Here is a 72089-nt window from a genome sequence, read left to right on the forward strand (position 1 = left end):
ATGTAATATGCTGTGAAATAATCTAGATTTCTAGGGTAAGAGTGAATCTTAGTTTTTGAGCCTAAAGAAAGGTGATGTGAAGAAAGACATTTAGGATATCGTGTTTTTTGGTCTGTGCTTATCTTTTATTGATCATAAGAAAATACAAGAACCCCAAGACAAAGAAGCAAGAAGTTATTTTCAAGTAAGTGATAGGAATTCGTTAGGATAGTTTGCGAAGAGACATTTAAAGAATTAAAAGTAATCCTTCCTTTTATTTTTTAGCTTACAACAACCTGACTATACAAGCTGACCAACTATCCTAGAGGACGTCTGACGACTTCATCATCACAACTTCCAAAAGAAATACTGGACAAATGCCAACACTATACTGATCGCAGGTAGGGGAATATCTGAACACCCAGACTGACTTTGGTTTCAAATAAAGTTAGTTAGAATAGCTAAAATGGCCACGAATAGTTAGGAGAATTCCTCTTTGATTTGATTATGAAAGTCTTTTGTGCTTGTTGCTTCGCAGGTCGACAGCAAGAACAAAATTCTACACTTCAACGTCCAGTACCGGCCTTCCTCCCTAATTCCTAGTTTTAACCTTGCTGTTAACAATTAGGACCAGTAAGTTTTAGTTAGTGATTTGGGAAGTTGGTCCCTTGCGTCTCTGCGAAAATCTGCGTCATCCAAGAGGGCTTCAACCAAGGACAAGGTAAGGGACAACGTGGATTGGTTTGACAATGGCCCAGAGTGCTTAGTGTACAGCAGCTTCTCTGTAAAATCAGATATGTTACAACAGTCTGACAAACAGATCCACAACCTTATTAGAAAAAATCTCAACTCCAGACTCTGCGACACAGTTTTAATGTTGCTTTCTCTTTCTTTCTCTCTCTCACACAATGTGACATAATTTCTCTTTCTCTCTTATAGACACTGCTGTCTGCTTGGACGTGCAGACGAATTGGTGAAAATAAGTTGTGAATTCAACTGGCTGAAGTGTTTGGCCGCAGTGTTTATACAACGGTAAGCACAGAGACCTAGATCTACAAAGCCTTCATAGCAATGCATTAGAAATAAGATGGCATAACGGGCGTCAGTAACGCAGTAGGCACTTCCTTATAGACACCACTTGAACGCGGCACTATAACAAGTGAAATGTACCAGGTACACTGCACTCGTAAAACTACAGTGTTTCCTTTATTTGTGAAAGGAGAGAGGGCCATATTATCAAGCCTGGGCGACAAAATTATCGCCACTTTATTGGCAGGAAAGTGCCGCTAAAGTGGCGATAATGGGTTTGATAATATGCTCTATGGAATTCCAATCAAAGCTCATGTTAGATGTGAAGGAGATCTAACATGAGCTTCGATTGGAATTCCATACAGCATATTATCAAACCCGTTATCGCCACTTTAGCTGCATTTTCGTGCCTGCAAGGACCCCCATTGCGGACCTGCTCACTACATTGCCAGAACTCTAAAAGATGGCATCTTCCCTGTCGATTCAATTGAGTCAATCCCTGGATGCTATCTTTGAATACTGTTGCATATTTATTCCCGGGCTGAATCCCTTTCAGCCTCACCCCACTGGGGGACAATTGTGAATGTTAACTCTTTAGGCAATTATTCTTTGTCCTGAGGATGAACCGGCATTGTTTGAGGTTGGAAACGTCGTCGACCTAAATGCACTAAATGCATAGTTGATACAAATTTTTCATGCATATGTGTATGTTTTGATTTGTCTGCTTTATGATTTACAATAACCAGATGACCTGTTATTGCCTACTACTTTCCCTCAGTTTGTGCTCTCTTAGTGTGTTAGTCGGACATCGGCTGGTGTCCCGCTTCCATCACACTCTGTGGTTTATATTTTTTTGTGATCATTTTTTATCAAGGTAATAAATTGTCCGGCTGGACATTTCCTCAAAAATATAGTTCCATTTGGTCTATATTCATTTTCCTTAAATCCTACTTTGACTAAGGACCTCTGTCTTTGAAAACAATCGCCACTTTAGCGGCACTTTCCTGCCGATAAAGTGGTGATAATTTTGTCGCCCATGCTTGATATTATGTGCGTAGTGTACAGCAGCTTCTCTGTAAAATCTCTACCTCCGAGCAGTGCCAACAGATAGGTTACAACAGTTTGACAAACAGATCCAAAACCTTATTACGCCACTTTTGAGTCACTTTTAACATGGGTAAAGTAATACAAGGAGCTTGTAAATCTACGTCTGACTTTTCAAGAAAAAATCTCAACTCCAGACTCTGCGACACAGTTTTAATGTTGGTTTCTCTCTCTTTTTCTCTCTCACTCTCTGTGACATCATTTCTCTTTCTCTCTTATAGACACTGCTGTCTGCTTGGACGTGCAGAAGAATTGGTGTAAATAAGTTGTGAATTCAACTGGCTGAAGTGTTTGGCCGCAGCTTTTATACAACGGTAAGCACAGAGGCCTAGATCTACAAAGCCTTCATAGCAATGCATCAGAAATAAGTTGACATAACGGGCGTCATAAACGCAGTAGACAATTCCATATAGACACCACTTGAACGCCGCACTATAACAAGTGAAATGTTACAGGTACACTGCACTCGTAAAGCTATAGTGTTACCTTTATTTGTGAAAGGAGAGAGGGCCATATTATCAAGCCTTGGTGTCAAAATTATCGCCACTTTATCGGCAGGAAAATGCTTCTAATATGGCGATAATGGATTTGATAATATGCTCTATCGAATTCCAATCAAAGCTCATGTTTGATGAGAAGGACATCTAACATGAGCTTCGATTGGAATTCCATAGCGCATATTATCAAACCCATTATCGCCATTTTAGCGGCACTTTCCTGCCAATAAAGTGGCGATAATTTTGTCGCCCAGGCTTGATAATATGGCCCAGAGTGCATAGTGTACAGCAGCTTCTCTGTAAAATCAGATACGTTACAACAGTCTGAAAAACAGATCCACAACCTTATTATGCCACTTTTGAGTCACTTTTAACATGGGTAAAGTGACGCAAGAAACTTATAAATCTTCGTCTGACTTTTCAAGAAAAAATCTCAACTCCAGACTCTGCGACACCGTTTTAATGTTGTTTTCTCTCTCTTTCTCTCTCTCACTCTCTGTGACATCATTTCTCTTTTCTAGACACTGCTGTCTGCTTGGACGTGTAGAAGAATTGTTCAAAATAAGTTGTGAATTCAACTGCCTGAGGTGTTTGGCCACAATGTTTATACAATGGTAAGCACAGAGGCCTAGATCTCCAAAGCCTTCATAGCAATGCATTAGAAATAAGTCGGCATAACGGGCATCAGTAACGCAGTAGGCACTTCCATATAGACACCACTTGAACGCGGCAGTATAACAGAACTGAAATGTACGAGGCACACTGCACACGTAAAACCCTAGAGTTACCAAAACTTGTAATTCTTCAGCTCATTTGCTCACATCTACATAATACTAAACTCTAATTTTTTATTTGTTTTGCAGATTACCAATTGGACATCTTTTGGAGTCCATTTAACAATTTGTTTATAATATTGTTTGTTGTCAAAGTTATTTTTCTATTTGCTTCTAATATAGTTATAATTCAGTTTTGTTTACATTTATTGATTTAATAAAAGTTAATTAAAAAAAATACATACTTCTTTTATTTTGTGGAGGAGGGTTATGACTGTCCACAATAAAAATAATGTTGAAATACTATAGTAAGATATTCAAGACTAGGATTGAAAACTACTGAGTTCTAAGTAACAAATATATTAAAAATAACGGTGAAAAACTACTAAAATGGGGGTGGACGGAGTACGTAATAAACGTTTGGCGCCTTGGCACTACCTTTCAAATAAATATAGAAAAAATATGATTATTAATATATTACAAAAGTACAGCAGCGGATGACATACACGACCCGGGAAAAGAAAGCTACAAATTTACTACCTGAAATAAAGAAAGGTTTGCTTGTTGAACTTGAAGAAAAAGAAAAAAACGTGGGCTTCGAAACGAGGCTGCGCATGCGTAGAGTACAACTGCTACACAAAAAAAAGGAAAGTTTTACATACTATCATAGAAATGAAGGGGCATATTATCAACAAAAGGCGATACATTATCGCCGCTTTTATCGGCAGGAAACTGCTGATAAAGCGGAGATAAAGGGCTTGATAATAGGCCCTTGTAAATTCTCATAGCAGCCCAGGTTCTGATGTTAACCTTGGCTGCTATGCTTATTCACAATGGCATATTATCAAGCCCATTATCGCCGCTTTATCGGCAGTTTCCAGCCGATAAAAGCGGCGATAACGTATCGCCTTTTGTTGATAATATGGCCCATTGCTCTTTTTTTGACCAGTAAACTTATATTATCAAGGACCGGTGTTAAAATTATCGCCGTTTTATTGGCAGGAAACTGCAGATAAAACGGCGATAATGAGCTTGATAATACAGCCTTGTTATTTCCCATAGAAGCCCATGTTAACACCAGAAGATAGGCTTTTATGGGAATTAACAACAACGTATTATCAAGCCCACCCTCCCAAAATTAATAAAAAACCCCAGGCAATGCAGGTACCCGGAGCTGGAAGGTCTTTTCACATTTTACTGCCCTAGAAATGTGGCATTCCCCGCGACGTGTGCGGGGAGAGAGAGAGAGACCTCAAAACATTTATTTTTTTAAAAGCCCGAGGGGTGCCGCTCCCCAAGACTGCGGGGAGTAGAACTGTAACCCAACCTCATACTTCAAAATAAGGCCAGAGGAGTGCCGTTCCCCAGTGCTCGTGGCACCTTACAAGCCCCCATTATGCAAAAAAATTGCCCCCGTAATTTGCCCCCCCCCCCGAGATCGAATGAATTAAACAGATTTCTAGTTTTTTTTCACCTTTTCCACCACGTACAAGTACTGCACGAGTACCCCACCATTTTTTATTAAAAATAAATAAAATTGAGCCTAAAGATCTATGTACCACCCCCTGACCAAGACTATAGGGTCAGAATGTTTCTACCCTGCCCCCTTCCCTTATTTCTCAACTTTGTTTTACTGTTTTCTTGTGATTCTGCTCTCCCGATAAACAAGATGGCTGCCAACACTTCCTGGTTTGGAGTATTTACAGCCAATCTGCATGCAGCTACTGCTCAAAATTGTACGTATTTCCATACGCGTATGCCGTGAGTTTTCTTTAAAAAAAATAAAATAAAAAATAGATCCTAAACATCCATGTACGGTCCGCTGAGCAAGCCTAGAGGTTCAGAATGTTTCTAGCCTGCCCCCTTCCCTTATTTCTCAACTTTGTTTTACTGTTTTCTTGTGACTCTGTGCTACCGAGGCACTTCCTGGTTTCGAGTGTTTTGAGGGATAGTTCACAGTTAATCAGCATGCAGCTCGCGCTCGTAATTGAACGGATTTCCGTACGAGTGCTGAACACCGTCTCTAGATATCGCTATGAATTTACTTGTAATTTTCTCAGAAACTACTTAGCGGATTTACACCATTTAACAAAAGGCACAATCTGCGAACCGAACTCTACCTCTCTGCCAAATTTGGTGTAATTCCGTTCAGCCATTCAGGCTGTAGCCCTGGCTAAAGGTCCCTATGGAAAATTGCATGGGGAAAACACGTTTTGGGACCCTCATTTTTTCTCGGCCCCCACTTGACGAATCACCCCCAAACTTTCAGGGAAGGCACGGAACCGAGCAGGCCATTTGGAGAAATTCACGAAGATTCGTCCACCAGCGCCAAAGTTATTCCAAATAGAATGTTGTGGATTTCCTATGGAAACTAGGTCTTAACTATAACTACCTACTGGCGACCGCCAGTAGGTAATAAATAAAAACATATATATGTATATGTGTATATGTATATATAGATATATATATGTGTTCCAAAGAGTGTCCTCTGCACGAAGACGCACTCCACTGCAGGCAATTCCTCCAAATTAATAATATCGGGGAGCTGGCAAATTTCATCTTGAATTGCTTTGGCCTTTCGCGGAGCCTCCTGGCCCCTTAATCATAGGCAGCTGATAACAAACGAAATTCACTTTCAAAGCACACTTTTATTTGCAATTTGGTGGGTTAAGCAAATGCATTTTAATTAATTCAAAAGGATTCTGGTATCCGTAGTGTTGCTTTGGAACAGCAAAAACCTTTGGTGGATAATTTTGAAGTTACAGTAATTTATAAAAAGAATTCCAGCCCTCCAGTGGGCCTCAGGAAAGAACTTGCACAGTTTAGCTTAAAGCACACTGCAGTCTTGCATTGTGACTTAGAGAAATGTCTCTGACCTTGAGACCCCATATTTTGCTTGAAAGGATGGCTTGAAAGGAAGGCTGCATGTTTTAAATTGAATTGTGCAAGTTTTATCCTATGGCCCACTGGAGGGCTTGAACATTGCTAATAAATAATTGTAATATCTCAAACACCCACCGAAGGGTTTGATAATTCAAAGCAACACTACGGATACCAGAATCTTTTGAACAATTTAAATGTACCTGTTTAACCCACCAGATGGTGTAACCTGAAAATAATAGTGCTCTTTGAAAGTGAATTGTGGTAGTTACCAGCAGCCTATGATTAAGGGGCATAGGGGCTCCGAAACGTGCAAAGCCAAAAGAATAAGATGTAACTTGCCAGTACCCCTGATTAACAATTCAGTCGAATAACTGGTGGTGGAGTGCATCATTGTGCACAGGATACCTTTTGGGACAAGATATATGTACATATCTAATTATATATAATTGATGGTTATATTGTTTACAACATAGGGGATGTAGCAATCCAAATTGGGTTGCAATAGCCGATCCACGGCTTGATATCTAATTAGAAATGATCATGGTTTGACTGTAATGACAATCAATGAAATGTGTCGTTATTTGTAAATGTTCACTTCTTGTAAATATGTTATTTACACATGGCGCTTTTGAGAAGTTATGCGCATTTGTCCCCCTTATGCACTTTCCACTTTGTTGACCGCTCACAGAAGGGACTTTGCGACCCGGCTGGGTCGCGAACGCCGATCCATGGCTATATTACAATCCATAGTCACAGACAATTAGAAAATGCATTGTTGTCTGAGAAATCTGACTTTGTAAATACTACACTTACAAATGCCGCTTCCCGCACAGAGATGTGTGCGGCTGTCCCTTGTTTGTGTTTACTTTTCTTGGCCAGATGTCTGTTTAAATAATGGTGCCGCGCAGAGCGTAAATGTTTGACACAGAGGAAGGGAGCTTTCCCGAAACGCGTCTGTCGAGATAATAAAAAACTCTTCTGTGCTGAAATCCCGGGAGTGCTGCCTTTCTTTTATTTTCATTGAAATTGAGAAGTGGTCGAGCCTTCATATATATATATATATATATATATATATATATATATATATATATATATATATATATATATATATATATTCACTGAAAAAACCATAGGTTATAGACCATATATAGTTAGGAATTTGCATTTACAAAACCTTGAAAATTCACTGAAGAAACCATAGGTTATAGACAATATATAGTTAGGGATTAGCATTTACAAAACCTTATTTTACTCGCACAAAACCATTGAAATTCCATATATAGTTAGTTGCACTAACTATATATCGCGCACCCGCAATCCATTGCTAATGATGTCACATATTACATCATTCATGACATGGTCAGTGACATCACTGATGACATCACTGATGACATCTCAAATGACATCACTGATGACATCACTGACATCTCATTTGACATTACTGATCACATCACTGATGATATCACTTATGTGATAATACAATGAACATCTTCAGACTCTAATATAACCTTAGATACAATCAGTATAAACAGACACTCACAGACTGTCACTTATCCATGGAGTTACTCACACACCTACTCAGTCATGCAAAAGATTAATCACACCTCCATTTCCTCAACTATACAGTTATACACACCTTACTTATTCAAACATATACTAACACATATTTACTCTCTTATACAATCCCTGATACAAGTTCACAATGATCGATACAGCCACTCTCACATTCACTAGCTCTTATGTTCAGTTATTTATATATGTCAACTCTCACATGGACTGTGTTTTACATATGTACTTACTTTGACATGTAGCACTGAGATATCCATTCACTCACCAATACACTCATGCAGTCAGTCGACCGCCCATACAGCTGTTTCCACATGCACTTTTGAACCCATACATTTAGTTAATCAACTGCTCACACATCTATGCACAGAGTCCTACACCTCCCAGCCACCCACACACATACTCAGTCTCCCATACAAATACTTGGGCAACCATTCAATAACCCATATAGTTACTCATATAGCTACTGATTTAAACATGCAGCAGTTTACAGAACAACATATATAATGATTGCCAAATTAAGACAGTTTAGTCACTAACCCATGCACTCAGTGAGACACATTTAATCACTCACTCATACAGTCAGTCATGCACCTACTAAATCCTTCATCCAGACACTTATACATCCACTCATTCTTCAATATGTAAGACATATTTTAACTTTACAGAAACATACAGTCACTGGGTGTTGTCATCAGTGATGTCATCAGTGAAGTCATTTGAGATGTCATCAGTGATGTCATCAGTGATGTCATTTGAGATGTCATCAGTGATGTCATCAGTGATGTCACTGACCATGTCATGAATGATGTAATATGTGACATCATTAGCAATGGATTGCGGGTGCGCGATATATAGTTAGTGCAACTAACTATATATGGAATTTCAATGGTTTTGTGCGAGTAAAATAACGTTTTGTAAATGCTAATCCCTAACTGTATATGGTCTATAACCTATGGTTTTTTCAGTGAATTTTCAAGGTTTTGTAAATGCAAATTCCTAACTATATATGGTCTATAACCTATGGTTTTTCCAGTGAATTTCATTGGTTTTTTAAAAGCTAATATCTATAGCTGTAAAATATATTCTTTATTACGTGACGTATCACGTAGCCCGTGAGACGCCTCATGATGCATCGCATAACCGTGACGTATCGTCTCTGCAGCGCAAACCAAACCCGTAACGTAAGCGCGCCAGAGCACGCTTAAAGATATATATATATTTTTTTTACCTTAATTAGACAAAATCCACACGTGCACATATCACAAACGTTCCAAAAACACAATATGTCGGACTCCCATTACGCTGCCAGTTAGCTGCCCGGTTAACGTACCGGAAAGCACCTCTACCGCGAAAAATCGCAATATTTTTTTCTTTTGCCCCGCGGGCAACTTTAATAGCCCCCTCATCAATCCTAGGGGTTCACCTTACCCCTTTCCTTCATTTACACCTTTTTTTTCCCACCTCTTGTCTCTCGATCTCCAGACTGTTTACAATGTTAACAGCCAATCAGCTACTCCTCAGACTCCCGTTACGCTGCCGGTTAGCTGCCCGGTTAGCTGCCCGGTTAGCTGCCCGGTTCGCGTACCGGGACGCGTCTCTACGGCGAAAAAATCGGAATTTTTAAAAAAAAATATTTTTGCCCCGCGTGGCTCTATAATATCCCCCTCATCAATCCTAGGGGGTCAGAAGGGGTCTACCTTGCCCCCTTTCCTTTATTTCCCCCTTTGTTTTGGCCTCCTCTTGTCTCTCGATCCTACCGAGAGACAAGATGGCGGCCGCTCCGGACTGTTTAGAATGTTGACAGACACCAGAGAGCCAATCAGCTTCGCATCGCAAAGTTCCGATACGCGAAAAGTACGCGAACCGGAGCGCTGCCCGGAGCGCTGTTACAGATATATATCTTGTTTAAAACGTTAATTTCTCAAAATTCACTGAAGAACATATATTGAGACCTAGCAAAGGCACATCGGGCTAACAGTCCCTACAATTTTGCCAAGTTTCGTGCAAATCCATTCAGCCGTTCGGGCTAAAAGTGAGTCCAACCGCCCTATGGAAAAATGAATGGGAAAAACGTGTTTTGGGCCCCCCCCTTTTTTCTCGGCCCCCCCTTGAAGAACCCCCCCCAAATTTTCAGGGGCTGCTCAGAAACAAAATGTGCCATTTTCCTGAAAATTTCAGCCAATTCCGTCCACAAACGCCAAAGTTATTAGACATAGAATTTTCAGAAATCCCATAGGGAAAAAATCCTAACTATATATACCTACTGGCTATCGCCAGTAGGTAATATATATATATATATATATATTCACTGAAAAAACCATAGGTTATAGACCATATATAGTTAGGAATTCGCATTTACAAAACCTTATTTTACTCACACAAAACCATTGAAATTCCATATATAGTTAGTTGCACTAACTATATATCGCGCACCCGCAATCCACTGCTGATGATGTCACATATTACATCATTCATGACATGGTCAGTGACATCACTGATGACATCACTGATGACATCTCAAATGACATCACTGATGACATCTCAAATGACATCACTGATGACATCACTGATGACATCTCATTTGACATTACTGATCACATCACTGATGATATCATTCATGTGATAATACGATGAACCTCTTCAGACTCTAATATAACCTTAGATACAATCAGTGTAAACAGACACTCACAGACTGTCACTCATCCATGGAGTTACTCACACACCTAGTCAGTCAATCAAAGAATCAATCACACCTCCATTTCCTCAACTATACAGTTATACAAACTTTACTTATTCAAACATATACTAACACATATTAACTCTCTTATACAATCCCTGATACAAGTTCACAATGATCCATACAGCCACTCACACATTCACTGGCTCTTATGCACAGTTATTTATATATGTCAACTCTCACATGTACTGTGTTTTACATATGTACTTACTTTGACATGTAGCACTGAGATATCCATTCACTCACCAATACACTCATGCACACAGTCAACCGCCCATACAGCTGTTTCCACATGCACTTTTGAAACCATACATCTAGTGAATCAACTGCTCACACATCTATGCACAGAGTCATACACCTCCCAGCCACCCACACACACACTCAGTATCCCATACAAATACTTGGGCAACCAATCAATAACCCATATAGTTACTCATATAGCTACTTATCAACACATGCAACAGTTTACAGAACAACAGACATAATGATGCACAAATTAAGACAGTTTAGTCACTAACCCATGCACTCAGTGAGACACATTTAATCACTCACTCATACAGTCAGTCATGCACCTACTAAATCCTTCATCCAGACACTTATACATCCACTCATTCTTCAATATGTAAGACCTATTTTAACTTTACAGAAACATACAGTCACTGGATGTTGTCATCAGTGATGTCATCAGTGATGTCATTTGAGATGTCATCAGTGATGTCATCAGTGATGTCACTGACCATGTCATGAATGATGTAATATGTGACATCATCAGCAGTGGATTGCGGGTGCGCGATATATAGTTAGTGCAACTAACTATATATGGAATTTCAATGGTTTTGTGTGAGTAAAATAAGGTTTTGTAAATGCGAATTCCTAACTATATATGGTCTATAACCTATGGTTTTTTCAGTGAATTTTCAAGGTTTTGTAAATGCTAATTCCTAACTATATATGGTCTATAGCCTATGGTTTTTTCAGTGAATATATATATATACATACATATATAAACATATATCATCTGTATATCTACATATAAATACAAACATAAATGCATGCATACATATACTTATATGCATTTTAGGGTTGTTAGGGCGTTTTCGTGTGTATTATGTTGCTTTTTTAGGGCTTTTGGGTCAATTAAGTAGGGTTCCCGGAGCCTAGGGCTGAGGGGCCGGTTCAGTTTCGTGCGTATTGGTGTTGGCAAGGTTTTGAGGGATTTTGGCGGTTTTTGGTCGAGATTTGGCCGTTTTATGGCTTTTTTTTGTGTTTGCGGGGGGCGCGTATTCGGGTTGAAATTCGTCCCCGTTCCAGTGGATGGATTGAGCTGATTTTTGGTGAGATGTTAGGGAATCGCTGGAACTAGTGTCCAGCCAAGTTTGAAGCGGATCGGAGCAGTGGAAGTGCTTTAAAGAGCAATTTTTGTGCGGAGTAGCGAATTGTCATGTTATTCAATGGGAGTTTTTGGTGCGCATGGAGAAGGTGAATTTGGGATGTTCCAGTTGCGCTAGAGGGACGGGGCTTGGGTGAGCTGTAGGGAGAGTGGATCGGCAGGTGTGCCGAATTTTTGGGATTTGTTGGCCGAAGGGAAGGGTGTGCTTGGGCAAAGTCGATTTGGTGAAAACGGTGCGTTATTTACATGAAAGTTGAAAAAACACTAATAAAAGCAAAGCTAAAAAGCCACCTCATTACAAACAGAATGGCTTTAACTTAAATGAGGGCGAGATCTATTGCATTTTCAATGCTTGTTTACTTTGGTTCCATCAAGAAGGCATTCAGATGTGTCACACATTTGCCATAAATTCTGAATGTTAGCACTCTAGTTGCACATTAGATCACTGTAGTAAAGCTACTGCTCACCAGGGACGTCTGCTGCTGGTATTCAAAGTGCATGTTTCAGTCTGCATGTCAGAATTTTTTTAATGAAATAGAAGAGGATTTGAGAAGTCACTCAAAATGATCCCTAATTTTTCTTTCTGAAGCACTAATCATACTTTCTATGGCAAAATTAACCCCCTCATGTTGTTCCTTTTTAAATTGAGTGTTTTCAGACTTACCACTTCATTCCAATCAAGATGGCTTCTGGTGTGCCATACTTTTGTCATAAGTAAGACTGTTAGCGCTCTAGTTGTTCTTTAGAACACTCTGATACATTCTGTCATTGGGCTATACTTGGGGTACATCTGGGTGATATTTGGGCTACATTTAGGCTCTTTTGTCTCTGGTGGCCATCTTGCGAGACTATGTCAGAATTTTTTAATGAAATTGAAGAGGGTTTGAGAAGTCACTCAAAATGTGCCCTAATTTTTCTTTCTGCAGCACTAATCATAATTCATATGGCAAAATATACCCCCTCATTTTGTTCCTTTTTAAATTAAATGTTTTAAGAGTTACCACTTTATTCCAATCAAGATGGCTTCAGGTGTGCCATACCTTTGTAATAAGTAGGACTGTTAGCGCTTTAGTTGTTCTTTAGAACACTCTGGGACATTCTGTCATTGGGCTATACTTGGGCTACATCTGGGTGATATTTGGGCTACATTTGGGCTCTTTTGTCTCTGGTGGCCATTTTGGGAGACTGCATGTCAGAATTTTTTAATGAAATAGAAGAGGATTTGAAAAGTCACTCAAAATGTGCCCTAATTTTTCTTTCTGCAGCACTAATAATACCTTATTTTATTTATTTATTTATTTAGCATACTTATAGAGCGCAAACCTGTCACCCAGAGGGCATCCTGGCGCTTCTATTGCATAATATACCCCCTCATTTTGTTCCTTTTTAAATTAAATGTCTTAAGAGTTACCACTTTATTCCCATCACGATGGCTCCAGGTGTGCTATACCTTTGTAATAAGTAGGACTGTTAGCGCTCTAGTTGTTCTTTAGAACACTCTGGGACATTCTGTCATTGGGCTATACTTGGGCTACATCTGGGTGATATTTGGGCTACATTTGGGCTCTTTTGTCTCTGGTGGCCATTTTGGGAGACTGCATGTCAGAATGTTTTAATGAAATAGAAAAGGATTTGAGAAGTCACTCAAAATGTGCCCTAATTTTTCATTCTGCAGCACTAATCATACTTTCTATGGCAAAATATACCCCCTCATGTTGTTTCTTTTTAAATTAAATGTTTTAAGAGTTACCACTTTATTCCAATCAAGATGGCTTCAGGTGTGCCATACCTTTGTAATAAGTAGGACTGTTAGCGCTCTAGTTGTTCTTTAGAACACTCTGGGACATTCTGTCATTGGGCTATACTTGGGCTACATCTGGGTGATATTTGGGCTACATTTGGGCTCTTTTGTCTCTGGTGGCCATTTTGGGAGACTGCATGTCAGAATGTTTTAATGAAATAGAAAAGGATTTGAGAAGTCACTCAAAATGTGCCCTAATTTTTAATTCTGCAGCACTAATCATACTTTCTATGGCAAAATATACCCCTTCATGTTGTTTCTTTTTAAATTAAATGTTTTAAGAGTTACCACTTTATTCCAATCAAGATGGCTTCAGGTGTGCCATACCTTTGTAATAAGTAGGACTGTTAGCGCTCTAGTTGTTCTTTAGAACACTCTAGGAGGCTGCAGTAGAACACAAAGGAATCAACTGACAGTCTCTGTCCTTGTTGGATGTACATGTTTTACTGAGAATGTCAGACTTCATTTTCACATGACTGAGAAAGATAATGTGAATTTACAGAAAATATGCTTTCAGTTTAGCTTATAGATCCCCTTCCAAACCACTGTGGGAAAATCATGAGATATTAGTTTTCTTTCAAACAATATTCATGATATCACAGCAGAAGGTTTTTTCACATGGTAAAATCACCTTAGAACCCACCACAATTCCTAAAACGAGTATGGTACCATCAACAAATGATTTATAATGTAACTAAAGTCCTAAAACCCTCTATTAACTACAATGCTTTTTAATGAGGTGCTATCATGTATATTGGTCCCAAGATGGCTGCCAACACTTCTTGGATGAAGTGCTGACAGCCAATCAGATCAGATGTGTGGTTAGGCTCCGCCCAGATATATATATTTTTTTTAACCTAAATTACTCAAAATCCACTGGAGCACATATATTGAGACCTAGCAAAGGCACATCAGGCTAACAGTCCCTATAATTTTGCCAAGTTTCGTGCAAATCCATTCAGCCGTTCGAGCTAAAAGTGAGGCCAACCGCCCTATGGAAATTAACATTGGAAAAGTGCGTTTTGGGACCCCCCTTTTTTCTCGGCCCCCCCTTGATGAAACCCCCCCAAATTGTCAGGGGCTGCTCAGAAACAAAATGTTCCATTTTCCTGAAAATTTCAGCCAATTCCGTCCACAAACGCCAAAGTTATTAGACATAGAATTTTCAAAAATCCCATAGAGAAAAAATCCTAACTATATATACCTACTGGCGACCGCCAGTAGGTAATATATATACATATATATATATATATGTATATATATTACCTACTGGCGGTAGGTATATAAATTCGAGTCAGGATATCCAATTTGAAACGAAGCCACACGAGTTCCATCTGCTTACATCTCATTTATTAACAGCTTGCCAGCAGGTTCGTCAGTGAGGGAACGAGGGATCTGGCGCTCTACAGGGGAGCTCCAGTGACGCCGAATTTGACAGCTGGAAAGCAGGGCAGGTTTCAGCCCTAGCACATTTCTTTCCACATGGAGAACATTAGAAATGCCAAATACGAGCAGGGAATGGACACCCACTGGGGTAAAACTGGTAGGCACTACGGATCCCAAGAGGCCACAGTGATGGCCACGCCCCAATGGGGCAGGAACTAATTTAAAAGTAATGCGTACCTGAAAGCACTTCCCTGCTCCTGAGCAAACACGCCGCTGAAGAAAGGGAATCACTCCTGAAACGCGTCCGGCGTTTATTTACCTTGAAATGCACTATGGATTGTAAACCTGCTGGCAAGCTGTTAATAAATGAGATGTAAGCAGATGGAACTTGTGTGGCTTCGTTTCAAATTGGATATCCTGACTCGAATTTATATATATGTATATATATATATATATATTACCTACTGGCGGTCGCCAGTAGGTATATATAGTTAGGATTTTTTCTCTATGGGAGTTTTGAAAATTCTATGTCTAATAACTTTGGCGTTTGTGGACGGAATCGGCTGAAATTTTCAGGAAAATGGCACATTTTGTTTCTGAGCAGCCCCTGAAAATGTGGGGGGGTTTCGTCAAGGGGGGGCCAAGAAAAAGGGGGGTTCCCAAAACGCGTTTTTAACATTGAGTTTTCCATAGGGCGTTTGGCCTCACTTTTAGCTCGAACGGCTGAATGGATTTGCACGAAACTTGGCAAAATTGTAGGGACTGTTAGCCCGATGTGCCTTTGCTAGGTCTCCATATATGTGCTCCAGTGGATTTTGAGAAATTAACGTTTTAAAAAACAGATATATCTGTGACAGCGTCCCGGGTAGCGCTCCGGTTCGCGTACTTTTTGCGTAACGGAACTTTGCAAAGCGAATCTGATTGGTTCTCGGGTGTCTGTAAACATTCTAAACAGTCCGGAGCGGCCTCCATCTTGTTGTCAAGAATTCCCGTTTTGCGGGGAGAAGACCGGTAACCAGCGAAAACGGACTACATCTCCCAGGATGCTTAGCGGGTGAGAGGTTATGTAAACGGGAGAGCCGTTACATAACTCATGGAAACACGCCCTATAAAGGGAGGACCCTGGAGGTAAAGCGCTGTCGGATATTGTGTTTACACCGACATACCTGCTTCGTGAAGAGCAGCGTTCTGGAGGGGTGCTCCAGATAGGCAAGAACGGAGGTAGGTTGAGTCGTTACTCCCTGGGCCGTGTCTTGCACAAACGTACCTGTTACTGACCCGGAAGCTCTACCGGTCAACCATTGAGCTTCGTTGTGACTCGGCTGAGTCTAGGCGCATTGGCGCTTGCGCTGGTAGGAGTCGTAGCTCCCAGCCCGACCCGAGATACAGGGATTACCAACTGTAACGCACACCAGGAGTTGTTTGCCGCGTTACAGACTAGGAAGTCCACAGGATTGATCGAGCGGCTGCTCTCGGTCCCGTTATCTTGCTGTGATTTGGGTATCAGTGACGCATCACCAGGAGGTGACTCCGCGTCCCGGTGCAGTACGAGGAAGAGGTTGAGCGGCTGCTCCCTTCAGGTAGAGACCCTGGCTGGGTGTTTCCCTGACTCCTCGGTTCTCCTCATCACTCTTCGTGCCCCTCACAGCATACCGATTGGCATTGTCGGCCATTACGTTTCTGCCCTCTGTTGGCATACGCCGGGATCGGCGTATTTGCAGAGGACGGTTAGGACCATCCGTGCTGTGGGCTGGTAACGTAAATAGACTGGAGGATTCCAGTGACTATAACTTTTGTTTGCTCTTTGTATTGTTTTATGCTTTCATTAAAATAACTAACCATCCACAAGTGGTTGCGTCCTACTTATCGTGTCTGTTACACGATCCTGAGACATTCAGGGCGTTACAAAATATCCGACCTTACAAACATTAACTGTCTCCTGGTCGATAACAGACATGGCAACATTTGATGATGTGCTGGCTGCGTTAGCGGCCGTGCAAATTGAATTGGCTGCCTCTAGGCAAGAAACTGCTGATGTTAAAGCCAGACTGGATGCTATACAGTTGGACCCGCTCACGCCCAGCACCTCCCTCACGAACAAAAACCCTGCGGTAGTAGTGGAAATGCCGGTCGCCATACCCTTGGCAACACCAGAGAGATACAGTGGGGACCCCAACACAGTGCAGGTATTCCTCACACAAGTGGCGCTCCATCTATCGTGCAAACCAAAGGCGTTCCCCACGAGTCAGGCCCGGGTGGCTTTCCTTATTTCCTATTTGGCTGGAAACGCGGCACAGTGGGCAGTACCTCTGGTGAGCAGGGACGACCCCATCTTATGTGATTGGGGGGCTTTCCGCGAAGAATTCCTGAAGGTATTCGACCGAAGGGCAGACTCGTACATGGCGGACCGTGAAATGCTCGAGTTGAGACAGGGATCCAACGACCTCGTACAGTATCTTAACGCATTCCGTAGGTTGGTTGAGGAAACCAAGTGGCCTGTTGCTAAACAAACGGCGCTCTTCCATCAAGGGCTGTGCGATGAGCTCAAGGACGCCGTGGCTCATATTGACCCTCAACCCAAGACATGTGAAGGCCTTATCAACCTGGTCTTACGGTTGGAACATAGGCTAAGCGAAAGAAAAGGGGATCATGGGAGAAAAGGAAAAGCCCTTCCATCATATGTGACGGTGGGAAGTACTGAAAATCCCACCGCGTCCAAGGGAGAACCCATGGACATTAGGGCAATACGAGCGAGTCTCACAGCCACGGAGAAAGAGTCACGCCGTAAACAAGGATTGTGCCTATATTGTGGCAAAAAAGGCCACTACGTACGTGAATGCCCTGCCAAACCGAAGACGTCACTTTATCGAGCCAACCGGTCGGTAACAGCTGTGGTGGATTTACCGTCGGAAAACTAGAGGACTCCCAGACCAAAGAAGGGGCATCTCGGAGTCACTCATCCATCCCTTCACTTTCCAACTCGGTCACTAAGGGACAACGACACCTGTTTCTCACGGTGCACGTGGGAGTGCACGACCAGTGGATACCCGTTGTGGCTATGGTGGATTCAGGGGCCACTGGCATGTTTATGGACTACAATGAGGCATGCAGGCTAGGGCTAGCGCTTATTCCCAAAGCTGTACCCGAAGACGTCTATGCTGTAGACGGAAGGCGATTGGTGACGGGGCCCATCGGGCAGCACACGGGAGTCCTTCCGGTGAGATATGGAAGGAACCATTTGGAACAAATTGATTTTAACATCATCGGAGCACTCCAATAGGGTGTCATATTGGGCTTGCCGTGGTTACAGAAACACGACCCCTCTGTGGATTGGCCAACCCATCGCATCGAAATGACGTCACCATACTGCACCCTGCATTGTGGAATACGCCTGGAATCCCTTGACGCAGAAGAGAGCGGGAGACAGACAGTGGCTACAGCGGCAGAGAAAGATGTGGCTCTCCCCCAGGCGTATCAAAGTTTTGAGGACGTATTTGATGAGGTAAAGGCGGAAGTGCTACCACCACATAGACTGTTTGACTGCCAGATCGACCTGGTGCCAGGGGCCAGCGTTCCCAGTGGCAGGCTGTATGCCCTGACGGAACCTGAAAACGTGCATCTCCGGGGGTACCTAGATAAACTCCTCAAGCTAGGATTCATCCGCCCGTCCAAGTCTCCGGCCGCCTCGCCACTCTTCTTCATCCCAAAGGCTAATGGGGAGCTGAGAGCCTGTGTGGACTTCAGGGCGTTAAATGCGATAACCATAAAAAATCGTTACCCCTTGCCTCTCATCAGTGTACTTTTGGAACAGGTCAAGAAAGCTCGTATTTACACCAAGCTGGATCTGAAGGGGGCATACCATCTGGTGCGCATGAGGGACGGAGACGAGTGTAAGACCGCCTTTAAGACCAGGTTCAGCCTTTTTGAGTACCTCGTCATGCCGTACGGCCTGTGCAACGCCCCGGCAGCCTTTCAGTACTTTCTGAATGAGGTATTTAGAGAGGTGTTGGATATCTACGTGGTCGTATATATCGACGACATCCTCATCTATTCGTCCAGTATAGAGGAGCACGTACACCACGTCAAAGCTGTGCTCCAAAAGCTGAGGGAGAATATGCTGTTTTGTAAACTCAGCAAGTGTGACTTCCACGTCACATCAGTGGAATTCCTCGGTGTGATGCTGAGTCCGGAGGGACAGGAGATGGCAGAACGCAAGATCAAGGCGGTGAAAGAATGGCCGGTGACCCAAAGCGTGAAGGACGTCCAAAGTTTCATTGGCTTCGCCAACTTTTACAGGCGGTTTATAGATGGATTTTCAGGATTGGTGGCCCTAATCACACAGCTACTGAGGAAGTCCAAGGAGTTTGTCTGGTCCCCTGCAGCGGACACAGCCTTTGAGGCCCTGAAAAGCGCCTTTGGTAAAGCACCGGTGTTGGCTCACCCCGATCCGGATCTCCCCTATGTGGTGGAAGCGGACGCATCGGATGTGGCACTTGGGGCTATCTTGTCCCAACGTAGCCATGACACAGGGGTGCTTCATCCCGTTGCATACATGTCCCGCAAACTCAACGACGCCGAACGCAAATATCCTATTGCGGAGAAGGAGCTTCTCGCAATCAAGGACGCCTTCACCGAATGGAGGCATTGGTTGATGGGGGCGAGACATGTGGTTTCGGTGTATACGGACCATCGGAACCTACAGTTCATGACGGCCACGAGACACCTTTCTCCCAGGCAGTTGAGGTGGATGATCTTCTTTGCGGGGTTAAACTTCCGCATCACATATCGGCCTGGGACGGAAAACCGGAAGGCAGACGCCCTGTCACGACAATCTGCAGTTAAGGAACCCTTGCCTGCGACCGAGCATTCCATCATTTCCCCGCGGATGGTATTGGGGGTTATCCAGCCGGATACTTTCTTGAGGGGAATACAGAGAGGGATCAGGTCATTCGCATGGAGGAGGTGGCTCCTCAGTCACAAAGAATGGCAGTTGAAGGATGGGATACCCCTGAAAGGCAGGTGCCTACTGATACCCACGCCTAGGCTAAGGAAACAAGCATTCATCTGGTGCCATGACTCTCCATGTGCAGGTCATTTGGGCTTTGAAAAAACAGTGGCTAGCATGGGACGACATTTCTGGTGGCCAACCATGAGAGTGGATGTCAGGAGGTGGGGACAGGCGTGTCCTACGTGTGCTACCATGAAGGCTGAGCAAGGGCTCCTCCATCCGCTTCCGACCCCGGATAGACCGTGGGATAGCATATCACTGGACTTCGTGGTGGGTCTACCGGTAGACCAAGAGATGACAGCAATACTGGTGGTTGTGGACTTTTTGACGAAAATGGGGCACTTCATCCCCTGCAAAAGAGTCCCTACTGCCGGGGAATTGGTGTCAATACTCCTAAAAAATGTGGTAAGACTGCATGGATTACCTGGGGTGATAGTGTCGGACCGGGGATCGCAGTTTACTGCGCAATTTTGGAAAACTTGGTGCACGGCGCTGCACGTCAAGACCGCCCTGTCCACCAGCTACCACCCTCAAACGGACGGCCAAACCGAGCGCCTGAACCAAACGCTCAAACAGTATCTGCAATGTTTTGTGGACCAGGGTAGGGAGGAATGGGTCGACTTGCTTTGGGTAGCGGAGATAGCATACAACAACGCCACTCACAGCTCCACACAGTCATCTCCGTTCTACAGCAACTATGGCCAACATCCCAGGTTCTTGCCTTTTCTACACCCTCTCAAAGAGGACAAGATTCCCGCCACGGCTGACAGGGTAGCACGCATTAAAGACGCGTTAATGCGCTCAAGGGCTGTCCTGATAGAGGCCAAGAGAAGATACAAGGCTTCGGCGGACAGGAAGAGAAGGCCCGGTCCACTGTACCGCACTGGAGACTTCGTCTGGATATCCACACGAAACATGAGGTTTCGAAAGAACAGTGTGTTCCATTCGAAGTACATGGGCCCCTATCGAATTACCAAGTGTGTGGGTCCCGTAAACGTGAAGGAGTGCTTGCCCCAGTCGTTGCGTATACACCCTGTCTTTCATGTATCATTGCTCAAACCAGCAACCTCCAAGCCGTCTGGGACACCTAGGCCGGTATGCGTGGAGTCGGAGGTGGAGTATGAAGTATCGGGCATACTGGCGTCCAAATGGCGTAGGGGCAAGCTGTGTTACCTGGTTGCGTGGAAAGGCTATGGCCCGGAGGAGCAATCATGGGAACCGGCTGAAGGGGTTCATGCTCCCCGATTGGTCTCCTTGTTTCATCGACGTTTTCCTGCCAGCGCTGGCCCCGTGGGGAGCCGCTGAGAGGGAGGATGTACTGTCAAGAATTCCCGTTATGCGGGGGAGAAGACCGGTAACCAGCGAAAACGGACTACATCTCCCAGGATGCTTAGCGGGTGAGAGGTTATGTAAACGGGAGAGCCGTTACATAACTCATGGAAACACGCCCTATAAAGGGAGGACCCTGGAGGTAAAGCGCTGTCGGATATTGTGTTTAGACCGACATACTTGCTTCGTGAAGAGCAGCGTTCCGGAGGGGTGCTCCAGACAGGCAAGAACGGAGGTAGGTCGAGTCGTTACTCCCTGGGCCGTGTCTTGCACAAACGTACCTGTTACTGACCCGGAAGCTCTACCGGTCAACCATTGAGCTTCGTTGTGACTCGGCTGAGTCTAGGCGCATTGGCGCTTGCACTGGTAGGAGTCGTAGCTCCCAGCCCGACCCGAGATACAGGGATTACCAACTGTAACGCACACCAGGAGGTGTTTGCCGCGTTACAGACTAGGAAGTCCACAGGATCGATCGAGCGGCTGCTCTCGGTCCCGTTATCTTGCTGTGATTTGGGTATCGGTTACGCATCACCAGGAGGTGACTCCGCGTCCCGGTGTAGTACGAGGAAGAGGTTGAGCGGCTGCTCCCTTCATGTAGAGACCCCGGCTGGGTGTTTCCCTGACTCCTCGGTTCTCCTCATCACTCTTTGTGCCCCTCACAGCATACCGATTGGCATTGTCGGCCATTACATTTCTGCCCTCTGTTGGCATACGCCGGGATCGGCGTATTTACAGAGGACGGTTAGGACCATCCGTGCTGTGGGCTGGTAACGTAAATAGACTGGAGGATTCCAGTGACTATAACTTTTGTTTGCTCTTTGTATTGTTTTATGCTTTCATTAAAATAACTAACCATCCACAAGTGGTTGCGTCCTACTTATCGTGTCTGTTACACGATCCTGAGACATTCAGGGCGTTACACTTGTCTCTCGGTAGGATCGAGAGACAAGAGGAGGAGAAAAATGAAGGGGGAATTTAATGAAAGGGGGCAAGGTAGACCCCTCTTGACCCCCTAGGAATGATGTTGGGGTTAATAAAGGGTCCCGTGGGAAAAAAAAAAAAAAGATTTTTCCCGGTAGAAGCGCTTCCTGGTTCACGAACTGGGTCGCGAACAGGTAGCGAAACGGGAATTCGCCATTTTGTGTTTCGTTTTAATTAAATTACAGGGTATAAGGGGGTACGGGAGACGTATCCTGACCCCTTATGTTTTCTGAGGGTGGCTGAGGAGGCTCATATATGTTGATACATGTCTTCCAGCGGCTGCGCGTGAGCGTTTCTTTTTTTGCTGCGTGACGTCTGTTAACGTTCGATTCGAAGGAAATCAGGAAGTGTTGACCCCCATTTTGACACTGCGAGTAAATATATTGTTAAAAATAATTGTTATAAATTAATCCGTATTGATAAACATTGTCTGCGCCATCTTGCTTTTTTTCAAATGGCACACTTTTGTCGTGCACGGCAGCCATTTTAGAAGCCTTGACCACACCCACTGTCTGCACGCCGCCGATCGTGACGTCTGTTAACGTTCGATTCGAAGGAAATTAGGAAGTGGTGACCCCCATTTTGACACTGCGAGGAAATATATTGTTAAAAATAATTGTTATAAATTAATTCGTATTGATAAACATTGTCTGCGCCATCTTGCTTTTTTCCCAATGCCACACTTTTGTCGTGCACGGCAGCCATTTTAGATGCCTTGACCAGACCCACTCTCTGCACGCCGCCGATCCTCAGCATGGCTCCCCATCCTCGCAAGCATCTCCCCCACGCACTGGTCACCCCGCTCTCTGTCTTATGCATGGGCCATAAACCTCCCCCCATCTGCGCTGCTCTTCCCTGAGAATCACACCCTGTGCCCGCCCGACACCTCCCTTTCACCCTATTCACTACCGCACCCTCTGACATTCCTCTTCCTTTGTGTCTGATTGTCCAGGCCGGTCCCAGGCTATCACCTAGCCCTGCGGATGTAGTTTATGGCCTTAACTGTAAAGAATCACCCCTCTTCAAAGGAGTTACAGTAGATCAAGGCCCCCACCCGATGAGATCCGTCACACCACACGCGTTTCTACTATCTGATAACGATCCTGTATTGTGATTGGGGAGGGGATTCTCACTGTGAGGGTGTGTGGGACCGAGCCTGAAACGGAAGATTCCAGGGATGCCTTTTTGTACATCAAAGTCTTCACAATTATGTGTCACATTAAAAATATATAGCACTCCAACAAAGTAGTAGGATTATAACACTTTAATAACTTATAAATATATACAACGCAACAAAAACAGTAAACACGTAAAAAAAAATTTTTTAAACAGAAGCAACAATGGTCAGTAGCGGTCTGTTGTGCGAATAGTCCGAAGGCAGCACAACGTGCTGAGATCTGGACGGCACCCAGGTGATGTCCTTTACTTGCCGCACTGGTTTTGGCATCCTACAATGCTGCTCCGAAACACGGCGTGGGGGGGAGGCGGCGTGAATGGGCCTCCCCAGGTGGAGGCTCGTCTGCTGTAGTGGTGCGCCCCTTTAGAGTTTCACTTGCCATTCAGCGGTTTTCCGCCCACTTTTGCTGCACTGTGCCTCATCAGTAGCGGTCTGTTGTGCGAATAGTCCAAAGGCAGCACAACGCGCTGAGATCTGGACGGCACCCAGGTGATGTCCTTTACTTGCCGCACTGGTCTTGGCATCCTACAATGCTGCGCCGAAAAATGGCGTGGGGCGCCCTGGGGGGGGGGCGGCGTGAACGGGCCTCCCCAGGTGGAGGCTCGTCTGCTGTAGTGGGGCGCCCCTTTACCATTTCAGTTGCCATTCAGCGGTTTTCCGCCCGCTTTTGCTGCACTGTACCTCATCCGCCATTCAGCTGTTTACCGCCCGCTCTTGCGGCTACAGCGTCTCGCTCACCATCTAGTTGAATTGCGCCCACTCTTGCGGTGCAGCGATAGGCGGCTGCCACAGGACTCTTAAAATGGCGGCCGGCTCTTCGGATTTGGGCCTGGTCCACTAAAATGGCCCTGGGACACCTTAGAACTCGGACGCTTGTCTGCTAGGGCTTGGGCCCCATTCTCGAAAGCGTCCCCTCAGCCTTGAAGATTCTACAAAAGTCTTGGGGGCCCCCGACTCCCGCAGGCTTCCGGTGGGGGGCGGCTGCCATGATTGCTTGCGGAATGGCCACGACGGAGCCACGAGATGGTGGTGCTCTCATGCTGACGCCAGCTTCAGTCTGAAACATCCAGAAACACTGTAGACTATCAATTCGATGAGTTCTGGTGGAGCCCCAACGTGACCAGGTAGGGAAGAACTTGCCCTCCCCTTTTTTGAGTGATGGTTCTTGTTGCCTGTCCCCTCTGTTGTCATCTAACGGAACCTTTTTGGATTGCCGAGTGAGAAAAAAAAAGGTGGGGCTTTCATCGTTTGGGAAAAAAAATGTTTTAATCCAATGAAAAGTGTTATTTTTAGGTCATATGATCAAGCCTTCCATCATTAGGAAACCAAAAGTAAAATGAACCAATGAAAAGTTTTATAAACAAGTCACATGACCTGTTATACGGCTTTGGGCTATAAAAAGCGTACAAAATCCGTTGGCCCATGAGGCGGCGTCAGTAGCGGACCGATGTGCGAATAGGCCGAAGGCAGCACAACGCGCCGAGATCCGGATGGCACCGAGGTGGTGTCCAGCAAGTTGCACTGGTGTGGCCATCCTACAATGCTGCGCCGAAAGACGGCGTGGGGTGCCCGGGGGGAGGCGGCGGGAACGGCCCTCTTCCGCCTCCCCAGGTGGAGGCACCTCATCTGCAGTGCGGCGCCCCATAGCGTTTCGCACGCCGTCCAGCAGAGTTGCGTCCGCACTTGCAGCTACAGTAGGCCGAAGGCAGCACAACGCACCAAGATCCGGATGGCACCGAGGTGGTGTCTAGCAAGTTGCCGCACTGGTATGGCCATCCTACAATGCTGCGCTGAAAGACGGCGTGTCCAGCTGAGTTGCGGTTACTTTTGCTGCTACAGTACGCCGAAGGCAGCACAACGCGCCGAAATCCGGATGGCACCGAGGTGGTGTCCAGCAAGTTTCACTGGTGTGGCCATCCTACAATGCTGCCGCTCTTGCGGCACAGTGCCTCACTCTCCATCCAGGTGAGTTCCGCCCACTCTTGCGGTACAGCGACTCGCCCGCCATCCAGCTGAGTTCCGCCCGCTCTTGCGGTACAGTGACTCACCCGCCATCCAGCTGAATTTCTCCCGCTCTTGCGGTACAGTGACTCGAACGCGCCGAGATCCGGATGGCATCGAGGTGGTGTCCAGCAAGTTTCACTGGTGTGGCGATCCTACAATGCTGCGCCGAAAGACGGCGTGGGGTGCCCGGGGGGGGGAGGGGGAGGCAGTGCAAATGGGCCTCTCCCTCCTCCCCAGGTGGAGGCACCTCATCTGCAGAGGGGCGCCCCTTAGCGTTTGACTCGCCTTCCAGCTGAGTTCCGCCCGCTTTTGCGGTACAGTGACTCACCCGCCATCTAGCTGAATTGTGGCTACTCTTGTGGTGCAGCGATAGCCGGCTGCAGCAGGACTCTCAAAATGGTGGCCAGCTCTTTGGATTTGGGCCTGGTCCACTAAAATGGCTCTGGGACACCTTGGAACTCGGACGCTTGCCTGCTAGGGCATGGGCCCCATTCACGAAAGCGTCTCCTCTTTTGACTGATTGTTCTTGTTGCCTATTTCTTCTGTTGTCATTTAACGGAACCTTTTTGGACTGCCGAAAAGGGTTCTGGTCCGACCGCTGGTTGGTGGAGACATTTTGACTATATCCTGGACTTGCCCTGCCTCGCCCAAAATGGCGCCGGTATAAATGGGACTCGTAACTCCTTGTTGTGTACTGGTTGCCCAACCTTGATATCACGAGATACGTATGCAGTTTTGAAGCACATGGCGGGCGGTGACGAGAATTGATTGAACATTTGGACATCCCTATTGATATTAAGTTCTGATGTGTTATTGATTACTGTACTATTGAAAGTTCAAATTAACGTCACCCATGGTACTTGCCCGCAAATGTATATCTAGATAATTTTATTGTAACTGGCCCTGTCGTACTTTAATTATAAAATGTACGTCCACCGATTCCGCAAATGTTAGACACCTTAGTTCTTGCAACCTAATGGGTCGCCCGTTACGTTGTTCTACAGTGTAAATGTCCCCTCATCATATACGATTCCAGTTTGCTCCGTGGCCGGCCCACGTGGTTATAGGCCCGTATTTGTATACTGACATTTTCACAATAAAGGTTTTTAAAACAAAACATGGTAGTATTACTTACATTGGTAAAGTTTTGAATAATAGCCACTGTTTTCGAATCAGTAAAAGGCAAGTGTAATAAAGCAGTCCAATTACATGACGGTTAAAAGGTATAATACGCAGGAACGCAGTATAGATAAATGGTCAAGGGCTGTTGTGTTTTCTACTCCTGCATCATAAAGTGATCAATAAGAATCTGATATTCATGCCTATGAGCGACTAAGACAGCAGGCCGAGCCTCTTTTGCTCAACGGTTCCCTCATGGGACGAAGAAACGCCCTTTTTCTCGAAAAAGGAATATTTTACTTGCAGGACAGTTGTAAATTTCCCGGGAAAATACATTAGCCTGGAACATTGTTAGTGATAAACTGTAAATGCATCTGGGTCCTTTGCTTTACAAGTCAGAGTGAGAAAAAAAAAGGTGGGGCTTTCATCATTTGGGAAAAAAAATGTTCGAAAGCAATGAAAAGCGTTATTTTTAGGTCATATGACCAAGCCTTTCATCATTAGAATAACAAAAGTAAAATGAACCAATGAAAAGTTTTATTAACAAGTCACATGACCTGTTATGCTTACGTTACGCGCTGCGCGCCGCGCTCTGGATCGCTTCCGGGAAGCTGCGCCTCGCGCACCGGAGCACTTCCGGGTGAGCTAACGCGGCGCGTCATATGACGCATTACGCGTCAACGCAGGTCCAGAATATAGTCAAAATGTCTCCACCAACCAGCGGTCGGAACACAACCCCTTTCAGTAGTCCAAAAAGTTCTGTTAAATGACAACAGAAAGGACAGGCAACAAGAACCTTCAGTCAAAGAGCGGAGGGCAAGTTCTTCTCTACCGGTTCACGTTGGGGCTCCACCGGAACTGATCGAATTGGTAGTCTACAGTGTTTCTGGATGTTTCAGATTGAAGCTGGCGTCAGCATGAGAGCACCCCGTGGCTACGTCGTGGCCATTCCGCGAGCAATCATGGCAGTCGCTCACCACCGGAAGTCTGCGGGAGTCGGGGGCCCCGGTGACTTTTGTAGAATCTTCAAGGCTGAGGGGACGCTTTTGGGAATGGGGTCCATGCCCTAGCAGTCAAGCGTCCGAGTTCCAAGGTGTCCCAGGGCCATTTTAGTGGGCCAGGCCTAAATCCGAAGAGCCGGCCGCCATTTTGAGAGTTGCAGCCGCTTATCGCTGCACCGCTAGAGTGGGCGCAATTCAAGTGGATGGTGGGCGAAACGCTGTAGCCGCAAGAGCGGGCGCAACTCAGCTGGTTGCGTGAAGCGCTGGGGTGTACCTGAAAAACCTCCACCTGGGGAGGTGGGGGAGGCTCGTTCGCGCCGTCTCTCCTTTCTAGTTCATCCCACGCCGTCTCCTGGTGCAAGAATATGTGATGATCGGACTAGGGCACCGTAGGACGTGACTTCAAGTCAAACGGATTGTGGGACAATGTTCAGAATGGAAGAGTCATCAAAAGGCAAAAAGTTCCGCTTGACCCCGGGAGCCGGCCGCCTATATCGGGGGCGATCTCAGGCCACACCAGGGCAACAAGACTTGGGGAGGGGGTCGGAGCCAAGCGCCTCCTCGGAGTCCACGCCATCACACCACCTCTCGGGGGCCTCCGTCAAGCTGTTCAGGGAGGCACCGCATCACATTGTTTTCCAATGCAGTAAGGTCCACAAACAGCCCCCACTTACTTTGAGAATAGTGAAGCTGCAGCAGGTGCAAATAAGCTTCAGACAGTGTTACAAGCGCTGCTCAGAACTCTCAACTATTGCACCCAACATCCAGGACTTATGCCATTTGTGCAAGGCAGTGATATCGAAGCAACTCAGGGACCAAGGAACATATGAAAATCTTACTATTGATGCTTGACTGAGGCCAAGAAGATCAGAGTGCATGAGTCTCATGCTTGATCGATTGAGCTAGCCGGATCAGGCAATAAAAAGGTGGTGGTGGGGGTGGCGGCATCAGCAAGGCATCCTCACACACAACTTGTCGGACATCAGCTCTGGATGTACTGGGGACGAGTCTTGGCGCATGGTGTTGTCCCCGGGCAATTTGCACAACGGTCCTCCACCCCTAGGCCGCCAGCTATGCTACCTCGACAGGAACAGTGATGGATGTTGCAGCAGGCTGCCATGTAAATAGTTATTTAATAAAACGTTTTACCCTTTTACTTTGCTGGTGTGTTGTATATATTTATAATATTTGCATAGGGTTTGTTGTTATTTTGGGTGGGGTGGGTGGCGGAGCCGAGCTGTCCTGCAGCCATCATGGTGTCGAGCTCAGTTCCTCTCACTAGTTTCGTATTTCTCATGAGGGGTTGTTCCTAATGTTTCTATTTTAGCGAGGTCAAAAAGAGATCCCATTAGTGGCCTACTGATTTTGCTCGATTTCTTTTGTTTTTTTAACCGATTTTTCACTATCTGCAAAGATTAAACAGAGTATTGCGACTCTGTGCTTGTTTGTAAATAGAGAATGAACCAAAGAGAACCAATTCTAAAATAGTAAATGCTTGGATAACAATCAATCAAATGGAGAGAGAAGCAGGCACAACGGATTACAACGGGGGCAAAGGCCTGCGTTACCTACCCTTGACTATCTGCAAAGAGAGAATACTCCTAAAAGAAAAGAGGTGGGGGGCAGCGTTCAAAGCACATCAGAGTGCATAAACACGAAAATGTTTTTACCTATCACGTACTTGACATTTTAAAGCTTTTCATATTTGCTATTAAAAAACCATTGAAATTCACTGAAAAAACCATAGGTTATAGACCATATATAGTTAGGAATTAGCATTTACAAAACCTTGAAAATTCACTGAAAAAACCATAGGTTATAGACCATATATAGTTAGGGATTAGCATTTACAAAACCTTATTTTAATCGCGCAAAACCATTGAAATTCGCACATATAGTTAGTTGCGCTAACTGTATATCGCGCACCCGCAATCCACTGCTGATGATTTCACATATTACATCATTCATGACATGGTCAGTGACATCACTGATGACATCACTGATGACATCTCAAATGTCGGTTTCATGTAAAATTAGCGCGCCTTTCAGTGATTTTCTAATCACAAATTGTATCCAAACTGCAATGTGGACACACCACATTTTCACAGGAAAAACTGACCCTTTTTTGCAAAGTGCCTAGCTGTAGATTTTGAACCCTAGTTCTGCCGGCAGCTAGGAAAACTTAGCAACCCTATACATTTTTGAAAACTAAACACCCAGGAAAATCCGGGATGGGGTGACTTGTCTGGCTCCCAGTCCCACCTGGTTCTGCTTCCCAGAAACCTCAAACTTTGTAAAAAAAAGAAAATATATCCTCTCATTTCTGTAGTGGAAAGTTGTGGAATCTGCGTGGATCCACAAAATTCTACCCATCCCTCATTTCCCAAAGTCTTCTGAGAAAAATGGTATCTCACTTGTGTGGGTAGGCCTAGTACTCGCGACAAAAAATGGCCTGAAACCCAACGTTGACTTACCACATTTTCACAGTGAAAACTAACCCTTCTTTTGCAAAGTGCCTAGCTGTAGATTTTGAACCCTAGCTCTGCCGGCAGCAAGGGAAACCTAGCAGCCCCATACATTTTTTAAACCTAAACACCCAGGTAAATCCAGTATGGGGTGACTTGTCTGGCACTCACCAGGTTCTGTTACCCAGAATCCCTTGCAAACCTCAAACTTTGTAAAAAAAAACAAATTTTTCTCACATTTCTGTGGTGGAAAGTTCTCGAATCTGAGTGGATCCACACATTTCCTGCTACACAGTGTTCACCCAGGTCTCCCCATAAAAATGGTACTTCACACTTGTGGGTTGCTCAAGTACCATCATAGGCAAGGGCCCAAAATGTATTGCGGAGACATCAAAATTACCTATCACAAAACAACCTGGTTTTGCAAGGGGGGGTCACCTCGGTTTTTGGCCCAGGGCTCGGCGGACATCTTGGGAAACCTACCAAACCAGCACATTTATGAAAACTAGACACCTGAGGGAGTACAGCGAGGTATGGCTTGCGTGGGTCCCCCAACTTTGGATGTTTTTGGTGGTAGGGGCTCTCAAGGCAAAGGCCTTGGGGTACCAGTTGGAACAGTCTATGATTACTAGGGCGTATTGATGTCCTTTTATGGTTTTCGGTAGAGGACCGATTAGATCCATTCCCACCCGTTCGAACGGGTGCCTATATCCGGCAGGGGCTGTAGGGGTACTGGGGGAGGCCGATATGGGTTCCTTTTCTGACAGATTTCACACTCCTGACAATGTCTCTTTACGTTGCCATACACCCCAGGCCAGTAGAAATGTTGTAATACACTCTGGTTTTTTTTCTCTGATCTGGTATGACCAGCAGTGAGATGAGAGTGAGCAAAGAAGGGTATCTGATCTCAAAAGGCTAGCGGTACTAAAAACTCTCTTGTACTCTTCAGGTACAGCAACTCGTCTTAAACGAAAAAATGGGGGTAGGTCGTGGGAGGGCTAGTGCTATTTCTAGTGGCATAGGCATCCTGCCAGGCATTTTGGAGGGTAGGGTCATTGGCTTGGGCAAATCAGAAACTCCTATCTAGGAGCCAGGGTTCCGGGGTGATGAGGGCCAACTGAGAGACTTTCCCAGGGACACGCCATTCGTCCCCACTGTTCTGGGTGTGTACGCTGGTTTAGGAACATTCCAAGAAAATCAGGATTATCGATCCCTATTATCAATTCTTCGGGGAGATCAGCCAATACCCCCACCCTGATGATAGAGGGGGACCCACCGACAGGGGTAAGGAATACCTTTGCTACTGGATAGGGTTTAATGTCCCCATATACACACAAGGTGTCTAGTATTATTGAGTGGCATTGATCAGTTCTCCTTGGATGACTGATTGCTGACATCCCAAGTCCAAAAAGGCCCTGACCCATTGTTCATTCACCCGTACACTTACAGAAAAGGCACTCCCCAATTCCGCTGTATAAAGGATCAACTTCGGGCTATAGCCGACCTCCATCAGCTCTTCTGTAGTTTTTTTTATGTGGCCCCAGTCACTGCATTAAAAACACTGGGGGCCCGATATATAGGGACTTTGGGCCTATAAGGTCAGAGCTTCTGAGGTTCTGGTGTGGGTCAGTTGATGCTCTTTTTGTCATACCTCCCTTGAGTGGGACGAATTGGTTTCTCTGGTACCCAAAGATGAGTATGGGGCTGTGCGTGAGAGAACGTGGTGAGGTGGGTGTGCTGATGTAACCACCTTTGCGTGTTAATTGGAAGAGCCTCCAAGTACTGCTCTAAATAGATGCGGTCCATTATCTCCTCCTTACTGCTTTCTGAAGGGTTAGACACTTGTCTGCAGCTGCTTTGAGGTGGGGTTTTCTCCAGGGGCTCCTTTTTCTTTACGGAAACACACCCTGTATGCTTCAGCGTCCATTCCTAATTGGTCCGGGATGATGGGCTTGATTTCTGCGTGTGGAGTGTTACTCGTAGAGTTCGCCTCCTGGTAAACAGCCGGTGTCTCGCCGGTAAGAAGATGCACCTGAAAGAAGGGCCATTTCCCGATGGACCTACCCCAGGCTTTGGCAACCCATTAAAAATTGAGGAGGAAAGCATATGGATCCTCCCAGGCAACACACTTCTGAAGGAATATGCCAAGTGGTCACTCGGGGCGTCTCGTAGTCTGGAGGTTACTTGGACCTGATCTTCTGTAAGTTTGTGCAGCCCCTCCATTTGGGCGGCCGTTGTGTTTTTGAATATGTCCCGGTCTGCTTTGGCCAAAGTCATCTGGCTCTCTACGGCCCATTCTAACCTTTCCTGTCCTTTTACAAGGTGTTGGATTAGGGCGTCTATTATTTCTGTTCTAACGGACAGGTTGCCCGCATTCTCCACTTGTGAGGTTTGCAAGGCTCAAGATCCACACTTGACGGGTTTCGCGTGTTTTTTATCTCTTTGTACACACAGCGTCTAACATAAGCCACAGTTCACAACACAGATAATACTTCTTTTCCGTTGTGGGTGTTCTTAGCCTCGAATTCCCACTTTTCGTTCCTCTCCTTCTTTCACTCGTGGGGTTTGTTTGTCCTCAGAGAAAAAAAACATAGAAGGAGCAGTATGGTAAGCAAGGTGGCCTGGGTGTTGATGGATCACCAAGTGCCTCAATCGTGGTCTTAGGATGTGAGGTAGTCCAGGGAGCGGGGGTCAGGCCGGGAGGAGTTTTGAGGGTTTCCTTGCTAATCGTCGACCTTCTCCCTCCTCCCAGCCCACTCTGAGAGCTGCTCACGTACCTGGATGAGCCACGCTCCTCCAGGAGTGTGGCAGGGCGCAGCACGGAACTGTTGGCCTTCTGGTTCTCCCGGTCTCCCGGCTCCCACGTGTTTCAATGTCAGGAGTGAAGTCTCCTATTCTTCTGTTTTTTTCTCGTCTTTTTCTGACCCCAGGTCAGCGACCTCTTCTTTGCGTCTTCCGGGTTCCTTCATTTCAGCTCGGAGTTGGGACTGCCTCCTCCAGTTATTGGTCCTTTAGCCGTGACGAAGGGTCCCTGGCTAGAGTCCTCTGACGAAAGGTCCCAGTTAAAGGAGCCTTGTTGGAAGAAAGCGGATTGTATTGCAGGTACGGGGTTCCGAGACATAGTACAGTCCAACGGTTCCTCTGGCTGGAGAAAGAGGAGAGGATCTGCCGAGCGAGGTGCATGCCACTACTCAGCCATGCTGTCAGTGCCCTCCTGGGGGACATGTGAACTGTGACACAGTCACAATTTTTTCTTTCAGTAAAAGTCTCATAACCTATATCTTCACCTATAGGAATCCACCCGGAAGTTGCTGGCTGCTTCTTCACTTCATCAGTGGCAGAACATTTGGTAATTCATTTGAGTGCTCATCTTGGAAGTCTTGGAGTTCCTGTAAGACAGCAAAATGTTCATTGATGTCAGAAGGTGTGCCTTGTCCTGGCTCTGCACCAGGGTTGTACATCTGGACCCCACAGAGGACTTCATAGGAGTCTGACCACCCAAGGATCGTCTAAGCAGAATATCAAATTTCTCTCAGGATTATGTGGGGAGGAATAATGGACAGCAATACCCAGTGTTCCCACAGTATACTGGTAAGCCCTAGAGCCAAATGCCGGGCCCTGATCCGAGTGGAATGCTGCTACTGCATATTCCCCAATAAAGACTTGCAAGTCTTTATTAACAGTTTGAGCGTCAGCTGATCCCTGTGGCCACACCCATAGGAATATAGAAATAAATCTACGGCCAAAAGACTACACTTAAACGCACGATCTGAGTTCAGAGGTCTGCAGTAATCCAAATTGACACATGTCAAAGATTTACTCAAAATAAGAAGGGATGTCTGTAGTGGGCAAGCTGTGGTGGAGCTTTTAATTTGCTGGCAAACATTTCAGATAAGGACAAATGCTGCCAATAGCATTTCTGTACTAAAGCAACTGTGGGCCTGATTCACAGAACTAACTTAAGACAAAATCCTAAACTTACTACCATTTAGCTACAAGTTAGCTGTGTTGGGACAAGTGCGCAAGTGTCTGGATGCAAGTACGTCAGTTTGGCATGTTCTGAGGATATTAGAATGTTCTGTAGTGAAACGTTTGTTGGAAAAAATCAGGACAAATTAAGTCATACGGGGTTAACTAGCTGTGCATAGTGCTGTATGTATGTTTAACCAAAGTTGAGAAATACTAAAAGTAACTGTACCTTTTTAATGGTGTTTGGTGGTTGTAAGAGACAACATTCAACTAAGAAATATAGGAAAAGGCTTTTACCTTCATCTGAAAGTTCCAATCCTAAGAATAGTACACTAAGAAAATACATATTAGTTTTCTGTAATTGATTTTGTAGCCATGTTCAGCAAATCCTAAAATAATATAATCTACTATGTTTAAGTGTGTGTTTAAGTCATCGACCACTAGATTTATGTCATAAACATTGAGGGTGGGCAGTGAACTCCGCTTCGCTAGTGGAGTTTTCAGAGTTTGGCGGAGCTTACCTCCCACCTACTTAAAAAACTGGTGGTGAAATGAAATCTGATAATCCTAATAAGAGCTGGTGTGATGCTATTCTCTATTGCCCATGCATCTTACCTGTGAATTTAACTAGAACCATTATCAGAGTCTGAGATGGGTCTGGACTGGAGCTGTCCATTGTCTCCCGAGTCCTGACTGAGGCATCACCAAATTCTGCTTTTCCTCTTGAGAGATCACAAATACTTCAGTGAAGATGACAAAGGTAGGCTGGAGATAGAGTATTTGGAGATGTGGGGGCCACGTTCCCAGCTTCCTCTGCTCTACCCTTAGTTCTGTGTAATGCAGCCAAAGGGTCAGCCCATATCACAGGGTGGTGTGCATTTCTTTTAATTTCTAATTGGCAGCAACAATTAACAGCCCAATTTTCAGCATTAGCTTTAACGTTTTTTTTCCCCTTCATACTGTTTTTTCCCACATTTGAAGATAATTTGCAGGTTATTTTAAACCATGTAGAAGTTTTCTCAGCAATATCACTTTTGCAGTTTTTCTATGCACACTATGGACTTTAGGCAGCAGTTTCCTCTACACTTTTTCCTTCTGCTACAAATTGTTGCAAAAGACCAAGGAGCACATTAAGATGGTGGGCGGACTTTGTCTGCCTGCCATCCCGAAGCAAAAAGGGACCGCCCGCCATAGGGTCGGGGGTCCCGTGGGGCCAATAGGATGCGCCCGGCACACTGGCGGGCGCATCCTGCATTTTTAACATTGCGGTGGACGGTGCTGAAACACCGCCCACCGCAATGCTAAAAATGCACGTCATGCAGTTCAATGCACAACATGACAGGCACCGCGCGGTGCCTGCCAAGGTGTATATTGAAATGCAGGGGGGTACACCCCCCATGTACACCCCCCACCCCCAGATTCCCTGGGGGCCCACAACGAGCCCCGGCAAGTGATTCTCGCATGCCTTTCCGTGGCGGCAACGCCGCCACAGAAAGGCATGTGTCCACCCCTATTATAATATGGTTGGTGGTGTCCCACAGACACCGCCACCATATTAAACTCTTTTCCGACCGGCCAACAAGTCCGCGGACGGTCTTTCCGTCCACCGTGGTCCCCCCACCATAGTACTATGGCGGGGGGAAACGGGTGGCGGCCGGGGACGGATGTCGGGCGGATCGCCACCACCATGCGGGTGGTGGCAATCTACCCGACATCCTAATGGAGCCCCAAGTTTTCACAAAAAGCGTACAACCCATCAACCTCACAGTGTTTTTGCAGATATTGAAATAACCTCGCAAAGAATAAAATTCATTGCAAATTTCATGCACCTTAAACAACAGCCCACCCAAAAGCACAAAGGAGGGTGGAAAACCACTGCTTCAGCCCTTAGCCACGAGCAAAGGAGGATTTATGACATAGCACCCATCATGGTATGACGAGGTGCTGGGAGCTCGTGATTCCTTATCAGAGACAGATCTGAGTTGAGGGCTCAATATCTGGAATTTGAAACAAGCGTTGGCCAAGCCAAAAAACAATGGCTTACATTTCCAGTTATGCTCCAGACCTACTGGCTTAACCAAACATCTTCAGAAGAGCTGATGAGTGTGCACATATTTACACTGTGGAAATCATCTCAATATAGAATCTGTGCAGTTCCTATTTGGAATTTTAAAAGCTTTGAGCATTTTTATGACCAAGCAGAATCCTCCAGAATGCAGTGAGACACTGAGGACCCCCTTAGGTCAGACAAGATCAGGGAGCCAGAGGGCTATGGTGCCAAAGCCTCATGGTGGTAAGTGCAGCCCAGCATGGGAGAGCCTGCAGTGGTGTGATCTTGGGGAGGGGAGTACAAGTAAGAGGCAGAGCCTAGATGCTGACACATCTTCCCTGGGACCAGTGCTTCACAGCGTGTCAGTGAGGAGACATGCTGCACAAACAACTTGGTGCACTTACACCCTGCTATCTGAGCACACACTGTCGGGGAAACAAGGACCTGCAGGACCTGAACCAGAGGGGGCCAGGTCCTTCACTGTACAGGGAAGCTTGTCTGCCTTCGGTCTGCTGGAGCCTCAAGCCCCAGCCCTCACAAAGTCTGCACACTCATGGAACTCCTTGGAATCTCACAGAGGTTTCCAACAACTCCACAGAATTCTGTGGAGTGAAACTCTGCAAGCTACATCCAGGCCTATCTTTATTTTTTTGTTTATCCGTGTGCATTAGAGACAACTCAGGTGCCTGTTTGATAGCATCTTTTTCAAAACTGTCCCTAGGCTGTGGCTTATTAGGTCTGGTGACCAAAATATCTTAACCAATTGATGTATAGATCTCAGCAATAATTTTTGCTCATTTGCACGCTTTGCCCTTAACATGTACCTGCATGAGGCGTTGGAGTACCACCAGTGCTGTTGGCTCCCTAATAATATTACTTAAAATAATTGGGGAAACTGATAAAATTGCCAATTATTTTCATCCCCAAGTCCAGGGCCGGTGCTGTCCCAAATTCATTTTAAATCTGTTTTAGCACTTCAGGCAAAATAGCGATGGATGATGTACCATGTGTTATGGTATATAAGACAGCAAAGTTTGTGTCCCAAGTTGCACAATCCTCCACTGGGAGAACCATACCAAGTGATAGGCACATTGTGAGAATTCGATGTTTGTGTTTGGGACCTGTGTGGGGAAACACTGCTTCAAGTTGAATTTTCTCTCATCTCGGGGGAACGTTACCCAAAATTGTGTTGATAGTGAATGGACTAATTGCTGGCACAGCTAAATGTGGTTGTAAAGCTTGAACAGCCCTCGCTGACGTAGTAGGTATTGCACTCAATACAAACTGTGTTATGTGTTTATGGGCTAAATGTAGGTAATGTCAATTTACCAATTCTTAAAAACCGAATTTTACCGATTGGGAAGTATCGGTAAATGTGATGTAGGTAATGAATCAGTAAAATGTACCAATTCGGTAATATTCCTTATTACCGAATCAGTAATTCCGATTCGTTAATAAGGAATACCTTCCCATTCATTCCTATGGAGGCCCATAGGCATGAATGGGAAGCCAAACACTGTTACCTATTCGGTAAATACCGAATCGGTACTAGCGGGAGCATATTCAAGGGTGGCAGGGTGTCACATTGACACCCTGCTGCACCCCTGAATTGTGCATGTGTGCATTTGTGGCGCACATACATGCCCTAAGGGCATGTATGTCTGCCACATGGCACTTTTAAAAAAGCAAATAATTGCTTTTTTAAAGGTATTTGGTATTTACCACCAATTTGTAGTTGGTGGTAAATAACAAATCCTTAAAGCAAAAATGCACTCACTTAAGTGCTACCTACATAGGTTTTAAGGACTCAGTATTTTACTGATTCCTTAAAATAACGAATCAGTATTTTACCGATTCCTTAAAATAACGATTCAGTATTTTACAGATTCCTTAAAATAACGAATTAGTAAATTACCAAATCCTTATTTCCAGCCTCCTACATTGGAAATGGCCGGTCGGTAACGGGAAATTCACTGATTTTCGGCCGTTACCAACCGGTATTTAGCTACCTGCATGTGGTAAATAAAATATTACCCTGTCATAATTTCTATACTTAAACAAAGGGTCATGCATTAAATGAGAGGCAGAGTCCGTGGTGTCCGATTCAGAAGGGCTTTATTTCAATAACTCGAGTTAAGGGAGAATCGGGTTCCATCACCACTAAGGTTCAGGAAGGGTCGTCATCTGAAGTTTATTCACATAGTACAATATTTATACATTAAATTGCATAGAGAAGGAGGAGCGCTCCAGGCAGAGCAAGGGAAAGAGAGATAAGAGCATGTGGGCGTGCATGTAGGCGTACACTTGAGGAGTCATAGGTGGGTGTCATAGGTGGGTGGATACATGGAGGGGGGTGACATGGCGAGGCTGGAACTTTGCCCTACTTGTGCGCGCAACTTAGTCATGACGTGCAATTGACGTGTAACTGGGGGAAGCTGGGGGAGCTGACTTTCGGTCTAGTAGGGCGGCCTTCAGTGTCAGGGCGACCTGCACATCTAGTAATATCTGATATCTTAGGTCCGGGGATGTATTATCTGGAGCAATGTATTATCTGGAGCAAAAGGTCGCTCTTCACCAAGAGCCGGTGTGGGCATATATTTCTTCGTGCATTGCGTGGGGGCTTTGGGCTTTCTATGGATGCGAGCTCTGTAAATCACTTAAACTGAGACAGAAAGGCTGGGCTCTATCTCTGTAGACGGGTTCTGTTTACTTTCTTCACTAGGCAGGAATGTGATTCTGTTAGAGCAAGCAGATAACTGTTGAGCAAAATACTGTCTTGGCACCATGTGCGGGGCCTCTCGGCTGAGCCAAGAGTATGCAAGAGGTCAGGGATACGAAGCTGTAACTTTCAGAGTGTCAGGAGGCATGAAAACCTGAATTCGGGTCCTGGCTCTCGCTGAGCCACAAAATGGGTTCATCTCGACTTTAAACGTACACAGTACAAACACATTGGCAGCATGGGCCTCACGGCGGAATTAACGTTTCTTACATGGAAATCTTTATGGCTGACATCCTGATGCAGGACGTTAATGCAGAGGCCTCTTAATTCAGGACATTAAGGGAAAATGCATGAGTGACATGCACATATACTAAACGTTGGGGTACACGCAGGGGACATATTAGCCATATAAAATTTCATTTTCCTCATTCCCTCCTTGTCCCCTACGTACCCTTCAGGACACATCTATTTTCATGAGACCGTATATTTGATCATACAGCATCATTTGTTCATCTTTGATCCTTTGTATACGTGGATATGGAACACAGGCAGTGGCACACAGGCCGCAAATCGCCGGGCCACACTGCAGACAGAGACAGCAGCCGAATATCATAAGCAGTATCATTCCTAGGAACGACAACACTTTCCATCCCCATGCTGATATTACACCCCAGAGCCAACCGGACCAAGTCCATGTGCCTGGGTCTTGATGTATATCATGAGCAATCTTGTGGAGCCTTGTTATTGCTGCGTACACAGATGGCGCATTATTTGGAATGAAAACGCAGCAACTGGAGCCAATCACTCTACAAGCCCCGCCCCTATCCGCCAGGATGACGTCAAGAACAAGACGGTTCTGAAGAACAACAAGTCTCATGGCAGACTGCTCCTGGGTCAAGTTCGCCAGGGCAGATGCAGTCTCATTTACAACTGCTTCCAGTGTTCTTATTAACTTGCGTATGAGTTTACTGTTTTGGACGGGACCTATGAAGAAAAAGAATCCTCTATTGAAATCTGTATATTGCTCCCAAGCTGTCTCAGTCTGATCAATCTCTGAGGCATCGCTCTCTCTCCTGTGTCTAACATGCTCTAGTCGTGAATCTCGATGATAATGGGATGGGGCTAGAAAGACAGGGGGCAGCAGGAACGCTATATAACATGTCCCACCCCAGTCTAAGGGCAGATGTACATAGGCTGTCTGACCGCAAATGAAATAGGTATGGCGAGATGTTTTGAAAGAAGACTTTCCTTTATCATTAAACTCGACTACAGCATTACATTCGCTGTGTCCCAAATATACTGAGCCTTTCTTTCTAACGCACAAATCACCTTTGGCTGGTAGGACTGAAATAAACGGTGGACCTACATTTTGCATGGGCTGAACATTCAGCATTATAAAGCTAAGGGAAGCATTTCCTTGCTCGTACTCTTCATTTTCTAGATCGGTTCCCTTCCTTTGGGGGAGTCCGTCATCGTCTGGAAAACATGCCTCATTCATTACTTTATTCAAATTACCCCATATATCCAGTCGCCCTGGTGAACTATGGACTTTCTGTCTAGTGATGTCATTAAAGCAAACCATGCTCCGCACGAACCATTGTGGGAGAATGGAAAAGGGAAGAAGGGCTGAACTCCCTTTGTTTTCTGATAAGGCGGCAGTTGGCCACATACCCAGCAATCTGTTGCATTGCTGGTCTGATGAGAACGGTGCAACATCCGAATAAAAGTAGTGTTGCGCAGGGCTAGTCGATATGACAGTTCATGGGGTGGCAGTTCATTAAATGTATGCTCTACAGTGTCATTTATGGAAAAGGGCATATGTGAGGCAATAGGAGGAAAGAAAACATGTAGTGTCAAGCTGATACATATTATAGTGATGCACAGAAGGGAAAGAAAAATCAGAGTTACTATACATCTACTGCGTAATATCTTGCAGTATTTCTCTTTCATTTTGCTCTTTTTACTATTCTGGTCTACGATCCTATACATGTCAGAAAACCTCTCTAACCGATTCACCACCTAGTGGACTTAAACAATTAAACTCTGTCTGACTTTCTAGATCGTAACTTAGATTTGTACTCTTGCTGTGGAGTCTTTTCTAGCAAAGGGGGCTTAATGTCTGTAGTGTCATTGTCATTTTTGATCAAAGTTCCGGAGTGTCCGTAAAATTTCTTGCAGTGTTGGGCGTGAAGCCATCCTTTACGTCCTTCGACTTTGATGGCTGTCCTCGTGGTCAGTAGCACCAATTTCGGCGTCCTCCAACGCGGCTCAAGGGGGCTTGATCGATCAAAGTTTCGCATGAAAACAAAATCTCCAGGGACTACGGCATGCTCCTTGACCTCGGTGTTGTCAGGGAAGGCGGCGGCAACCTGTGAATGACAAGAGAGTAGTGCAGACATCAAGGAAGCCAGGTAATCTGTCAGCATGTTACTGTCAACATCAGGTATTTTCTTAGGCATAGGTGTCCCCCAAATATTTGGTGGTCTACCGAAAACTACTTCATAAGGAGACAGGCCTGTTCTGGAATGAGCTACCATACGCATGTAAAAGAGGGCAACCGGCAAGGCTACCATCCAATCCACGCCTTTTTCTGCACAGATCTTTGCTAGTTTCGTCTTTATTGTCTGATTATGGCGTTCTACAAGTCCTGCTGCAGTATAATCTGGGACTGGGTACGCTTCTGTCCATCTAGATAGTGCACACACAACTACCAGAACATACTTGTAACCTCTACATCTGTCCATTTGGATATAATCCATCTGAAGAACCTCAAAAGGGTGGTCAGGAGGATGAAATCCGCCTTCTTCCACCGGAATGCCTTTACCTGGATTGAACTGGCAACAGATCATACATGTACGTACTTTCTGTTTCGCTGCTGCACGCAGGTGCTTGTTAAACCAGATATTCTGTAGGCTGTCTAGCATTGCCTTCTCTCCCAAGTGTGCTGGACTATGGGCTGTGTTTATGATTACTTGTACCATGGAATCTGGAAGAAACCATGTGGCTTTTCCCTTAGTCATCCAACCTTGGTCAGTCTGGACCCCTCCTTGTTCAGTCCATTTCTTTATTTCATCTGAAGTGGCATGTGTGAGTACATCTTGAGAAGGATCCCTGACTGTCATTCTTTTTGTCATTAATGGTACCTCTGTCCTTGTCGTGTCTGTTGGTGTCTGGGCTGTAAGTTTAGCAGTTCGGTCTGCCAGGTCATTACCCTGGGAAATGGTGTCTGTAACTTTGGTGTGTGCTTTGCATTTCAGGATAGCTATGGCTGCAGGTAATTGTATTGAACCATCAGGGCCTGAATAAGCGGACCGTGCTGAATTATGGCACCATGAGAGGTCAAGAAACCTCTCTCCCTCCATAGTACTCCAAAATCATGAACTACGCCAAAAGCATATTGTGAATCTGTATAAATGTTCACTTTCAAGTGCTTAGCTCTTATGCAGGCTTCTGTCAGAGCGATGAGCTCTGCTGCTTGTGCTGACAGTGTGTCTATTCTTTGTGTCTCTATGACTTCAGTAGCAGTGGTCACGGCATATGCTGCCACTAACTCTCCTGCACTTGTTCTCATACATGAACAATCAACATAAAGTGTCAGGTCAGGGTCTGGCAGTGCAATAACTGTCAGGTCTTGTCTTGGTTTCGTCACTGTGTTCAATACTTCCACACAGTCATGTGGTGCAGTGTCTACTGTACTTGAGGGCAAAAGTGTAGCAGGGTTCAGAATGTTACATCGTCTGATCTCTATGTGTGGTTGAAATAACGTCAGTTCATATCCTGTCAGTCTCGCTACAGTCAAGTGTTGGGTCTGTGTCCTGTTCAAGAGAACTTCCACTGCATGTGGTACCTGTACTATCAGGGGGTGTCCCAGCACTATGGAGTCACTTTGTCCTATGGCTAGGGCTGTTGCTGCAACTGATTTCAGGCACGCAGGCAGAGCCTGGGCCACTGGGTCCAGTGTACTAGAAAAATAAGCACAAGGCTTGTGCTTTCCTGCTTGATATTGTGTGAGGACAGATAGTGCTGTTCCATCTCGTTCAGTCACGAAAAGCATAAAAGGTTTGCTGTAAATAGGAGTCGCTAAAACTGGCGCTTGACATAAGGCTCTTTTTAATTCTTCAAATGCCAAGGTATGTTCTTGTGTCCAAGGGAGGACAGTCGAAGACGCTGCCTCCTGTGTTGTCAATTGTATGAGTGGTTTGGCTAGATAGGCATACTGGGGAATCCACTGTCTGCAGTATGAAGTGAGGCCAATGAAGGCCCGTACTTCCTTTTGTGTCTTGGGCTGTGAAAGGTTAACAATTAACTGAATACGTTCTTGTGTGAGCTGTCTACCCCTCTTGGACAGCAAGTGTCCAAGGTACACCACTTGCTGTGCACAGAATTGTAACTTCGAAGGGGACACTTTGTGCCCCTTGTCTGCCAGAAAGTGTAAAACTGTCAGTGATGCATTTTCACAGTCTGGATCTGATCGTGCTGTAACAAGGATGCCATCTACGTACTGGAGCAGTGCAGTGTTGGTAGGCATGCTAATACTGTCCAGCTGTCTTTTTAATGCTTGACTGTAAATGCTAGGTCTCTCTGTCATCAATCTAGCAAAAATAAATTTTCAATTCAAAAGCACAATTTTTTATTTTGGGGAAACCTCTTTCCAAAAGCTCTGTTGTTTATAAAAAATTCCTACTCTAAATCTTGGGAATAGTATGACCATACTACCTACAATATGTTCTCTAAATTTATTTCAATAAAATCTAAATTTTTCTTGCATAGACAGAAGAGCTGGGGCCTCGCTACTCCTCACTCCTTTGAGAAGCAGCCCCTCCCTCTAGAAAGATGTTCGCGCTCAGAGTTTTGAATCAACTCCAAGCATAACAAGTAGAAGCCGAGCTTCATTGCGATCTAAAATTGAATGACTGCCAAATGCTGAACTCATTGCAAGAGCAACACTCCTTCCAATTATTCTGAATGTGCAAGGATCCCTTATCTGAAGTCAATGAAGCTTTCAGTACTGACTGTAAGGAAGAGCAACTTGACCCCCTCCTTATATAAACATTTCTCTGCGGCTCATCAAGTTTTTTTCTCTACACTGAGAACAGCTGCCAAGTTACTGAAGAGAGGGTTTGGTCAAATTGCAAGCATCCTTAATCTTCATGCAAAGGAAGCCTGAGTCAGTTGGAGGACTGTAGCCCTCCCTTTACATAAACAAGTGTCCGCGGAAAAGAATTGGAGAATGGCCAACGATAACAAGACAGGCACTGCTCGGCGCTCCAAGAGGGGAAAGCCCTCCCTTTGCAAAACAGCTGTCGCTGGGAGCCAGGCTACCTTCAAGGTCGAAAAACACATTCTTTAGAACTCAAAACATATCTGTTCCCAGGCCAAAACCATTATTCTCTAACTAACTGAAGCAAATTTAAAACGTGATAAAAAGCATCCTAAAATCAGTAATTAATAAGGACATATTTTTGCTTTGTAACTTGGACACATGCTAGCATTTTAAAATAATTCTGTTACAATGTACTGCTACTTAAAAGCTCCACTTTCTAAAAAACACTTTTGTCTAACTAATTCAGCTAGAAGGCAAGACATTTGAAACATGGGCATTTATTTAGCATGCAAATTAACACACAAAAAGGGGCAATTTGCTTCTGCACACAAGGCTATGCATTTTGCATTTGAAAAAAAAAACGAATTATCATGGACTGTTGGGTTTAATATTTCTCTGCACATATCAATTGAAATTTCTCCACTAAATGTTTATCTGAAACCACCTGTGTGAGCATTGCAGCCTAACTGACCTCTGAATCAGACATAATAAATCCTATTTTCAAAGGCTGGTGGACATATATCAGGCAGCATGTTTAATGAACACTGCTTTTACCGTGCAAGATATTACCTTTCTATCAGCAGCCTGTCAAAGTACATAGGTGAGCCTTGAAACTAAATGCAAATTAAACTAATGTAGGGGACACATAGCAATGCATTAAGATGGTAGTGTATTACAGAAATAGAACAATGCATCCTGCTCCACTCTGGACAATAAACACTAACATCGACACACAAAAAAAAACGAAACCATAATGTATACTGTTACTTGCTGAAAGGGAAAAGAAAAAAGTTTGCATTGCATAACAAAGAAGTCAAAATTTAGTGTGCAAGCCTTTCTATTCTACCTATCAAAAGGGCCAGGTTCATTCATTTTCAAATAGCCATTTTTCTAACTGAGTGAGTTAACTTTCACACGCTATTCTAAAGGGCAGCTTGCATTGGAAAAAGCATTTTTAAAAAGCACACGGTTGCATTTCACTAATTAAAAGCACATTCTATGATGGGTCTGTTCTATTTTTCAACCGTTAAACACTAATTCTAAAACACCGGTTCGTGTACCATCAATAGCTGAAAACCCTTATCTCAATCCGACTGGTTTATTTATAACTTACCGACCTCCGAGTCAGACACATTAAATCATGTGTTTCAAGGCAAACCCACACAAATTCGTGGACGCAGTTCAAATAGAAAGTTAAATGAACGCTGCTTTCTGTTCTCCATGCAAGATGTTACCATTCTGTCAGCAAGCTGACAAAGCACATAGGCAGAACCCAGTACCCAATGAAAAAGTCAAATCAAACCATCATTCATCTAAACAATCACTGACTTTTAGTGTCAGCTCACATAACCATGCATGTTAAACAGCATGTAAAAATAAATACTGCCTTCTCAATTCAAGATATTAACCCTTTGGCAGCTCAAGCACAATCATTCCCCAATGACTGCAGATACATGGGAAAGTCATGAACTCATCTCTCCACGTTTTCAAATAACACGCATGCACATCTTCAAAACGTTATCCCCAAGCACTTGAAAGAGATCCAGCTCTCTCCTACCTAACGTAATGATAACATGCCCTGTCCAAGCCATAACCACATGGCGCTATTCACAAGCCATATTTACAAGAAAGTCAACAAGTCCAAAAAATGACATGCTTTTCACAAGGAATGTATGCAAGGCGCAATTCACAAGGAACACAGCAAGTCAAAATGAGAACATACACCTCACAAGCCAGATTCACATGGCGCTATAATTCAATGGCATCTTTCTGAGAGGGTCTTGATTTCTTTTTCCATAGCGCTTCCTCTACTCTCATAATGCATTCAGAATCCCATGTTCCCGAGATAGGCCATCTGTACTTCTCCTCTAAATCCTTCGTGTAATCTACTCATAAGCCTAAAAACAATATGGCATCTAGCCCGTGCTTGTTGTACATGTAATGACCAGGTGTATCTCTAGGCGGGATGTTAACTGACTCTTCTAATATGCCTTTCCTAGTCCCTATCTGACGTAATTTTGAAAACAGTGGCATGTTGAAACCAACACAATGAAAACACAATACACACTAAAAATAGACTGACTGAAACAATCATTCACACTACAACACTAAAACACTAAAACAGATACAGTCTAACCTGATACATGGAATAAAACATGTACTTGAAAACAGTTAACTTTATGCACTGGAATACAGTGCAGCCATACCGGTCTCGTAAAGAGACACATCTTTACCGTGCCCACCGAAGTGGACCCGTCTTTACCGTGCCCACCGAAGTGGACCCGTCTTTACCGTGCCCACCGAAGTGGACCCGTCTTTACCGTGCCCACCGAAGTGGACCCGTCTTGAACTTTATGCGTTCCCCATAGTGGTACTCACCGGGAAGCAGAACTTGAAGGCCTCGGAAACTTGATACTGCGCATGCGCCTCGGAACAGGTGGGCCTCTGGAAACCTCGGACCTTGCTCTCTCACAGGTTGGGCTCTGGTTGGGATGATCCGCAATCCTCACCGCCTCGTGTGGATGCCTGGTCGCAGTCCGTCCTCCTCGTGGGCCTGAGGGAGTAAGCAGGAAGTCCCGCTGGCGTGTACACTTTGAAGTCCGTCACGGCTGTAGAAGGGGGCATGGGCTGGACCTACATCACCGGCGCGTGGGGAAGGGGATTTGTCCTATTCGGGCGCCAGATTAATGTGGTAAATAAAATATTACCCTGTCATAATTTCTATACTTAAACAAAGGGTCATGCATTAAATGAGAGGCAGAGTCCGTGGTGTCCGATTCAGAAGGGCTTTATTTCAATAACTCGAGTTAAGGGAGAATCGGGTTCCATCACCACTAAGGTTCAGGAAGGGTCGTCATCTGAAGTTTATTCACAGAGTGCAATATTTATACATTAAATTGCATAGAGAAAGAGGAGCGCTCCAGGCAGAGCAAGGGAAAGAGAGATAAGAGCATGTGGGCGTGCATGTAGGCGTACACTTGAGGAGTCATAGGTGGGTGTCATAGGTAGGTGGATACATGGAGGGGGGTGACATGGCGAGGCTGGAACTTTGCCCTACTTGTGCGCACAACTTAGTCATGACGTGCAATTGACGTGTAACTAGGGTAAGCTGGGGGGAGCTGGCTTTCGGTCTAGTAGGGAGGCCTTCAGTGTCAGGGCGACCTGCACATCTAGTAATATCTGATATCTTAGGTCCGGGGATGTATTATCTGGAGCAATGTATTATCTGGAGCAAAAGGTCGCTCTTCACCAAGAGCCGGTGTGGGCATATATTTCTTCGTGCATTGCGTGGGGGCTTTGGGCTTTCTATGGATGCGAGCTCTGTAAATCACTTAAACTGAGACAGAAAGGCTGGGCTCTATCTCTGTAGACGGGTTCTGTTTACTTTCTTCACTAGGCAGGAATGTGATTCTGTTAGAGCAAGCAGATAACTGTTGTGCAAAATACTGTCTTGGCACCATGTGCGGGGCCTCTCGGCTGAGCCAAGAGTATGCAAGAGGTCAGGGATACGAAGCTGTAACTTTCAGAGTGTCAGGAGGCATGAAAACCTGAATTCGGGTCCTGCCTCTAGCTGAGCCCCAAAATGGGTTCATCTCGACTTTAAACGTACACAGTACAAACACATTGGCAGCATGGGCCTCAGTGCGGAATTACCGTTTCTTACATGGAAATCTTGATGGCTGACATCCTGATGCAGGACGTTAATGCAGAGGCCTCGTTATTCAGGCCATTAAGGGAAAATGCATGAGTGACATGCACATATACTAAACGTTGGGGTACACGCAGGGGACATATTAGCCATATAAAATTTCATTTTCCTTACATCTGGCCCTATATTATCTAACTAAAGCAATTCACTACAAAAGAGATGTGGGAAAAAATACATACACCGCAAATTCATCAAAATGATTACCTCAATTAATCATCTATCAACAGACTAAATTCATACATTCTTTTATTCAATCATGTCAGTATGTATTCATCAATTCTTCTGTACATAAATATCTGTTGCTGTATGGTGTCACATGATAAAATATACATTAATGTTAAACACTCCTAAAAATAACTCCTCCTCTTTCCTTGAATATACAGTGGAGGCTTTGCTATAGATTTTATGCACAATCACAAGCGAAGAAGATAGTCCCTTATATTAGTACATATACATGAAGTGTAGTTGTTCTCTTCAATTTCTTAATGATGTGTGCTTGATGTTGAATACACTGCTTTTTTGGTTTCGTGGAGACTTTTTAAAAGAAATGTTGACGCGTTTAGGCCGAATATTTTTGGCATCTTTAGGACCGATGAAAGAAGCAATGCACAAGGTCAAGAAACCATGTGTCCCAGCCACCGGCTGTCAACCTATCCTGGAGCTCATGGATCAGATAACAGATCCCCTCAATTGCTGTTGTTAGTCCACGTCAAGCCGCAGTGCATCGATAACTGATTCGAAACAGTCTGCGGGTCTACTAATACTGGTGATATGTCTTTTAAGAAGTCTTCACAAATATAACATTGAGTATACATCATTAAGAAATTGAAGAGAACAACTACACTTCCTCTGTGTTGACTCCTACATTCCCTGCCTCTTTAGATTTCCATACGAGACTTGGCCCAAGCTACTCAAGAAAACCATAAATAATTTGCACAATATATTCAGAAGATGCCGCAAACACTCCTGTGAGAAGTTGGCCTGGCATATGCTGTCCACTAGTTCTAGTGGGTACCTTACACCAGTGCAAACATCCCTCATTAATGATAGGTTTAAGAAAACCTTTATTGAAAGCTATCCTAGTGGAGGCTATGTAGAGAAGCTTTCAGGTTAATTCTTGAAGGAGTGTAAAGCAGCTTGGTTTACCAGATTATAACCTCTTGAACAACCAAATTAAAGGAGAACCACACAAGGTATATATAGAATATATGTATTTATTACTAACCACTCTCTACTAACCTCTTTATGATTTTAGAGAACAAGATACACAATATCAACACAATAGACCTTCAGTAAATAACTTAATATACAATGGGTCCCAGGGGGAGGCCAAATCATATATTAAGAAAGTGGTATAAGAACCACAGTTTGACTAGACACAGTGCCTAGAGCGCGTAGAATCACTGGGGCCCCAAGGACCCCAAGGAACCACCAAAGGTAGTGACACAGGGGACCCACTGGAGACGCGTGCAGTGTGAGAACACAGCCGTGAGCTCCGTTAGCTTCTATGGGGAAAGTCGCAGTTGGATTTTTAAAGATAAAGGACACTTAGGAGAGAACTTTGACAAACCCCTTTAGACTTAAGGGGTTCTAGGGCCAACACCCACGGGAGCACTGGAGTACTCAAATTACCTCACCCAGGTGGTGTCGGGAATCATCGTTGATTTCAATGGCGATGAGCTGCAAAGTGCTGCTGCCGGGAACAGTACGGGAGGATCCAAGCCTGGATCGAAGATGTGAAGAACCTGAAAGTAGAGGGGACAGAGTCTCGGTCACTAGCCAGTGACCAGGGGCACGATAGACGAATGCCCACCGATGTCGGGTGCTTCAGGTGTGAAGATGTGAAGCTTGACTCTGCAGTCATGAGGACCAGGAGGCCTTGACGACGACCAGGAGCTGGATTCCGATTGAACACATCCAGCCTTGGCAACAGCAACCCACACAGGAAGAGATAAGATACAGACCGGCAAGGTCTGGGGAACCCCCCAAGCAATGGAGAGTCAGGGCCTGTCTGGAGCAACCGGGGAAGTCCAAGGAAAGTTAGAGTTGCCTTCTCAGGGACCCACAGGTTGATGGACCAGGGATCGCGAAGGGACCTCGAGAGAAAACACAAAGGGCCGGCTCAAAGAACACTCACGGAGTGTAGGCTGGCAATCTTCAGTGGAATTGCTGTTCGAGATCAGGGCTACAAGTAACCCATATCTCAGCCTCAGGGGTCGCCAGAAAGCTGATGCTTCTGCAAATGGTTGCGGTGTCCAGAGGTTCAGGTTGCACGGTCTCCACGTGAGATACAGGCCTCAAACTTGCTGAGCACACAGATCGACCTTAGAGACCACAGAAACCCCCCTCCTGTGTTGCACAGTTCTTCGGAGTCTTCAGGAGCTTCAGGAATGCAAACCGGTCAGATGTGTCTTTGATGCCTGCCAAGCAGGGGAGTAACTCCTTTACTCCAAGTGAGATTCTTCAGTTATCTAGCGCCTTGTAGATCGTCAAAGTTCCAGGATTATGTATCAGAGTTTCGTCCAGGTAAATCTAAAGTCCTGTAGTCAGGGGTTCCTACTTTATATCCAAGGAAGGGGTGGGACAAACTCTAGGGACCCACCTATGGGAGGGTCAGGAAAGAGGGGTGGCTACTCCCATTTCCTTTGTCCAGTTTCATGCCAGAGCAGGGGCTGGTAGCTCCTGCAACCGGTTTGAGCTGGCCTATGCACAGGGACACCAAATGTGCCCCCAGTGCAGACATTAAAGCACTCTTGGAGGGCACCTACCCAGCCCCAATACACTAAAGCCTGCCTGGGAGGTGGTTACACCTCCCTGTGACAGGAAACCTATTGTCCAGGCCTCCCCAGCCGGATATGCACAAGTCCACAACATGTGTCAAACCAAGATCTTTAGCAATTCAAATATTTAATCACTTTGGAAGTAAGTGGTTCTAATTGGAAAAGAAAAACGAACCACAACCTCTAAAAGGCACTCTTTGTTCTAGAAAATACCTGACATGATAGAACTCATTCAAACTAAAGTTGATCAAACAACCATGTTTTTTAACTTCTCTCTAAAATGAGGATGACCCAATCCAGAAGACCTTTGTCTCTACTCCGATGAGGCCAGAGATATTGCTGACTCCTCTGCGGGGTGGCACCTGGCAGATGAGGGTCCCTGTGACTCTTGCCTTCCTCTTTGTCACCTCCCTTTCTATGCTTCAGCCAGATAAGTCTCCCTTTGGTGAGATCGAAAAGGTTCCATTTAAATAAATGACTATGCCTTGTCACATTCAACAGTAAGAAGGTACTTGCAGGCGCTCATAATAAAGGCATAGAAAACTGTTGTACACAGTATGATTTAGAGAAGGGGACCTTGCAAGAGTCCAATGCAGCCCACAAGAGCTAAATTACTACATCTCTGTAACACTGAAGATGTTTCCCCCAGCAGAATTCCATTTCCAAGAAGTAGGCCTAACGGCTAGGGCGCTCGACCTCGGACCTGGGGATCTGGGATCGAGTCTCGGTAACAACGCTAAACAAACATCCTGTGATTTTGGGCAAATCACTTAATCTCTCCAGACCTAACAAAAATGAATGTGTGTCCTCATGTATCATAACTGGTGCTATGTAAAGCACTCTGATACCCGATTCGGGTCAAGTTTGCACTATATAAAACTCTGCAAAAAAAAAAAATGTGTGGCAGAAACAAAAAGTAAAATATTGGATAATACAAATTAGTGCAAATGTTATGTTATTTTCATTTATAAAGTGTGAACAAATCACCCGCAAGAGGGTCTCCCAGCACTAATGCACTCTAAAACAGTACAGCAATACCAAAAGGAATTAGAAGAGCCAAGCTTTGAGGAATTTTTTGAAACAAGCGAAGTCCAGGCAGGCTCGTATGTACAAAGGTAACTTGTTCAAGTGATGGGGGCCAAATAGAAAAAGATCTGCACCCATATTTGATGGTACGGATATGGTGGGTTGAGTAAGAGTTGCCCACTGGATCTGAGGTTGTGCATGGGTATATAAAACTGTACCTTCTCCTGTAGATAGAGTAGACTGTTTCCAAAGAGGGACTTATTACGAGGCAGAGGAGTTTAAAAAGGGAGCGCTTTTTTATCATGAGCCAATGCAAAAATGTCATTGTGGGCTCCGATGGGGAGCGGGAAAGCAAATTGCAGATCAGGCAGCCAGCTGTGGTTTGTACCACCTGAAGTCTGGTTTGGAGAGCTTTGTTTGTCGCAACCGAAAGGGCATATCCATAAGACTGAAGATGTAGCTAACCCAGGGCTTTCCAGCCAACACCTACCTCAACCAGTGTTTGGACTAGAATAGAATGTGAGATGCTGTTGAATGCTGCCGATAGAGATCCAGTAGTACCAGCATGGCTGGGTTGTCTTCATCCAGGGAGAGTCTAATGGTGTCGAGAACATCAATCAGTGCAGTTTCTGTACTATGAAAAGCCTGAAAACCAGATTGGGAAGGGTCCGGTAGAGAGTGGTATTCCAAGAAAGAAATCAGCTGTTTGTTAATAACAGTCTTCATAATTCTTCTGAAAAAAAGAAGTGATATTGGTCTATAATTTGAAAGGTCTGAAGGATCTGCAGTGGGTTTATATGAAATAGGTCTCAAAAGCTCTGCTTTCCTTTTAGTGGGAATGGTTTCCATATTCAGGGAGTAAATAAACAGATCCCTAATAGTAGGAAGGAGTGCTGGGACCAAGGCAGCAATGATGTAAGGAAGAGCAGAATCCTCCGGTGAGCCCGATTTGATATTATTAATTAGAACCTAGAGTTGCTCAGGGGAGACTACATTAAAATATTCCAGAAGACTGGGATGATTAGACTATGAAGAGGCAGGTGAAGCCGCCCTGCCTGTGAGGGACCATTTGACAGAGTGTCATAAAGTTTTGAAATTTGTTCTTTAAAACTATTGGCAAGGTCATCACAAATAGACTGAGATGCTGGGATAGATTAGGTACAGGTCAAACGTTTGGTAAATTAATTTACGATCATATATAATTCCTTTGTCGTGTTTCCAATGTTGTTAATTCTGTTCACTATGTGGGACTTCCTAGTAATTTTGATGTTTCTATGGTAAATGCCTAAGGCTGCTTAGTGAGTTTGTCTGCAAAAGTTTGTATGGTTTGCCACTTGTGTTCCAGCTTTCTGCAGACTCTTTTTTCTGCCTTTAGAGACTCTAAGAACCAGGGAGACAAGGCTTTCTAAGTTTTGAGGTGGCTACGTTTTTGGGGAGCGATGACTAATAATTCCTAGGGAAATGGTTCCTCAAAATCATTAAAATCAAGATGAATATCTCTGTGAGCAGTAGGGAGGGAAGCAGTAAAATGAGACGGAAAGTACTGGAGACACCTTTTTCCATTGTACCACCTTTCTAGGACACATGGTCTTGAGGTCCAGAGACTCTCTCACATGGAGATAAAATTTAATAGAGAAATGGTCTGTCCAGATCGGAGGCATGGGGGATTCAGTCTGTAGGTTAGGAGAGCTTGTGAATCTGAGATCCAATGTGTGCCCATCTATGTGTGTTAGGCCTACTATTCTTTGATAGAGGTGTAATGAAATGACACTGTTGCTACGGTATATAATGAATACTTGTGTTTAAGAAAATGTAACACATTGGCAAAAATCCAAAGTTTGCCTGTGCTCATGTCTTCAGTGTCCAAACATATAGGACTTTTGTGGTTTATAGTAAGATATTTATCTATTTAAGGGTTTGAATATTTATAGAGGGAATGTTATTTCAAGCAAAAGAGAGTTCTACATTGAGGTATTGGTTTTCAAGAATAGGGAGAAGAGTCATTTCAAGATTGTGTATATAGTGCAGTGGAGGGGCCTTTAAGTTTAAGAGGTGTATATAAGGTCAGGAGATTAGATTGAAAAACTGGGATAGTCACATAGCGTAGCAGAAGGGGCAGAAGGGGCCACATTTCCAAACTAGCAGCACCAGTGAAAATACAACATGGGGACTTTTTGCAAGCATGGGGCTAACTGACGTTACAGGTGCAGCTATATGATCCCTTCTCTAAAGACAGTTGTAAACTTCTATTACAAACATTCAAATCTGGGTATTATTCTTTTGCTTGAGGACATGCCTCTGTGAAAAAGAGAAACGTCCTGTTGCCTTTGTGCAATCCCCCCATAAAAGACCATTAAACACTCATGCATACTTTTATGTAGTCACGAAGAGTGTAAGCACATTCTACAGCCAGAAATGGCCGGTAAGGTACAGGGTGGCAGGTGGCTGGGAGTTGGGATAAAAAAAAAAAAAAAACCACTAGCCTGATCTCACCGACGTCTCTCCCACATCAAGTGAGTCTCTTACGGGAAACAGGAGGCACCCAGTATCCCCACAGCCAATCACAACCCTGCAATGCAGCATTGTGATTGGTAAGCACCCAGACTCCCCTGAGCCAATCACAACGCTGCAATGCAGTGTTGTGATCGGTCTGAGCTCCGTGGTTCGGCACTCAGCTAGGAAATGGGGACCTCGCCATGTTCTGCATGCAGGCTGTAAAGCAGCCTGCACGATGAACATGCAAAGTGCGCATGAAGGTTTGGCCAGCTCGAAAGGGCCAGTCAAATATTGATGCACACTTTACAGAGTGCATAACTAATCCCCCTACCCAAAGTCAGGGTACCAAGTTCTGCCCTGCCCTTGCCTGACCGTACAAAAAAATGAGAATAACTTCAGTTATTATCATTTTATTTTTTCGTTTACACTGCTCCATCAGCAGTGGGGCCACCAGCCAATAACTCAAAAAATATTCCGGTACTATTCCTTGGTTTGTGATGGATTTTATAACACGCTCAAAGATTGGAGAGTGACCACCACAAGCTGTCAGTTATTCCTCAGACTGTCCTCCCGGCAGCCTCTATGGAGATGCATAGTCCATGTCTTTTTGTTAATGAGTTGCAGGACCCAGTGTGCATGTTCCACAGACAGTACACCGGCATACAGGTGCATAGCTAGCCATAGGACAGGTCATAATTACTTCACTTTGTCACATTCCATTCATCTCTATTATTTTTCCCTACTTGAAAGCATCTTCCAATAATACTGAACAATGTTCTTTTCATGCAGATATGCCAAACTGCCTATCATGCCCTGAAGACCAGTGGTCCAATCAGAAGAGAGATTCCTGCATTCCACGGGTGGTAGAGTTCCTATCCTATGAGGATCCTCTGGGAGTTGCCTTAACCTCCATTACAAGTTTGTTCTTCATCATCACTGCTGGAGTGCTGGGAATCTTTATTAAATACAGAAACACGCCTCTGGTTAGAGCCAATAACCGGGATCTCAGCTACATCCTCCTCCTCTCCCTCATGCTGTGCTTCCTCTGCTGTTTTTTGTTTATTGGTCACCCGTCCAAGACTTCCTGTCTTCTCCGTCAACCTGCCTTTGGGATTATTTTCACTAATGCTGTTACTACAGTATTAGCAAAAACTCTCACAGTTATCATTGCCTTCAATGCCACAAAGCCAGGCAGTAAACTCAGAAAGTGGGTGGGCCCTCAATTGTCCATCTTTGTGATTCTTGGCTGCTCACTGGGAGAGGTGGTGATCTGCACTGTGTGGCTCCATCTCTCTGCTCCATTTCCAGACATTGACACCAAAGCAGAAACCGGGAAGATGATCCTACAGTGTAACGAAGGTTCTGTCGCTGCGTTCTTTGCTGTGGTTGGTTATGTGGGATTCTTGGCTCTTCTGAGCTTTGTTGTTGCCTCAGTAGCTAGAAAGTTACCGGCTACTTTCAATGAGGCCCAGTTTATCACCTTCAGCATGCTGGTGTTCTGCAGCGTCTGGGTCTCCTTCATCCCAGCGTACCTGAGCACCAAGGGGAGGAACATGGTGGCCGTGGAGATCTTCGCTATCCTTACTTCCAGCTCTGGACTGCTAGGCTGTATCTTCATCCCTAAAGTCTACATCATCCTCCTTAGGCCTGAGCTGAACACCAAGGACTATCTAATGGGAAAACAAGTAAACACCTGAGACTCATAGCACAATACTGAGTGGCAATTATTGACCTGCAACAATACCAAGTGCAGAATATTGGCTACCATGGTCTCTTCAATGTAGGTATATATAAGTTTGTGTTTACATTTACTATTCTTAACTTCACATCTATGTATCTTGACATCATATATATCACCAAGGCACATCGGCGTGGAGGTAAAAATATTAAGAAGCTTATTTAAGTAGGTTTTGTGTCGCCCTTTCACCATGCAAAGGGGCCCAAGGGTGACACAAAACCTCTGATTAATCAAGTCGCGCAAGCCACCTTACGTTGCCCTGAGTGGCTTGATAAATCCAGAGAAACACAACACAGTGCAAATCGCTGCATTGTGTTACTCTGCCCTGGGAAGGCATTCCATGGTGGACCGTGGGTGCTCCCTCACATCCACTCACTCATTCTGAAGTATTCCGATATTTGCCATACTGGAAGGCCTGAGAATGTGTCAGAATACTATGCCTTCCCGCATAAGCCGTAACAAGGAGACGTATCTGTATTTCTCCTTGTTACTCCCTCTTTCTATCTGTGCTCCATTCTGCAGCACAAATAGAAAGAGGAAAATACCTTGGGGATCGTTTTCATGCAGAAAGGTGTCCATTTCTGTACAAATGCACTCCTGCTTACAACGCTGGCACCCTCACACCATGGTGCAAGGGGGCCTGTGTTAGTACTAGGCAGCACATTCTGCACCAGTGCTGGGCAATGACAGGAAATGTGCCATATAGTGTTAAGTAAGGTGCATTCCTGCCCTTTCCCTATCACGCAGTGCAGCACAGAAATGTGACGCGCTGAGCTGCGGGAAATCTTAGTAAATATGATCCTAACTCTAGACTTACCAATGTACTTGCATTGACAATACAGCTTCAGACCCCATCCTGGCTTGATATTTTTGCAGCCAATGTTCTGCACTCAACTTTGTGCTCGAAAATTCACTGTAGAACGAGTGCAGGGATGTCATGTTGCACTGGGGTATTGCCACAGTTCATAATTTACACCCAAATAGATTTGCATTGTACACATCACAATTATACTGCCTTGAACATATGAACATTCTAGCTTTTAAAGCCTTACTGCTGAGAGAGATGATTTCAAATTATTTAAATGTATCTATCGTTATGTTTTTGCGCTAAAACAAAAACTGTGCTTTGCAAAACTGTATTTTCTTGTACTTGACAAAACTAGGTGCACACCAGCCATTAACTCCTTTTTGAATTCTAAAGCAGCCATGATGTGCGTTTTTATTTCTTCTCTGTGTTGACATGCTTTTCTAGAAGAAGGCTAGAGGAAGACTTCACTACATTTCAAGGATCCTACTGTCTACAATACTGTGGTCCACTTTCTTTTTTTGAGATTTTAAGTGTTTAAGGGTAACTTGATTTGTACTGAAACATCTGATTGCATTAGGTAATATTCAACTAGGAGGTGTGTGGGATGGTGTTAAATCACACTGCATATCATGTTGTATGCTATTTGCCAATTGTCCATAATTACACAAACACCTTATGCTGACAATGTGATTATCATTGTGAAATTTGCTACACAAACAGATGTTTTTGGATGTGAGCCATGTCTGGTTTGCCCTGGCTTTAGAGAAAGGACCCATGTTAGTCTGCCTCCTGATTATGACTTTACTGTAAGATTGTACTTCATTTCATTCTCTTTGCTGCAATTTGACTGAGTCTCATACAAATAAGTACCTATATTGATTCAGTGTGGATATTGACTATTTTTTTTTTTTGCTTCCGTATTGCACTTTAATATTAGATAAACCTTCATGGTTTCAAAACCTACTTTAAGGCGCAAGTCCCTTTTTGATTTAGGTCTTATTAAATCAACTAGGCTGATATATTTGCTGTCTGTTATCTGGGCACATTGCTTCATATCTTCTTGAGTTTATTACAGTCCTGGATCCTGCACAGGTGCTTTCTCTTAGATTATCTGATAAGATAGGGTCAACACTGTCTTTAATTATTATTATTATTTGAATAGGAGGTCTGTTAGTGGCTACATTAACTGCATATTATTGGGAGGGGATGTGTTGCAGCTTCTATTGGTAATTCTAGAAACGTTCAATGGTGTTACAAAACAATGAGATGCTGTTGCCTGGTCAGCTTGAAATGGCTCTCCAAGGGGATGTACCATCTGCCACAGTGCTTAAGAAACTGAATAAAAGCACCTTCCGCTAAGTTTGTCAATTCATAAACTTTATTCGACAATTAAGTCATAAAAGCAGTACATAAAATACACATTTCCCAATGTATAAAACATCATTAAAAAATATTGTACAATAAATATTTAAAAAGAAATTAAACTACGAGGGACTAATGTCGAATTTCATATATCCATAAACCCATAAAACTAAACCAATTTATAGTCCAGGGTGATATTTCACAAAGCTCAATTAGCTAATACATCCCCTAAATTTACAACAATGTTATGCAGGTGGAATAGGGGTCACATGTCATTGCCGTAATTCTTTTGGCCGAATTACCCATGCCCATTTTAAAAACGTTATTAATTATAATGGGGTGGCCCTGTGACCCTCAGAACCTGGGTTCCAAGTGTATATATGCGGCAATGAGTCTGTTGGGAAGAAAAGCAATTGCTTTGTTTGTCCTTAAGACAGACAATATTTGCAGTATTATTTCGAAATTACAAATATCCAATTAAAAACTAAGTAAACACACCATTTTTGGGATTTAATCCTGTATATTTAATTATTTTATAAATCTTTAGTTATACAAACGACACTGATGTACATATACTTAGAGGGTTGTCCTAAACAAAAATCATTCAAAGACAAACAATTGGCTTACACGTGATTAAGTGCATGAAAGTGAAACCGTGACATTTATTATAATTCACAAATAAACATACATAATGACAATTAAAAACCAGTCCAAAAATCACTATACATTGGTTACAACCCTATTACAATTTTCTAGTTGTGGTTGAAACTTAGTAGGGACTGATGGGCAATATTTCGTCGACGTTTCAACCCTATGTTACGGTGCTTGTTTTTCGCAACCAGCTCCGGTCTTCATCAGGACTAAAATACGACTGGACAACCTGTAGGGATCAAAGACCTGCGTCTATTTCTGAGACGGGGTAGGAGGATCTGTCAGCTGACAATATTCACTCCTCAAATGTATTTACTCTTCCGGGGTCATTGACTTCACAAAATCTTGTGCAATTTATGCATACGATTCATCCACCGGCCGGCGGAGAATCTGAAAATCACTTGTTTAAGTGCCGCTTTGCGATCACTGTTTTGGAGTCAGAGGAACGTCTCTCTCTCCTTCGCGAAATCAATCGGAATACTTTAAAAACTTGGCCACAGCTATGGCAATTGGGGGGCTAGGCTCTGTACATAAAATTCTTAGTGCCTCTTCATGTCTGCGGGTGCCAATTAGTTTACAAATCGGTTTCACCCACATCAATCTAGGGGCCACATAGAGGGGACAGAAAAAGAGAAGATGACTTATAGTCTCTTGTTCATCCCTGCACCTGGGGCATTTATCATAGTCATTCTCTCCTGCCCATTTAGCTGTAAATGACCTTGTTGGAAGGGAGCCTACTCTAAGTTGGAAATAGAGTTTACGGTCATACTGCTTTTCTATGGCATCCCAATATGGTTCCAGCTTAGGATGTGCCTTGAATTCCAGAAAGCGACCAGTAAGATGCAGAGAAAGACCCTTCGTACATGTTTTTAAATTAACCATCTCCCAATATTTTGCCTTCATATTTTTTTGGGAAGGAAATACAGCATTTGCAGGGTCATCCCAGAGTTCCCTCGTTCCCAGGCTAAATAACAAGGACCTTATGGCCTTTAGCCAGTTTATTTTGTGGGAGGAATCTTTGGCTATTATTTCCTTTAGACCCCCTGCATAATGCTGGAGTTCTTCTGTGGTCCATATCTTACGCCAATACAAAAGTGGGCGTAGGGAAGCAAGGTCTTGGACGGGTTTTTTCCCAAGATCCCACATTAAGGGTGTCAGCCGGGTACTTAGTGGAACGCTAGTAGCTTTTCTCAGGAATTCATTTTCTGCTAGCGTCAAACTTCTTACGTTTTCAAACCCCCAAAGTTCAGCTCCATAAAGAGCCGAACTTAGCACCTTCATTCCATAAATTTCTAATAATGGGCTAATGGGTTTTGATACAGAAGACTTAAACCTTTTGAGAAGGATACCTGCCTGCTGGTGATGTTTAAGCACTGCTAGATCTAATTGGCTAGTCCATCCCAGGACTTTCTGGAGGGTAACCCCCAGATAAGTAAAGGCGTCAACCTGCTCTAGCGGGGATTTTTTCCTATATATCCTCCCTATAAAAGGTTTAGCAGACCCAAGGGGCTTAGGGTCAGTAAGGACCATGAACTTCGTTTTTGCTATATTTATTTCCAGGCCTCGGCCCAAGCCCAAAAGTCTTCAAAGCGCTTTAAGGCACCCTGAAGCCCTCTTGGAGTTTTTGAAATTATCAGAGTGTCGTCCGCGAACATGAGGATCGGGACTCGCTCACCAGACATCGCAGGGGCATCAGTCGGGACCATGGAGAGGAAACTCGCCACCCTGTTCACAAAGAGCGAGAACAAGGTAGGCACCATAACGCAACCTTGCCTCACTCCACACTCAACAGGGAAAGGTTCCATAACCTCTCCCTGGCGCCCCCACCGAACCCAAGTGAACGTATCCTCATGTAAGCGAACAACCAAACTCAACAACTCAGGGGCCATCCCTAGCTCTTCCAGAACTTGCCACAGTTTGCTACGGGGAACTAGGTCAAAAGCTGCCCTTAAGTCTACAAAGACGGCATATAGAGTACCTTTATCCAAGACCACAGTGCGCCAGTATAGGATAATGAAGCGGAAGACCTGATCTATGGTGCTGGTCTTGGGACGAAAGCCAGCCTGGAGGTGACTCCAGATGTTATCATCATCCATCCAGGTCTGGATTTTCCCTAATACTAGCCGGCCCATGATATTTTGGATGGAGTCAATCAGGCTAATAGGCCTATAATTGCCCGCTAACGACTTGTCCCCTTTTTTATAAACCAGCACTATTTCCGCACCTTTCCACAAGTGGGGAACTTCCATCCCTTGGGCAATGGCGTTTGCCAAGTACATGATGTAAAACCGCCATCTATTTTTATTGTTTAGGAATAGGTCGGCGGGGACACAATCCATGCCCGTAGCACGGCCCTCAGTCACTAGATCTAGCGCTCTGTCAACATCTCCCACAGTGAAGGCGTCTTCATTGTAGAAAATGTGGACATAAGTCCCCTCACTATTACCAGCTTCATTACTAGCATATTGTGGCTTAAAGTAGTCAACCCATGAGCTTTGGGCAACGTTATTTTGAGGGTTCTCACGTTGCCCACCCCTGTCCCATTTGAAAAGATTCCACATTTCTTTCGGGTTCTTGGACTCACATGTAGCTTTAAGGTCCTGCCACCTACTCTCTTCCCATGCTTTTTTGGCAGTGAACTGTTTACATCTATAATTAGCTCTAGCCGCCTTTATTTTACTACAATCTTTTGTTATAAGTGTTTGGGACAACTCCCCCCTGGCTTGTCGGCAGGAGGCATCATACCAACTCTCCACTTTTCGATTTTGAGCTCTTTTACCTTTACAAGGTTTACAAAAGTAAGTTTTTAATTTGGAAAAGAAGCTATCATCAGCATCCATAAAAGGTTTATACAAAGGCCTATGTGTTGTATCCACCTCCATAGTTGCTAGCACACCTTCCAGACCTAACTCAATGTCAGTGATGATGTTCTGATGCTCTACAACCTGACACCACTTAAGGTGGCGCTCAACATTTGTTTATACTAGGTCAGGCTGAGTGGGTCCCCTGGACATTTCGTCCACCTTATTTAAGCCTAAAATGAACACCGAGGCAATGGGATTATGGTCACTCTCGATGCGGGCCACTACCTCCATATCAAGAAGAGTGTACCACAGCTTGAGGGGAACAAGTAAGTAATCAATATTGCTTGTCCTAACCCCATTATCAAATATTTTCTTGCCCATCCTATCTGACAGTGTTCGGCCATTGGCAGCCCTCAGCTGGTGCCCCATACAGAGGCCCTTCAGTTGAATTGCAGCCTCTGTCCATTTTCTTATAGGGTTAATATCTAATTGGGGGACTCCCCATCTACAATCCTCTTCATCTGTTAGGTGCATATCATCGAGGCCAAAGTGGTATTGAAATCTCCTGCTATTAATGGCAATACATTTGTGGGGTTGGCCTGGAGCATTGAGTCCAGGGATGTGACAACATCGGATTTCTTACCTCCTGGGAGGCCCCTGGCATAAACATTAAAGGTGTCAATTTTTAAGTTCGATGGGAAGCTAAGCCTAACAGTAAGAATGTCACTACTTGTCACAGGGAGCACATGACTGTGACACTTAAGGCTCTGCCTAACCCAAATCGCTAAACCACCCATAGGGTGGCCCGGTTGTTTTTTAACTGCAGGAACATAAAAATTCAAGTAACCTACTTTAAACACAGGTTCAACAGCCCAAGTCTCCTGTAACAGGCAAATATTGAATTTATCAATGAATTCCATCCAGGCGGGTGAATTAAGTTTCGGCCCCACACCCGCCACATTCCATGAGATGATCGATGTCTGACATACTGTCCCATCAGGACCACAAGCAAATTCTCCCAGCATAGGGGGTACCACGGGTACTTGATCTACATTACTCTGCTTGGCCAGTGGGCACACTCTTATAACCTTCTCTGCTTTACCAGGCCGTGTCTTAATTTGCCTGTGACCACTATTTCCTTCATGCCTAAAACCCTGAATGTTCACTTGCCCTACCCTCCTATCTACATCTTCCTCCCCATTTCCTAGGGCTATGCCACTCGAAACGGGGCTTTGTGACACATACCGTCAATCACAATCACCCAACGCCGACAGAGCCTCATACCTATTAAACAGCCTTATATTCCCCAAAGGACAAGGATTAAGTGCCTCTCCCAGTATGAAAGTATCCCTCTCAATGGGAACCGAGGGGCCATAAAAATAGGATAGGGGGAGTGCTTGTATTCCAGGGGTCTGGTCCTTTTGAGGCCAGTTACAGATGTGATTAACACATCTCCAGTCTCTAAAGTTAATGATGACACAGTCCCCCGCCACCGACTTGGGACTCCTTCTTAACCAGTTCACTCTCCTGGCAAACAGATTTTTTGCATGAATGTTAATTGGCAGTGGTCAATACTTATTAAGCCAGAAGGTGCATTTATTTTTAAGGTCAGCATATGTCTCCCGCTTCTCGTGGACCCATGAGGGTACCCCCACCAAAACTACCACAAATGGGGCTGATTCAGGTGGGAGGTCAATGGAGGGTAAGGTAGCCACCTTACGTATTACAGGCAGCGAAAACGTTTTTTGAGGTGTAGCTGCCGGTCTACTCTCGACAACGTGGGGCACCCTCTCACCCACAACTAAATTCCCAGCCCCTGTCAATGTAGGAGGCGGGGGTACCACAGAGGACACCATGGTAACTGACTCAGTAGAACTGCCCCCCCATAACTGCACCAACATTGGTAGATTGAGTTGAACTTTGAACTAATGGTGTTTTCTGCTGACAGATTGTTGCACTATACCGTGGTCCAACCTGCTTCTGGACTGATGATAACGAGAGTTCCAGACACACCAGTCTATTTTCAATAGAGTCCAACTGGTCATATATTGGGTGACATAACTTCTTGAAGGTTCCCTCCAATCTTTTCCATAATGATGGCCCCGGGTCAAAGTGTGCTTCCTCTCTCACAGTTACTTGTTGACCACTGTACCCTTCTTTCGTAAGTGATTCAGGCCGAGTAGGGCTGGTAAATGACGTAACCACAGAGTCCTCAATCAGTACATCATTTTTAGCAATTTTCGCTTTCCTCCCCCCAGCCTGGGTTAGTGCCCCGGGACGTTTTCTTTTTGCTGGCGCCCCCCCCCCCCCCCTCCTGCTGAGCAAACCCAGATTTTGCATTGCTGGCTGAGCGAGTTTTGATGTTTGTGTAGGGGACTCTTCTTGCAACAATGTGGGAGGCCATACCCCTAGGGGAGATTGCACTTGCTTCGAGGATAGTCACTAGTTGGGGTGATAAACGTCTCTCCACCACCCCCAAAGGAGGAGGTGTTCCCTGGGAGTCAGCCTGTCGGTGTAACAGTGATATAGCCCTTGCCAGATTTCCCAGAGACGATATCTTATCAAAGGGGATGTCCAGGGATAGTCTCCTTTCTGTGAGTTCAATATCCTTGGCAAGGGCAGACGATACCCTAATGAGAAAGTTATCCAGGGTGCCCATTAATGTACCTCCCGTAGACTTCCTGCCATTCAGGACTTCATTTGGAGAAGTAGCCATATCTACAATAATGGGATTGCTGCTTTGCACTCTTAACTTCAAGATGTACCACACCAAGACTCTAATTGAAAATCACTGACCTTGGGCGGCTAGAGCTGATGTCAGTGGGGTGGCCCGTCCCGTCCTTGACCGGTCTTGAACGGGTTTAAACGGGCCCGCCCTTGGCCCGGGCTTCGCCTGGCGCGTCCTGCGACGCAGAGGGCTAGGCGTTTAAATGTGCCTCCTGGCATGTCACTTGTGCGCGCCGCCGCTGAAGATGCCGGGAATTGTGGTCCCGGGGTGGCAGCGCAGGTGTTGGTGGCGTCCGGTGGTGCTGGCGTGTAAAAATGGCCCCCGCTGCACTTCACTGCTATGTGACACTTGGCGGTGTCGGCAAAGGTAGGTGAACACCTTTCTCCAGTGAGCTCCCCCCGCTCCACCGAGGGCTAGGCATTTAAATGCGCCTCCTGGTGTGTCACTTTCTCCTGTGAGCTCCCCCCATTGTGGTGCTGCAGCATTTTTTGGGAGACAAGTTGGCCGGCATTACAGAAGCAGAGTCAGTGCTTAATGATACTGAAGACCCACAAGGGGATTGTAATCACTGCCTGATGACATTGGGGTGCAGAACAAAGCCAGTGACTAGTCAACTCATCATCACCTCACAATGTAACAACTATTGTCCAGGTATTGTGCAGTATTGTGTTTCAGTGTGACAACACCTGTTTAAGCATCTCATAACTACACTAAAGCTCAGCAGCTATAATAGAGGTCCCTCTAGGAAAGATTTCTGTATGGCGCAGAAGAAGTGCCCTATTCTTGTGTTGCACATTGTTATCTTGTTCTGTGGCATATACTTGGCTACTTTAGAATCCTGAGCACCCCCTCCACTAGCAACTCCAATGTGGTTATTCACCAGGAACTATACGCTCCATGAGTCATGTCTACTTCGGCACCAGCCTGCATGCCTGTTCCAGGTTGCTAGTAGTGACTGGCTGGGTGGTGTTAAGGGTGTAAGTCCATTGGGCCTCTGTTACTTTGTTCCAGCTGCAACGGGGGGAACTCAGGGCTTTGGTGCGGTTAGTGTGTAGTGTAGTTTCTATATTCCCAATAGGCTCTGTGCATTGGAATAATATATCCTGCAGATTAGATGTAGGTTTGAGTTCGCATGGTCTCTACCGAATATACTAAACTTAATTGTGTGTGCCAGCTAGCTCAGAGGTCCCTAGAAACTTTCTCGAATTCACAAGAAGGGAATAGTCTCTGACAACCTCATAAATATGACAACTTTGTTTCCCCAAGAAAAAACGTATCTTCAGAGTTGTGGAAACAATAGATAGATATTTCACTCAGTCAATTGTGCATGCTTCGTGCAGAGAAAGTAGAAAGAAGGGCGTTTTCAATAAAAGGATTTATTGACAGTCTTCTTTCTCAAGCATAAAAAATGAACTGCTACAATCGTAACACTGGTTGTAAAATATAATGCATACAGTATAAATAGTAGAATAAAATAATTCTGTAAGAGCATGGTATGGTTCCTAAACCATAGATTAATACATACATAAATAACAGAGGCTAAAAGTACTCAACTGGTGCTTCTAAAAATGTTTCTCATGAGATGTACTATCGGAAAATACTGCCTCTATTTGAGTAATTTTCTGGGCTAACGAGAATGGAATTTGTTCCCTTTTTGCAGGCAACTTATCGATTACTGACTGTATAGTCTGTGGTGTGATTTTGTTTGTGTTCCCCTGATGAGGGGTGTGCTGTGGAATTCTTACAGCAGGTTGGACTGTTAAAGTCCGCATGACATATCGTACCAACTGCCTATGTATTTTTATTAGCTGTTTTAGCTGAGCTAATAATTCTACATCTGACATTCTTTCGATGTTAGGATGTGGTGTATAGCTGGCTAGTGCCAGCCATGTAGCTCCTGGTCTACCTAGTGGACCGAGCCTGGTAATGTGATTTTGATTTTGTAGGGCACCATTAAACCAGAGCTGATGCTCTTGGTAAGTTAGTGGAATTTAAACGTCCTCGAAAGGAACATATTCCGCTGGATGTTCCTCCATTTTATAGTAGTGGAACTCATGTGGTACAGGATTTGCTTGTGGAAAGACAATCCATGAATAGAATACCTCTGCCTGCCGATATTCATGTGCCTCTATTACAAAAATTACTTTACTACCTCTCGATGATACTCCATTATTTATGAGTTTTTTAAGTTATAATTTTTCTTACATTTGCCGGTATGTGTATAACATCCGGGTCATTTTCATTAAAACCTGTAGTATCTAGATTCGGTTGGGTTGCAGTTCTTGCATCTCCACCGTTCTCGCTGTCGCTATCCGACATTTCTTTATGAAGGTTTGCAGAGCAAGTTTCAAGGAAATAAAGATAAGGTGCACAATATTTTGGAACACTGTATCCTTCAACGTTGAACAAACCAAAACACTAATACATAGGATTTTTGGTCCTACTCAGTTTAAGGTGGGTATTTTATCCTTTAACACGTTCCAGACGTCAATTGGAGTTTTTAACGGGAAAAGGGTTCTCTGTGAAAAGCATGACTGAGTTACTCTAGTATCTAGCATTAAATTAGTGCCTGACCAAACGTTGGGCGCCATGTAGTGTAGTTCCTATATTCCCAATAGGCTCTGCGCATTGGAATAATATATCCTGTAGATTAGACGTAGGACTGAGGTCGACTAGGTCTCTACCGAATATACTAAAGTTAATTGTGTGTGCCAGGTAGCTCAGAGGTCACTAGAAACTTTTTCGAATTCACAAGAAGGGATTAGTCTCTGACAACTGCATAAACATGACAACTTTGTTTCCCCAAGATAAAACGTATCTTCAGAGTCGTGGAAACAATAAATAGATATTTCACTCAGTCAATCGTGCATGCTTCGTTTCACCAGAGGTGCAGAGAAAGTAGAAAGACAGGCGTTTTCAATAAAAGTATTTATTGAACAGTCTTTTTTCTCAAGCATAAGAAATGAACTGCTACAATCGTAACACTGGTTGTAAAATATAATGCATACAGTATAAATAGTAGAATAAAATAATACTGCAAGTGCATTGTATGGTTTCTAAACCATAGATTAATACATACATAAATAACAGAGGCTAAAAGTACTCAACTGGTGCTTCTAAAAGACGCCTACCCCAATGCACCGAGCCTAAGCTTAGTACGAGGGAGGAAGTAAGTGAGGTGTAGCATAAATGTAGTATTCTTTTTGCCAAGAATCTGTCCAAGATTTCTCTAAGGGTCTAATCAGCTCTGTACCTTAGTTTAGAATGAAGAAGGTCGGTCTTGGGACTCGATTTCCCAACAACTCGCAAGGGTAGCTTGGAAACACTGGAGCTGGATTTCTCGACAGGAGAAAAGACAGCGTCTCTCTCAGTGCGTCTGCTGGAGGGTCGGCTTCCTTCGGCTCTTGCAGGGCGCGTTGGGCAAGTAGATAATCGAACTGCTCCAAACCACTGTGTGTTTGCTTGGGCAAATGTGGGCATATTTATACCTTGAAGGTGCCGGGTTTTTTGTCGTATGGTTGGACATAATAACATCATCAAAGAGTCTCAGTACTTTGAAAACTCCATGAGTTCTTGGATAGATCAATATTCAAGCAAGGGGAAGTCCCTGACTGCTGAAGGTGGATTTTTCCAAGAAATCGTTGTGGATTTTCGAAACTAGTGGAAGTAGCCCTGCCGTATTTGGACTGCATGAGCTATGCCTCAATATGGTTATGATTTCTATGCCTTTGCACCAAAGAAACGGTTTAAAGTATACGGGATGTACAGGCTCTCAAGCAATATAGACGTAGTAGTTATTATTCATAGAACAAAAGTAATGGTGCTAGCAGGGAGGGGAAAATCCAAAGAACCCCTCAATTTTAGTGTGAAACAAGTCACACCAACATAAATGAACATAAAGTCCTGCAACGTTGGTTCTTGGAGATTGGTGTTCTCCTTTTTATTAGGTCATCCGATTACAGAAAGAATACAGCCAGCCGACACGTGTTTTGTTGTAGAAAAGACATACACAGATTCTACAACTCTTCAGGGCTCAATGGCTGAAACCTCAGTTGATAAGGCCTTTTTCCGGTGATAATTCCAACCCGGAAGGGTAACCAGTATAGAGATGAGAGTGGTCAACCGACAGCCAAATATGCTGTGGCAAAAGTACATCAACGCCAGATAACGAGTGTATTTAAATTCTTCTAGTAAGTTCGGAAAGGCCTTGTGTGGGGAACCAGGTAATTTGTCAGGAAAAAACACGGGCACTTTTCAGAAATTCCACTGGCCGAATCGCCCTCGCTTCTCTGGCGTCCTCTACCCGGATTTCTATGCCTATATAAGGATATGGTGATTTATGCCTATATAAGGGCATGAATCGGGAAACTTACAATAGGGTCCTAAAATATTACATAACTAGCTATATGACCACAATGGAAATTGAGTGGGGCGTGAGGTCATTAAGAGCACTTATAGGCCAGATAGTCACATAGCTATGACTGGTGAATAACTATGGTGAGGTTAGCGTACTTGCAGTCCTCCAGGCAGAAGAAAGAGGAAGCCAGTGGATTCCACAAAGTCTATTGGGAGGATGTAATTATCTGAACTGAGACCAGCGACTCCAAAGAAGGGGCAACAACACACTGGTGTCTAGAGAGATATGTGAACTGCCTGCTTTGCCGGAGTGGCAAAAGTGGGTAATCTACCCCCATTCTTCCCTGGAGGGGGCATAAAGGTGTTCTTTGTTTTTGAGATAGTGGTATATGGTGGGTAGACCTTACACCTATATTTTTAAAATAATTAATGTTTCCCTGGCATCTAGTGGACTTTCTGCCCCCTTCTCCAGGGAAAAGACGGGGTAATTACCCCCATCTGCCGACCAGGGACCAGAAAGACTGATGCCTGATTGTGCCCACTGTTGGCAGCCCATTGTTATATTAAAAAAAATCTTTCCTTGGTGTCTAGTGGGCTTTTTGCCCCCCAACCCTTGGGGGCAGGTCAGAGGTAATTACCTGCATACACCCAAGGATGTAATCATCAAATGTGCTGGGGGAGCACAGGCCTTTGCCTAACCAGCTGCTTCCTCAATCCCTAGTGGGTGGGTCCCTGTTAGGGGATCACTCTCCTGTGGCAATTCCCTAGTAGGGATCCACTGGCCAGAGGTAACAGTGGAAACGGGGGATTCTCTCCAACTATACCTATCCCAAAAGAATCAGTGAGGCTGAGATATACCCCCAAACACTGATTCTGTAAAAGTAAAATTAGCCCTTCGGCTTGTTTTACTTTCCCTTTCCTGCAATGGTCCTGTGCGCTGATCATCATTAAAGAAAAAATCCATCAGACTGCTCTGGAAGCCGAAATGTAGCAGCTTGTTCTAAAAAAAACTAAATGGCACCCTCTGGTGCAGTGGAGCCTTTATATACCTGCCCAGTGTTGACTCTTAGCACAGTTAACACAAGGGTGAGCCTGTTGAAATGAACAGCTTTTGGGTAAAGTATCCTTTTCTTAGTGCAGTTTGTGTATTTGGTATTGAGAAGAATAAAATAGGCTACAAGGGATCCTAGATACCGCACGCCTACGTGTGTTCAATTTTTCAAAACAGAAGTTGTAATTACATAACCCTCTGATAATTAGCCAGCTCAAAAAGCTAGCTAACAATATTAGCCTTCCATATTTCAATAAATGCATTCTTTCCATTCACCACAGTGTTCCTGGATCTGTGTAGGGACTGTTAGGAAACCAAAGCATTGATGTTGTATGCACAAACATCTCCAGCAGTGTCTTCTATAGGAATGTCTTCTGCGGATGATTTCATGACTTTTCAAGATGTCCTGATAAGAGGGACCACAAAGCTGAAAATATAAATGGAGGCCCCAATTAGGATGTCTCAATAAAAATTGATACTTTGCAACCAATTTATTTCGCTTAACCCATCTTATCATTGGTCTCAGTTTTGGTGAAGTTAGCTCAAGAAGAGTCCCTGACACCAGCTACAATCAGATCTGCTACTACAAGGCTTCTCAATAGATACAGACCCTCGAAGAGGGACCAATTTATTTGAGACTAGAGCTTAAGCCAGACTTGGTGAGTCTTGACTGTAAGAAAGAGATACCCTTCTTCTCCTGAAATTAGTGCCCCCAGAGGGAAAAAGTAACAGGGTTGATACAATAGAAAGCGAAGTGAATGATTCTGTGGCTATAGCCTTTTTAACACCTACTGCATCAGCTTTGTTGGGGCAATATGACTGAGCTCATTAAGAATCACATACTGACTTTGCAGACGACTTGCCAAAAAATAGAAGACAGGACTTTTTAACGGTAGTACAGGTAGGCCTGATAGTCTCCAAATAAATGTCATATTCCTCCTGTAGGTCTTGCTGTCACTGAGCTTTGTCACATCATCGCACTCCCTCAGTCATCTTGTCTGAGGTTAACCAGACCAATCTAGACCCAGATCTCAAGAAAATGAATCTCCCCTTTACCAGGGCAGTCCTCATGCGGATAAGCAGAAGGAGTGTATAAAGAAAGCGTAGGAAATACTAAAGGCAGTGGTGTAAAGGAGACATTTTACTGCTCTCAATTCAGACACAGACATAATAGGTACCAGCCTAGGCAGAGGGTTCTATCCCTTCAATTGTCCTTATATCCTCAGACTCAATGACTTCAACAGAAGCAGCAAGCCAGTACCACTGAGGAACCAGTCAAGAAGGAGCGCAAAAGAAGCAATGCTACTCATTAGGGAAGTCTTTCTCACAATCTAAACAATAAAAGCTCCAGTCCTTCTACTCTATTCACCACTTTCGTGGGGGTTGTGTAAAAAACCACCCCACTGAAATGAGGTTAGTTACCAGAGAACTATTTAGGCGGTCTTGATGGATACAGTGATGTTGTCTCAGATCCTGGGTGCTTTTGCACTTCTTAGTCTGCAGTCTCATGGACCTCTTGCTGTGGGTATGTAGAGAACCACGAGGGGAAGAACTTGTCCGAACCATCTGAATGAAAGATACTAAGACTCATGGAAATTAGTCCTATTATCAATGCAAAGTTCTTCCCTTCTGCTGCAGGAACTTTCACAAAGTGCATGGCTGTAGTGGCTGCTCACCTTAGGATGGGAATGATATGAGTCTGTCCCTACCTGGGAAACAAGGCACTGCACAAAAGGCTCAGTTGGACTTCAATACCACCACCAACTTATTATATCGCCTGGACTTGCACATCAACTTTAAGAAATCAAATGTGATCTCTAGTGCAGTTTCTCAATGACCTATAAGCAACACTAAAACATAAAAGGAAGGCATGTATTCTTCCAAGGATAGATTTTGTACCAATTTTTAGAATTGTTAACAGTTGCTGAAAATACCACAGCATGGCAGATTCCATCCCAATTGTAGTCCATTACATATTTTCTCTTCCTAATCTCCAAAGCTTATCTTCGCATGAGGTTTTTACTACAGTGCCTGGGGGACCAGTTCTCTCAATGTAAAGACCATTGGGAAGGCAGTCTGAATCTTATGATGCAAGTAAAACAGTTATTCAAATGGTGGTGTAAGAGACAGTCTTTTAAAGCAAATTCCATTTCACCAACCAGGACAGCCAACCAAAACAAGTGAGATGGATGCTACCTTCAAAGGATGGGGGCTCATCCATATGGCCAGGATGCCTATCACCCCCTCCCAACACAATCCCCAAGGATGGGAAGACGGACGCAGTTCT

At 44.5% G+C, this 72089-nt stretch overlaps 1 protein-coding gene across 1 annotated transcript; it reads left to right on the forward strand.

The window, feature by feature from the left end:
* The first annotated feature begins 55095 nt into the window (after nt 1–55095).
* LOC147662589 (vomeronasal type-2 receptor 26-like) lies at nt 55096–56001 on the forward strand. Its single transcript, XM_086951060.1, has one exon. It carries the CDS (start codon nt 55096–55098, stop codon nt 55999–56001), a length of 906 nt encoding a protein of 301 aa, XP_086807186.1.
* The last annotated feature ends 16088 nt before the right edge of the window (nt 56002–72089 follow it).

This window comes from Lissotriton vulgaris, unplaced genomic scaffold, assembly GCF_964263255.1.
Source record: "Lissotriton vulgaris unplaced genomic scaffold, aLisVul1.2 SCAFFOLD_1216, whole genome shotgun sequence".
NCBI lineage: Eukaryota > Metazoa > Chordata > Amphibia > Caudata > Salamandridae > Lissotriton > Lissotriton vulgaris.

Coding starts and splice junctions, on each gene's coding strand:
- LOC147662589 (XM_086951060.1), top strand. CDS start 55,096: ATGCCAAACTGCCTATCATGCCCTGAAGACCAGTGGTCCAATCAGAAG.